The sequence below is a fragment of the Equus przewalskii genome, chromosome 5 (genome assembly GCF_037783145.1).
Source record: "Equus przewalskii isolate Varuska chromosome 5, EquPr2, whole genome shotgun sequence".
In the NCBI taxonomy this organism is placed as follows: domain Eukaryota; kingdom Metazoa; phylum Chordata; class Mammalia; order Perissodactyla; family Equidae; genus Equus; species Equus przewalskii.
Window position 1 is genome coordinate 39,172,209 of NC_091835.1, and position 72,089 is coordinate 39,244,297.

Below are 72,089 nucleotides of genomic sequence, written 5' to 3' on the forward strand. Positions count from 1 at the left end.
TAGCAAAACTATACATACAATAGTAGAAGTTTACAAAGGATCAATGGACAATACTGCCCTATAGACAAATATGAAACTACGAAACAATTATACCACACCATATGTATACTATAAATTAAATGCACTGAAAAAACCCTGTGCTGATTGATACAGCTCTGAAAGAGGTTCAAAAACTATTGCATTCCTCCTATTATTTGCAAAGTCAATTAGTTGATGGGCCAATAATCCGAAACTACTGAAGTTTGATTATCCCCAATTGAAAGATGTAGGCAGACCATGTGGTAAGAAATTGCAATCCCCTTGAAAAATACCTCTACCATACTTAACTTTTGTAGATAATTAGTTTAATAATGAAATAGAGGTTACCTGGCAATAACTTGATAAACCAATTTTTAATTACTATTGCTTATATTTACTCCATACCTGAATTTAACTGATCCTTTGAAAAGCATTTACTTTTCATGTGAATCATGGAGTGCTCATATTCCTGAGTGTCATTATCCAACATATTCTGATATTTAAAAGCAGCTCATAAGTCTAAAATTCATCAGTATAAAACAGTTAGGTTAATAGGTAAAATATAACTCTATTAAAATAAGATTTCCTTTTTATTTTCGAAATGAGGAAAATACATGTATAATATTAAAAACCAGAAAAAATAAAACTTCCTCTCCTATAATTTTAATCTTGTTTCTCATATTTTAGGAATTATGTGAGAGAGTGACCTCATCAAAATGATGATGTAAGTCATTCTCAACTTCAATCCTCTACTTAAGACCAACCTGCAAGTATTCATAGACAAGACACCATTGTGAACATCCCAGAACATGGGGATGAGGCTGAAGCACCCATGTGAACTACAGAGACTAAGAAGGACTGCATTAGAAGAGTAAGGGGAACAGATACTCTCTGCCTGCTTTGCCCCTCCCCCTGGCCTGCATGGTGCCACGTCCAGAGGGTCCCCCTGGGACTATGGTTTCTCCAATGGGAAAAGGAGAGCCAAAGGTAGACACCCACTTGCACCAGGAGGAATAAATTAGGGCACTTCCCAGGAGGCCCACTTGAGTCTCAGCTCATAATGATCATTGGCGAAATATGTGCAGCTTGACTATAACCAGTGCTCAGACCTTGGTGTACCATATGCCTACTCACAGCTGTGTCCCAGTGGCTCTCCCAATCTACAACAGGAGCATCCAAGTAGAAAGCCCAGCCAATGGCTCTGTCCATCTTCAAAGCTGAGCTGTTAGCTCTGTCTGGCCATGGATCTCAAGGGGCAGATCTGCCTGGTTCTGGTCACCAGCAAGCATGACATGCTGGCTGTGGAGACCATTTCACAGCCCTGCTGGTGCAGAAAAATCCATCCAATGACCCAGCTCTCTCCCTGTCCTCTAGCAGCAGCCCTGGTCATTCCAGCATTTGGGACAGCATTTCAAATGCAGATATCCCAGGCAAGGGTGGTGGGTCCCTGACCCGAAGTTTCAAAAAGCAGACTAGGGCAAACACCTGTGACCAGAGGCTGCAGGGGCAGCAACAGCACTTGTGGCTTAGCCTCCACCCAACCCTAGTGGTGCAGGTGGTGTCCATGATCTGGGGCTTCAGGAAGCACAGTAGTTCCAGTAACCTAGCCCCATACCCTCGCCAGGAAGTGATGACACCAAACCCAGTCTTTCCCACAGCAGGGGCTGCATCCAAAATGTGGATACCACTCACAGGAGTGGTAGTGCTCTGACCTAAGTCTTCAAAAAGTACACCAGCACATGCCAGTGAGCAGAGGCTGCAGGAGCAGCAATGACACTTGTGAATTAGTCCCCACCCCTCCCTCAGCAGTGGCAGGTGGTACCTGAGACTGAGATTTCATAAGCCATAGCAGAACCTATGACCCAGGTCCCAATGGTGGCAACCTCAGCACTGGCTCTATTAGCAGCAAGGATTGCAAACAAGACCCCAGGCCTCTGGCAGTGACAGTGACACCCGTGAACCCAGCAACACAGGCAGCAATGCTGTCAGGACCCCCAGATAAGCTGGAAGAAGCAGCTCAGGGCAGCAGCACGCAAGCCCATGAAGAACACATGGAGAGCCAGTGGGGTAATACAAGACTCAAGTGACCCTGGAAGCAGCAGAAGTGCTCATGGTCTGGTGACCCTGGTGGCAACACATGACACTGCAGTGACATTTTAAGCAACAAACCACCAGCAACCTCAGAGGCACATGCAGCGAAAGGAGGCCACTGAAAATGCCTCTGGCAGAGGTGCTGGATGGTGAAAAGTGCAGGATCTCAAACATAACCAGAAGCAGCTGAGAACCAAAGTAACCAAACCCTTACCCAAATATGAAATGTGTTCACTACCACAAATGTGCTGGCAGAGGATCAACTCATCAAGCTTCCTGAAGAACTACAGTAACATCGTAGAACAGAAAGAGAATGACAACTTTTCAGAAAACAAACTTGAAGTCACAAAAGTTTGCAATCTCACTCACAGAGATTTCAAAATAGCTGTGATGAAGAAACTCAATGAGTTACAAGAAAACTCAGGAAGACAGTTCAATGAGCTCTTAAATAAAATTAATGAACAAAAGGAGAGATTTACCTCTTCACCAAAGAGATTGAACCCCTAAAAAGAAAAATCAAACAGAAATTCAGGAGATGAAGAACACAATTAATGAGATGAAAACTAAAGTGGAAAGCATTGGAGAGATCTCATCAAGATGGCGGCATAAGCAGACTCTGAACTCATCTCCTCCCATGAACACACTCAGGTTACAACTATTGTTGGAAAAATTTCCCTGGATAGAAAACTGAAAATTGCATAAAAAGATCCCCCACAACAAGGGAAATTCCTAAGGCAGAAATTCCTGCTGGAGAGGAAAAAAAGCCACCTTTGGGAAGCTTCTCAGCTGGCCTGGCGGGAAACGTCCTAAGGTATGCAGCCATCCCTGGAGGAGTGAGATCTGTAGTGGGTACTGTTATAAGCATACTTCAGACTCAGCCCAACTGAGACGAGGGTCTTACTCTCTGGCTTCACTGGCTATTAACTGCAGTGAGGATAACCCCAGAAAAGCTATTTCCCAAAAGCTGAAAAGACCCAGGTCTTAAAGGGTCCACACACAAACTCACTCACTGCAGCAACCTAAAATCACCAGATAGAAGGCTGACAGTCCTTTGGTGAAACAAGACTCACCTGGTAGGCTCTGGGGGCATCTTGGTGAGAGGAGGGACCTCTCTGGAGACTGAGACATTGGTGGGGCCATTCTTCTGACCTGGTCTACGCATGCTGACACAGACCCCATGGGTGCCATTGAGGTTCTTCCCTTGGGCTGTTAGCCCAGGGGTCTGCCATACCCATGAGAGCACAGGTTTAGTCCAGTTCAGCCAGGGCAGGCAGCCCACCCCTGTGACCCCAGGGACCAGCCCCACCCAACAGCAAGACCTCAGGCTGCTTTTCAACCTGTGTTGACTGGGTGCCATGATCCCATACAGACAGGCTAGTGTGTCTGCCTCTGTGGGGCAGGGCCTGTGTGAGGACAAGGTGAACTGCAGGGGGCATTGGTGGAGAGGTGATGGCCTCTGCATTGTGGCATCAGGGTACACTCCAGGGAGTTGAGAAGAGTGCATGGACTGGGACTGTGTTGATGATGTTTGTGGTCCTGCCAGGAGTGAGGCTTATTAGAGGGAGAAGACCTGTGCTTCTCAAATAGCCATAATAAGGATAAGCCCCACCTTCCAAAGCCTGATTCAATTGAGTGCTCCCTTGCCTAGGGCCAGCCCCACTCAGCTGCACTCCTAAGAGAACTGACAACAGCCTTGTAGGACTGAGGCCTAATGCAACTGTAAGCCCCTGAGCCTAGCAACCAGCTATACTGGATACCAACACAATTAAGAGGAAAACTGCAATAGGAGTGTGGTGATAGACTTTGTAGCCAGTGGTGCTGAGGCTCCATAAACCAGATTTACAAACAGCTGGCAAGAGAAGGAAAAACTAGACTCCCTGGGTACCTGCAGTAAGAGCAACACTGCCACAGCAGAAAGACAGAAGTAGCCCACAAAGGGGTCACTCCTGGATCATTTGGAGTGATGACAAGAGGGAAGTACAAGTACACTGTTGGTCCTCATAAGGAATCTCAAACATAAGGCCACTTCTCCAAGATCAGGAGACATAGCTGATTCACCCTGATACATAGAAACAAGCAGAGAAAGAGGCATAATGAGGAGATAAAGGAATAATTTCCAAGCAAGGGAAAAGGACAAAACGCCAGAAAAAGGCCTAAATGAAACAGAAACAAGTGACCTACTTGACAAAGAGTTCAAACAAAATAGCATAAGGATGCTCACAGATATTGGGAGAAGACTGGATGAACACAGTGAGGTCATCTTCAAAGAACTGGAAGATATAAAAAAGCACCAATCAGAAATGAAGAATATAATATTGGAAATGAAAAATTCACCAGAGGGACTCAATAGCAGAGTAGAGGATGCAGTAGAATGGATCAGTGAGCTAGATGAAAGACTAGAGGAAATCACCCAAGCAGAATAGAAAAAAGAAAAAAGAATTAGACAGAATGAGAACAGTCTAAGGGAACTCTGGGACAATATCAAGCACATTAACATTCAGATAATAGGTGTCCCAGAAGGAGAAGAGAGAGACAAGGGGGTAGAAAATTTATTTGAAGAAATAATAGATGAAAATTTTCCTAACCTAAGGAAGGAAACAGACATCCAAGTACAGGAAGCACAGAGAGCTCCAAACAAGATAAGCTGAAAGAGAACCACCCCAAGAAATATTATAATTAAAAAGTCCAAAATTAAAGATAAAGAGAGAATCCTATAAGCAGCAAGAGAAAGGCAACAAGTGACATACAAAGGAAAGCCCATGAGGCCATCAGCGGACTTCTCAGCCAAGACCTTACAGGTGAGAAGAGAATGACGTGACATATTTAAAGTGCTAAAAGGAAAACAAAACTACAGCCAAGAATACTCTATCGATCAAGGTTGTCATTCATAATGGAAGGAGAGATAAAGAGCTTCCCAGACAAGCAAAAATTAAAGGAGTTTATCACCAAGAAACTAGTTCTACAAGAAATGCTGAAGGGACTTATTTAAGTGGGAAAGCAATGACCACAAATACAGATTTAAAAAAATTATCAAAAAAACAAAAAAAAAGGCAATAAAATCACTTGTAAAGGTAATAATACAGTAAAGGCAGCAGATCAGCTACCTGTGAAGAAAATATGAAGGTTAAAAGACAAATGTACTAAAATCACCTATTTCAATGATAAGAGGGTAATGGATAGACACACACTAAATAAGAAACTACATGTGATTTCAAAAACATAAAATGTAGGAAGAGCGAGTGAAAAAATAGAGCTTTTAGAAGGACGTCAAGCTGAAGAGTCTATCAACTCGATACAGACTGTTATATACATCAAATATTAAATAGGATCCTCATGGGAATCACAAATCAGAAACCTATAATAGGTAAGCAAATAAGTAAGACAAAAGAAATCAAACATATTACTAAAGATAGCTATCAAACCACAAGGGAAAAGAGCAAGAGAAAAAGACAGGAACAGAGAAGAACTGAAACACCCAGCAAAAAGTAACAAAATGGCAATAAATACATATTTATCAATAGCTACTTTAAACATCAATGGACTAAATCTTCCAATCAAAAGACATAGGGTGGCCCATTGAATAAAAAAAACCAAGACCCATAAATATGTTACATACAAGAGACACACTTAAGACCTAAAGATACTCACCAACTGAAAGTGAAAGAATGGAAAAAGATACTTCGTGCAAATGGCAAAGAAAAGATAGTGGGGGTAGCAATACTTATATCAGACAAAATAGACTTTAAAACAAAAACTGTAACAAGAGACAAAGAAGGGGACTACATAATGATAAAGGAAACAATCCAACGATAAGGTATAACACTTGCAAATATCTATGCACCCAACATAGAAGCACCTAAATATATAAAGCAATTATTAACAGACATAAAAGCAGAAATAGACAGCAGCACAATAATAGTAGGGGAGTTTAATATTCCACTTACACCAATGGATAGTTCATCCAAACAGAAGATCAATATTGAAACACTGGCCTTAAATGACATGTTAGACCAGATGGACTTAGTAGATATATATAGAACATTGCATCCAAAAACCACAGAATACACATTCTTTTCAAATTCACATGGAACATTCACCAGGATTGATCACATATTAGGGCACAAAACAAGTCTCAACAAATTTAAGAAGACTGAAATAATACGATGTATCTTTTATGACCACAAAGGTATGAAACTAGAAATCAACTACAGGAAGAAAACAAGAAAAGCTGCAAAAATGTGGAGATTAAACAAAATGCTACTGAACAATGATTGGATCAATGAAGAAATCAAAGGAGAAATCAAAAAATTCTTGGAGACAAACGAAAATGAAAACATGACCAATAAATCATTGCTCTCTGAAACATTCCAAGACTAGCCCCAATGTTGGGTACTTTTAATTTTAACACATTCTACCTTACATCGAGGCAAAATCTGCATTCCTCTAACTTCTGCTGGAGAGTCCTGGGGCCAGATAGAACATTTAATGCTCTTGCCCGCAGCCATCATTGTGGAATCTTCAGAATTCTTCATTCACAGTTGTCCCAAATTGTCTCTTTTCATGCTTCCACCATCTTTTCCACCACATGCCTAAATCTGTGGGATACAGCAAAAGCAGTTCTAAGGGGAGAGTTTATAGCAAGTCAGGCCTACCTCAACAAAGAAGAAAAATCCCAAATAGACAATCTAAAAGCACATCTAAAGGTACTGGGAAAAGAACAACAAACATTGCCCCAAATCAGTAGAAGGACAGAAATAATAAAAATCAAAGCAGAAATAAATGAAATAGAGACTAAAAAAAAATAGAAAAAACTAATGAAACCAAGAGCTGGTTCTTTGAAAAGATAAACAAAATTGACAAACCCTTAGGTAGACTCAACCAAGAAAAAAAGAGAGAAGGCTCATATAAATAAAATCAGAATTGAAAGAGGAAGGAAAAAATAATGAAAGAGGAGAAATTACAATGAACACCTCTGAAATACAAAAAATAATAAGAAAATACTATGAAAAGATGTACGCAAACAAATTGGATAATCTAGAAGAAATGGATAAATTCTTAGAAACATACAAGCTTCGAAAACTGGACCAAGAAGAAGTAGAGAATTTGAATAGACCAATGACCAGTAAGGAGATCGAAACAGCAATCAAAAACATCCCAAAATATAAAAGTCCAGGACCAGATGGCTTCCCTGTTGAATTCTACCAAACATTCAAAGAAGATCTAATACCTACCCTTCTCAAACTCTTCTAAAAAATTGAAGAGGAAGGGAGGCATCCTAACTCATTCTACGAAGCCAAAATTATCTTGATATCAAAACCAGACAAGGACAACACAAAAAAAGGAAATTACAGGCCGAAATCACCAATAAACCTAGATGCAAAGATCCTCAAGAAAATACTAGAAAATTGAACACGACAATACATTAAAAAGATCATACAGCATGATTAAGTGGGTTTCACTCCATGGATCCAGGCGTGGTTCAACATCCACAAATCTATAAATGTGATATACCACATTAACAAAATGAAGAATAAAAATCACATGATAATCTCAGTAGATGCAGTAGATGCAGAGAAAGCATTTGACAGGATACAGCTTCCATTTATGATAAAAACTCTAACTAAAATGAGTATAGAAGGAAAACATCTAAACATAATAAAGGCCATATATGACAAACCCACAGCAAACATCATTCTCAACAGAGAAAAACTGAAAGCTATCCCTCTAAGAACAGTAACCAGACAAGTATGCCCACTGTCACCACTCTTATGTAATATAGTATTGGAAGTCCTAGCAAGAGCAAGCAGGCAAGAAAAAGATAAAAAAGGGATCCACATTGGAAAAGAAGAAGAGAAACTGTGACTCTTTGCAGACGACATGATTTTATATCTAGAAAAGCCTAAAGAATCCACTAAAAACCTTTTAGAAACAATAACGGATTACAGTCAAGTCGTGTGATACAAAATCACCGTACACAAATTGTTTGTGTTTCCTTATGTTTTGTTTTGTTTTGCTTTGCTTTTGTTTTATTTTGTTCTTTGAGGAAGATTAGCCCTGAGCTAACTACTTCCAATCCTCCTCTTTTTGCTGACGAAGACTGACCCTGAGATAACATCCATGCCCATCTTCCTCTACTTTATATGTGGACCACCTACCCCAGCATGGCTTGTGCCAAGTGGTGCCATGTTCACACCTGGGATCCAAACCGGCAAACCCCAGACTGCCGAGAAGCAGAATGTGCGAACTTAGACGCTGGTCCACTGGGCCGGCACCAGCTGCATTTGTATACACTAACAATGAAGTAGCAGAAAGACAAATTAAGAGTACAATCCCACTTACAATTGCAACAAAAAGAGTAAAATGTCTAGGAATAAACTTAACCAAAGAAGTGAAAGATCTGTACACTGAAAACTATAAAACGTTGAAAGAAATCGAGAAGACAAAGAAATGGAAAGACATTCCTTGCTCTTGGATTGGAAGAATTAACATTGTTAAAATGGTCATACTTTCTAAAAAGTTTATAGATTCAGCACAATACCTATCAAAGTTCCAAAAAAATTTTTCACAGAAATAGAACAAAGAATCCTAAAATTTATATGGAACAACAGAAGACCCTGAATAGCCAAATGATTCCTGAGAAAAAAGAACAAAGATGGAACTATCATACTCCCTGATTTCAAAATATACTACAAAGCCATAGCAACCAAAACAGCATGGTACTGGCACAAAAACAGATACAGAGATCAATGGAACAGAACCAAGAACCCAGAAATAAACCCACACATTTATGATCAGCTAATATTCAACAAGGAAGCCGAGGACGTATGATGGACAAAGGAGAGTCTCTTCAATAAGTAGTGTTGGGAAAACTGGATAGGCACATGCAAAAGAATGAAAGTAGACCATTCCCTTACACCATACACAAAAATCAACTCAAAATAGATTAAATACTTAAATGAAAGACCTGAAACCATGAAGCTCCTAGAAGAAAACATAGGCAGAATGCTCTTTGATATCGGTCTGAATAGCATATTTTCAAGTACCATGTCTGACCGAGCAAGGGGAACAAAAGAAAAAAATGAACAAATGGGGTGACATCAAGCTAAAAAGCTTCTGCCCAGCAAAGGAAACCATGAACAAAACAAAAAGACAACCTAACAATTGGGAGAAGATATTTGCAAACCATATATCAGATAAGGGGTTAATATCCAAAATATACAAAGAACTCATACACCTCAACAACAAAAAAAACAACAAACCAGTTAAAAAATGGGCAAAAGGTCTGAAGAGAGAGATTTCTGCAAAGAAGATATACAGATGGCCAACAGGCATATGAAAAGATGCTCAACATCATTAGCTATCAGGGAAATGCAAATCAAAACTACCTCTATCACCTCACTCCAGTCAGAAAGGCTATAATCAACAAGACAGGAAACAACAAATGTTGGAAAGGATGTGGAGAGAAGGGAAGTTTTGTATCCTGCTGGTGGGAGTAAAAACTGGTGCAGCCACTATGGAAAGCAGTACAGAGTATCCTCAGAAAATTAAAAATAGATCTACCATGTGATCCAGCTATCCCACAGCTGGATATTTATCCAAAGAACTTGAAAATGCAAAGGCATAAAGATCCTTGCACCCCTATGTTCATTGCAGCATTATACCCAATAACCAAGACTTGGAAGTAACCTAAGTGCCCATAAGGGACAAATGCATAAAGAAGGTATGGTATTTATACACAATGGAATACTGCTCAGCCATAAGAAATGATGAAATCTGGCCATTTGTGACAACATGGATGGTCCTTGAGGGTATTGTGCTGAGTGAAATTACTCAGAGGGAGAATGTTAAATACCATATGATCTCACTCATAAGTAGAAGATAAAACAATGACAAACAAACACATAGCAATGGAGATTGGATTGGTGGTTACCATAGGGGAAGAGGGGAGGGCAAAAGGGGTAATTAGGCTCACATGTGAGGGGATGGACTATAATTATTTTTTGGCTGGTGAACATGATGTAATCTACACAGAATTTGAAATATATTATGCTTTACATCTGAAACCTATATAATGTTATAATCCAATGTTACTGCAATCAAAAAAAAAAAAAGAATTCTACTGGTCAAATTCTTAAAGTTTCTAGAATGTTCATGCCAGTTTTTCTGAACAGAATAATCAGTTTTTAATTTTTCTAATGTTTGTAAACCTGAAACAATATAGAAAAATATAAAGAAGAAAGTATAAGTCACCTATAAACCTCTGCAGAACCATGCTTTTATGTTTATTTTCTCTCTTCCCCGGTAATTATTGTAGATATCTGAAGCACCTGGCAGGGAATGAGGATAATAAAAAAAGCCAAGCAAAGAAAGGAAAATTAAAAGAATCAGAAAATAAGGGAAATCTGTGCAGAAAACATCAATAAATAACAAAGAAAAACACTACTCTCTCCTCTTGAGGTATCTTCTTGGGCTACAAAAAACAGGCAGTTAAGATTTAATTTTATACACAAAATTGCATTTTATACTTCTGCATTGCCTGGTCTGATCATTTGCAGCACAGCAAATGACATAACTTTGCAAAATAAAACAAATAAAAAAGGATCCTCACATTTAAAGAAAAAAAAGAAAGGATTGGAAATAAATAAGACCATTTGGAAGAGAGACTTAGCAAGCTCTAAGGTTTAAATCTGCAAATGATTCAGGTGGAAGAAGAGAGAGAGAAATAAGATTTTTTAGAAATGAAGAAGTCCTACAAGAAATATCCAACTCAATTTGGAAAAGCAACACAAGAGTAATAGATATCCCAGAAGGAGAAGAGAGGGAGAAAGGAACAGAGAGCTTACTCAAGGAAATAATACCTGAGAACTTCCCAAACCTGGGGAAAGAACTGGATATACAAGAACATGAAGTTAATAGAACTCCTAATTATCTCAATGCAAAAGACCTTCTCCAAGGCACATTACATTAAAACTGTCAAAAGTAAACAACAAAGAAAGAATATGAAGGGTGGCCAGAGAGAAGAAAATAACTTACACAGGAACTACCATCAGGCTATCAGCATGTTTCTCAGCAGGAACTCTACAGGATAGGAAAGAGTGTAATGACATATTCAAAATATTGAAAGACAAAATTATCCTCCAAGAATACTCTACCTGCCAGACTTATCCTTAAGATATGAAGGAAGAATAAAAGCTTTCCCAGATAAACAAAAGCTGAGGGAATTCATTGCCACTAGACCTGCCTTACAAGAAATGTTGAAAAGAGCCCTCCTACCTGAAACAAAAAGGCACAGGTTTACAAAGTTTCAAGCAAGGTGTTAAATAGAGAGAATCAGAAACTTGCAATTCTGTATCAGAATAGGTTAGTAAACACCTAATCATAGCACAAAGGCTAAATGGAAAGCAAGCATCAAAAATAACAATAACCACTTCTATGTGGTAACAGACTCTCAACACAAAAACAGATAATTTATGACAATAAAAACATAGAAGAGGAAGAGGAAAAGAATGGAACCTGTATAGGCTAGGTGAGATAAGATGCTGTCAGCAGAAAAAAGGACTGTCTCACCTATGAGACCTTTTATACAAACGTCATGGTAACGACAAAGCAAAAGATCAGAGCAGAGTCACAAATCATAAATAAAGAGTAAACTGAGAAACACATCACAGAAAACCACCAAACTGAAATGGCATTCAGAAGTACAATGAGAAAGAAACAATGGAATTATAGAAGACCAAGTAAACAAGAGATAAAATGGCCATATTAAGTCCTCATATACTAATAATCTAAATGTAAATGGATTGAATTCACCAATCAAAAGACACACAGTGGCTGCATGGATTAAAAAAATACCCAACAATATGCTGCCTCCAGGAGACCCATCTCAGCCCTAAAATCAAACATGGGTTCAGAGTGAAGGGATCAAAATGATAGTCCAAGCAAATGGCAAGCAAAAGAAGGTGGGGGTATCTATACCAAAAAAAGGGATTATAAGAGACAAAGATGAACATTACATAATGATAAAAGGGACATTCCACCACGAAGACATAACACTTATTAATATATATGGACCTAACATACAAGCACCAAAGTATGCAAACTAACTATTAACAGATCTGAAGGGAGAAATAGACAGCAACGCAATAATAGTAAGGAAATTTAACACCCCACTTTCATTGATAGATAGAGGTTTCAGACAGAAAGTCAACAAATAAACAGTAGTTTTAAGTGAAACAGTAGACCCGAAGGATTGAATAGATATATATAGAACATTCCATGCCAAAGCAGCTGAATAGATATTCTTCTCAGGTGCACATGGAACATTCTGAAATATAGACCATACCTTGGGACAAAAAACAAGCCTCAATAAATTTAAGAGGATTGAAATCATATCAAGCATCTTTTCTAACCTAATGGTATGAAACTTGAACAACTACAAAAAGAAAACTGGAAAAGTCACAAATATGTGAAGACTAAACAACATGCAACTGAAAAACAATTGCATCAATGAAGAAATCAAAGTAGAAATCTGAAACTACCTGAAGACAAATGAAAATGAAAACACAACATATGAAAACTAATGGGATATAGCAAAAGTGGTACAAACAGGGAAGTTTATAGCAATATGGACCCACCTCACAAAAGTGAGAAAAATCTCAAATAGACACTCTAACACTATACCTTAAAGAATTATTAAAAGAACAAAACCCAAAGTCAGTAGAAGGAAGGAAACAATAAAAATCAGAGAAGAAATAAATGAAATACTGACTAAAAAGACAATAGAAAGGATCAATGAGATTAAGAGCTGGTTCTTTGAAAAGACAAAATTGACAAACATTTAGCTAGACTCTCTAAGAAAAAAAGAGAGAAGGCTCAAACAAATACAATCAGTAATGAAAGAGGAGAAATTACAATGGATGCCACCAAAATACAAAAGATTATAAGAGAATACTGTGAAAAGCTATATACCAACAAATTGTATAACCTAGCAAAAATGGATAAATTCTTAGAATTATACAACTTCCCAAAACTGAATCAAGAATAAATAGAGAATCTGAATATACCAATCACAAGTGAAAAGATTAAAACAGTAGTCAAAAACCCCCAAATACAAAAGTCCAGGAGCAGATGGCTTCTCTGGTGAATTCTATCAAACATTCAAAGAAGATTTCATACCTATCCTTACAAACTCTTCAAAAAAAAATGAAGAGGAGGGGATGCTTCCTAACTCATTTTATAAGGTGAACATTAGCTTGATCCCAAAACCAGATAGGGACAACACAAAAAAAGAAAATTACAGGCCAATATTGCTGATGAATATAGATGCAAAAATCCTCAACAAAATATTGGCAAAACAAACACAGCAATGCATTAAAAGGATCATACACCACAATTAAATGGCATTAACAGGGATGCAGGGATGGTTTACACCTGAAATCAATCAACGTGATAGACCACATTAACATGTGAAGAATAAAAATCAGATGATCATCTTACTAGACACAAAGAGAGTAATTGATAAGATCCAACATTTATTCATGATAAAAAAAAATACTCTCAGTAAAATAGGTATGGAAGGAAAGTACCATAACATAATAAAGGCCATATATGACAAACCCACAGCCAATATCATACTTGATGGTGAACAACTGAAAGCCATTTCTCTGAGAACAGGAACAAGACAAGGGTGCTGTGTCTCACCACTCTCATTAACATAGTATTGGAAGTTATAGCCGGAGCAATTAGGCAAGACAAAGAAATAAAAGGGTTCCAAATTGGAAAGGAAGAAGTAAAACTGTGACTAGTTTCAGATGACCTGATTCTATATATAGAAAACCCTAAAAAATCCACCAAAAACTATTAGAAATAATTAATTAATACAGTTAAGATGCAGGGTACAAAATCAACATGCAAAAATCAGTTGTATTTTTACACATTAACAACAAAGTAGCAGAAAGAGAAATCAAGGATACAATCTCATTTACAAATGCAACAGAAAGAATAAAATACCTAGGAATAAATTTAACCAAGGAGGTATTATACCTATACACCGGAAACTATAGGATATTATTGAAAGAAATTTAAGGATACATAAAGGAATGGAAAGATATTCTGTGCTCATGGGTTGGAAGAATTAACATAGTTAAAATGTCCATATCACCTACAGCAATCTACAGATTCAATGCAATCCCAAGCAGAATCCCAGTGAGATTTTTTCAGAGAAATAGAACAAAGAATCCTAAAATTTATATGGAACTACAAAAGATTCCAAATAGCCTAGCAATCTTGAGAAAAAAGAACAAAGCTAGAGGTATCATACTCTCTGAATTCAAAATATACTACAAAACTATGGTAATGGTACCGTTATCTTTGATCATCCACAAAAATTAACTCAAAATGGGTTAAAGAATTAAATGTAACACCTGAAGCCATAAAACTCCTAGAAGAAAACAGGCAGTGTGCTCTTTGACATCAGTCTCAGCAGTATCTTTTTGAATATCATTACTCTTCAGGCAGGGGAAACAAAAGAAAAAATAAACAAATGGAACTACATCAAACTAAAAATCTTTTGCACAAAAAAGGATACCATCAACAAAATGAAAAGACAACTCACCAACTGAGAGAAGATATTTGTAATTCATATATGTGATAAGGGGTTGATATCCAAAATATATAAAGAACTCATACAACTCAACAACAGAAACATGAACGACTCAATCAAAAGATGGGCAGCGGATATGAATAGACATTTTTCCAAGGAAGGTACATAGATGGCCAACAGGCACATGAAAAGATGTTCAACATCAGTGATTATTAGGGAAATGCAAAACAAAACCATAATGAGATATGATCTCACATCTCATATATGTGAATGAAATCATATCAAACTACGTGAGGTGATGGATGTATTAACTAACCTTATTGTGATAATCATTTTGCTATGTATACATATATTCAAATTATTATGTTGTGTACCTTGAACTTACACAATGATATATGTCAATTATATTTTAATAATTCTGGAAAAAATATGTAGTATGATATCCTTATTAATGATCTAATACATGGTCTAATTTCCAATTATAGCACAGGACTAAATAATGTGATGAATTTTTAAATATTTATTAATAACAAAAATAGTTAAAAAAGGAATTACATGCTTGTGATTCTGACTAATCTTGTGTGCATAAATATTATTTTCTGTTATTATTAATACACTTCCATATGTAGATGAGTTCTGATGAACCTAGGATCCTGGGGGAAATTATAATAAAATTCAGACGTGTTGATTATTTCAGTTCTCAAAGGAACATAAAATTAGGTGAAACTATTCTATGTATCTTCTCATACTGTGATAATTGCTTTAATTTTTTGGATTCAAATGATTCCACGGCACAGGAATTTAAGAGATTCTGGGAAAATAATACTTATAAATCACTATAATTAAGATATATTTCCTTAGCTAAACAATAATCCTTGGATTTAGATATTTGAACTCAGAGTGGAGCAGAGCTTTGTTGTATTAAGCAAAGATTAATTCAAATATTTGATGCTAAGATCTGAATTATAAATGAATATTATATGAAGTGATTCTTAATTACCTTGAAACCTGGAAAATGATAGAGAGAAAAAGAGAGATGTTATGCATTAAATATATTGTTCTTGTGTAGGTTTGTGAGTGTGTGTGTGTGTTTCTTTCCATGTAATGACACTAGAAAGAAACAGGTGCTCTTAAAGGCAAGTGTAAGAAGCTATGTGCAAATATTTGAAACAACGTTCTCTGAGTAGGTGTTCATCCCCCGTTTCCTCCTCTTTGGTAATATAATTCCTTTCTCCTAAGGAAAATGATCTTCATGGTATTTGGAAGGGATTGAGTACATGACCAAAAAGAAGCTAATCAGAGGAGTCATGCACAGGACTTTTTGACTGATATGATGGAAAACTATTATAATTATGGTAGTTCAGCTGACGTTATACGAGCCCAGGCTGCCAGTAGAGAAATCCCATCTGAAAGTAAAGTCAAAGGTAGCTGAGCAAGTCTAAGAGCCCTCAGAGGAGAGAGCCCTGACCACATTGTTTGAGTTCACAAATGCAACTGTACTAGAACCGAAAGCTGCCCTTGCAGTCGCCAGTTAAATGAACCTATAAATAACTTTGTTTGGTTTAAATTAGTTTGAAGTGAGTGTGTGCCTTTTGCCCTTCAATCTAGCAAACCGTTGGAAGAATAAAAATATTTATTACTAGCACAATGTGAGGAAAAGTGTTCTTATGCATTTGCCATGGATATGCAAATTAATACCTCATGTTTAGAAAATAATCTCACAAAATATGTTTTATTTAAAATATACATACTCTAAAACCCAGAAATCCTCACTCTGAGAATTTATTCTAACTCTGGGAAACTATCCCACAAAAATTAAAGCATCAGTTTGTAAAAATGTATATTGTGGTATTGTTTACAACAGCAAAAATTTGGAATAAAGTGAATGCCAACCCAGAGGCTCTGGTTGCATAAACTACAGTAAATTCTTATCATGGACTATGAAGTTGTCATTAAAAAGAATGAATTTCAGCTTGAATCCCAAAACTTATTTTCAAATGAGAAACACAAGATGCAAGAGAGTGCATAGAACATAGCCAACCATTATAATACCAACAATGAATTAGTTGGCCCCCTCTGCAGGTGGATGTAGGGAAAGATAGGAAAGAATACACATCCAGGTTGCAAATATTTGTTACCAAGAGTAGCGCATGTGTGACAGGGATGGGAGGAGGGTGAAGGTAAAGAAGTTGTAAATATATTGATAAAAACAGTCACCCAAATATTATTGGCTATAATTAATATAATTGATATTATTGGTTGTTGTTTAAAAGAGAAAACAAAAGATTGATCCAGTGAGCCTGAAAAACTGCGAGTCTTTAGATCTATTGTTAATAATAAACTGAGATTCAACCTAAATATTAAAGGGAAAATATTCAAATTATAGGAAGAGAGAAGTGTGCAAAATTAAAATAAAATAGTATAAAGAACTCCTTCAGAATTGTCTTCAAATTAATGTCATCAGGAAAACATAAAATAAACAGAGAAACATAATGTAATTACATTAAAAGAGTAAATATGCATGATTCATAGTGAAATGGAAAAGGTATGAAATGGAATAAACACATAGTTCTCCATGTTAAGAACTGTTTACTAAAGACTTTCTGCTTTGAATTCATGAATATTTGTTTTCAAGTCCGGAATCTCTAGAAATAAGAATATCTCTACCGTCAGAATGTGATTATCTCATTAGACGTACCCTTCATCCTCCTTTTAGAAGAAAAATCTTTATATAAAATTCAACATGAGGAATGATGTTTCTGCAGAATTCTTACACTTAGTTGTAAAAAATGCTGATATTCCCAAAAGAATAAAACCCATAGTTCCTAATATTACTGTAACGAAACATCCAAGAAGATGCCACTCGGAACTCTGTCCAAGAAAACAAGTAAATTGTAGATGAATTATTGAGTTAAGAATGGAACCACTGAATTAATTAGCATTTTCAGTAAGTAGGTATTATAAAGCACTCAGCTCACATGGATATTTCATTTATAGGAAACTTATCATCTATTAGAAGTATTTGTCTCTTATTTTAAAATTGTTGGTGCTACTGCCTTAAAGATTATTTAGCGGTGTAAGGGAGCTCAGGGGAAGGGGTACAATTTTCCCTTTGCTTTTTAAAATAACATTTACTTCTTAAAACCACTATCTGTTCTTTTCTTGAAATGCTTACAATATGTATGGCATTTCCCTTATTGGAACTATTTTCCCTCTAAATCTTATTATTTTTAGGGTAGAAAAGAGAAATATCAATAATAAAACCTATTGATTTTAAAACTTAGATGACTACTAGGATCCCTTCCCAGTCTTCTTTTCAGGGATGTAGTAACAGAGAATGTCTCTGGAAAATAAGCAAACAGCCCCGGAATACTGTATAGTATAGTCAATTAGGAACTAGCCAAAATTCCATCCAAATGGTAAGGGAGAAATTTCAGACTGTGGCAAAATGAGATCTTTATGAAATGGAGAATGGAGGAAATGGAAAACTCACTGCAAGTCCTAGAAAATTCATCTAAAGAAACAACAATCAGGTAGAAATTTAAAGGTATCTCTGATCTTCTGCCTTCCTTTGATCACGTTACTCCAAGTCACAGCCACATGTAGTCTAAACTATCACAAAAGCCTGTTGACTCGTCTTGCTTTGGTATCATGACTCAAAGACACTCAATACATACTTTTAACTAGTTGAATGAATCACGCAGGAACAAACTGAAAAACTGACTACGTGAGAATTATCCTGGTGAAAAGTTCTTCTTGGCTAAACCTCAAGAAGAAAAATGTATAGTTTGGGGAAAAATAGATTATTTGGAACATACTTCATATATATACATTAATTGTATTTACATAAATATATACTTTATAAACACATACTTATATATATAAATTATGTAATATGTAACAATCATATATATATAAATGAATGGCAGCTACCAAAAATTGAATGCTTATCGTGGTAATGGCTTTACTTATATGATCTCATTTAGACCCAACAATAACTCTAAGATTTGCCGTTCTATTTTTACAGACGAGGAATCTGAGGTGCAGATATTAGTAATTAAGTAATTGGTACTGTTGCATGGCTAATTATTCATGGAAAATGTTAAAATCCAGTTCCATCTGACTACCAAACGCATTGTGCTATGTTACCTCCAACTTCCAGTTATGAGAATTTGAAGCAATGTCACCATTTCAAAGGAAAACAGGCATTTTCTAAGAGAAGTATACCTCGTGTTTAGGTTAGGATATTCATCTGTTGGATCTATTGAATTCTGCAAAATCCTGAACTTTCTGCAAGTAATGAGCCATCCCTTCTTCCATGTTACCTTCAAAATCTCCACTGAGATGATCGAGATAACTACTTCTTTGCTGGGTAATTTGAATAAATATTATTGAAGAATATTTTTTCTTGCATAAGACATATTAAAATGCAGGTGCTATAATAGTTCTGAAATTATCTACAGGTTTCTTAAAAGATCAACATAAGATTCTCAATACTCTAACATTTAGAGTATCCTGGAAATTCACAAACATGTACTTACCTTTACTCATGTCATGTTTAGGAATTCTTTCTGTCTGTGGACTTGCTTGGATTTGAGAGATTGAAAACGAGAGTGGAATCCTGCATTTTTGTGAGGCCTTTCCAACCTGTTCTTCTCTGTTGCTTAATAAAAGAGAAATGCCCCCAGCATTAATAAGCATATTGAGACAACTGCTGGAATAGTCATTATCCCAGAGAAGAAAATATAGAGACCAGGCAAGATGTGTTGGTGTAAGACAAGATATGTCATTCTCCAGACAATCAAGAGCACAAGTATCACCCCACAGCCCCATCCTCAGGCTTCCTTACCCAGACTGTAGAATCTGGCAATGCTTCTGGTAGAGGTAAACCCTACAAAGAGAGACAGCTCATTTCAGAGCATGGGTTCCAGAACAAAGATGTTGGTTTGAACCCTGGCTCTGCCACCTAGTTGTGTCACACAGGTTAGGCAAGTTACTTAAATTCTTTGTGTCTTTGTTTCTTCATTTGTAAAATGCAGATCATGACAGGACCTAACTCATTGATTAGTTATGAGAAATAAACCAGTTAATATTTACAAGGTGTGTAGGACCTTGCCTATATACTATGTTTCTGTTAAATAGAGAATGTTCAGAGGAGTGCAGTCATGCATGTCCTGCAGAGGACAATAATGATGATTCCAAGATGACTGGACCCATGCTTTGCCCAGAAAATTTCTGAGACCTAAGCAGAGACGGATATCATCATACTGCTATAAACAGCAGAATCAGCAGTTCCAGATCTAGGTAGGTACTCAACCCCAAATTTTAAATAAAATATATTTTTTTCTACTGTCCTCTTGCTTTATTTCCCAAAGTCCAGAGTATTTCTCCTATGAACCACTTCAAGACTCAAAATATTCTAGGATTATAATTTATAATTAATCAATTTCTTCAAATTCATTTAGGTGAAAGAGGGCCCCAAAGCCATGATAATCTTATAAATAACCTGAATACTTATATATTTAGTTACATCATTTAGGAATACTTCTAAATGCCTATATTATGTATGTAGACCTCTAGTCTATACACATACAGTGTAGAGGCTCTATAATTGGCCAAAGCAATAATGCACAAATTTGCATTGCGATCACATTTTAAGTTAAAATCAGCCAGTCACCAGATTGCATGCAGCACTATTTTCAATTATGAGAAGGAAAAAAAATACATGTGCAAAAGAGAAATATACCAAAGTAACAAGGGTGTTTTATTTTGGATACTGAAATTCAGAGAAATTTTCTTCTAAAATGGACATATTTTTGTTTTAGTGGAAAAAATTTACAGTATCTTAAGATAAAAATATTTATATTAAAAAATAAAGGTTTTGTGTTAAGCATCCAATTTAAGAAGATAGGAGAAGAGAAAAAGAAAGAAAAAGGGAGAAAATAACTGATATGAAGAGAAATTAAACAGAAAGTAAATATAAAACAAGATCTACAAAGTCAAAACTGGTAATTAAACATTACTCATTGAAACAAGTATTTACTTAGAACACAATGTGTCCCAGACACTGTTCTTAGCATCAGGAATGAAGTAGTGACAAAAGCAAAAATCCATGTTCTCATGGAACTAATATTATAATTGAGGGAGGACAGGTAACAATTAAATAAATAAGTTAAAAAATCATAGTTAACTAGAAGATGGTAAATAATATAAGAAATACCTCAGAAAAGAGGGGTACAGAGTCCTCAAGAGTTAGAATTTTAAGTAGGTTATAATTCTTTTGAACACATAGATGAAATGAAAAAATTCCAAAAAGTATTTAATTTACCAAGACTTACTCCGGAAGGAATGCTATTAAATGTTTTATAGATACCAGGACATAATAGATGTTTCCAGGCTGAGGTATTTTCAGGATGGTTGGGCCTACGACATAGCTAATATTTTGAATCCCATCCTTCTTTATAACCATTAACGAAGATGAGTCTAAATCTTCTTACACGCGAAAAAACCCCAATAGCTCTGTACTGTTTTAAAAGTAAGTCGTACCAAAAGCTGAAAGGACAGATTACCCTAATATTACATAAATACTAAAGAAAAAATACAAAAGCATCATGGAGTCAAGGTAGGAGAAAGCCCACAACTCATTTCATGAAGCCAGAAAATCCTGTATCTGAGAGAGAGAGAGAGAGAGATGTATATTTCTCCCTTACATTTCATGATACCACTCATAGTTTTCCTCATATCACTTCCTAGTTGTGTGTGTGCGTGTGTGCAATCTTCAAATGATTTTTATCTAGTATCTGCCTTTGGCCCTTTCTCTCTTACTAATCTGCATCATCTCTATGCATGATGCTGTGAATGATCTCATCAACTGCCCTGGTTCATCTGCTCCTTACGTTCTAATGACTCCCAAGTTTATACATCCCACAGGATCACTTTCCTAGTCTGCAGACTCATGTATGTGATGTCTCACCAGGCATCTCACAAGAATTCTCCACAGGTGTTGAAAACTCACTGCCCAAAGCTAAATTCCTTACCTTGCTGCCCTTCTGCCATCATAACCCCCCACCTGCATTTCGCGTCCTGTTGAGTGGCACCTTAAGCTACCAAGTTTCCCAAGTCAAACGCCTAGGAATCATCCTTGATTTTTGTCTCTCCTTAGTCCTCCCATTCTACAATTCACCAAATCTTGATGATTCTACCTCCTTCTGTCTCTCTGCTAAATCCTTTCCTTTCCATTCCCCTTGTCACAGCTGTATTCTGAACACTGATTTCTCTTCTGGATTATCCGAAACAGCCTGACCTCTCTGTCTTTAGTTTCTTTAGTCCATTCACACCTCTGTTGGCCACTGCTCCATCATGCCTCCATGTCTATGCTACTCCCTTCACTTCACCAATAAAGTGGAACACACCTCCATCTCCAGCCCCATCAGAGTTATCACAAGTAAGATTATTCTGCTTAAACCACTTTTACTCGTGACTCAAGTCACAAAAGTTGGTTTTCTTTGATCTAATTGCCCCATTTTTACTCCTATGTGGCATCTGTCCAATCCTGTATACTTGGCATCTCTCTCACCAGACTTTAAGATCCTTAAGAGCAGAGTTTCTCTCTTTTGTCTACAAAACAAAGACAATGATAGGTAATATCTATCATAATGCTTAACACATGATTCCATTTGATAAGCATTCATTTAATGAATGGATAAATAAATAAACTAACAATCAGTTCATTCAAAAATATTTCTTGAGCATCTGTTATGTGCCATAAACCTAACTGCTGGTGATATATTAGTGAACCAAACAGAAAAAAAAACTGATTTGGTCTCTGAAGCTTATTTTGTCATGGACATGTGCATATTTATGAAACTGAATGAAAAAAATCTAGTCAGAGGAAGAGAGGCTTCAAAATGAACATCAATCCACATAACACTATTGCTTTCATGCTCGTTTTCTTCTTCTCCTTATCCTCCAAGAGTAAATTTTGGAGAATAATGACTTTTCCATTCAGACGAGAACACTAGGAATATATTCTTTTGACAGGAGTTATGTGAACAGAAACTTCAAAGTAAGATCTTGTAACATCTGAAATGTATGCAAATAGTTACCCTCTCCTTTATATAGTTCAGGTCTCTCTTCTGTCTCTGAATTATGGGTGATAAGTGCAAACTCCATATGAACCATCTTCTTATCACTATTTTCTAGGAAATAAAGTGGAACAAAAGTTCATTCTCATCATAATAATTTCATAAAATAACAGTTTTCATCATAATATAAAAAAGATTAATATTTAATTTTAAATAAATATCAATAATTTAAAAATAATAGCCCTCAAAAAAGGACTATAACAATTAATAACCACATAACATCATGTTTCATGGGCAAAAATTTTATTAAGTACCTGCTGTTACATGATATGTGTGCTGACAATGACTTTTTCAATTCTCCATCATCAATATAATATTCTGTAACTTCAATTTACCAATTGAATAAAGGAGTTTAAAGAAGGGAGCTAGGTATACCACAAAGAGATTAAGACAATAATGGTGTCTTCTGAGTTGCCATTTTCAAAGTTAGACATTCATACTGTTTCTATCATTGTTTATGCTCAAAGAACTGATCACATTGAACTGATATTTTCATAAAATCAAATCAAAGCATCTTGCTCAAAACAGACTGATATCTATACATTGAGAGCTAAACAACAACCAAAAAAATAATCCCTCAGTAAATAGTTATTAAAATGTGTTCTGTAAAGGAATACAATATCTGGTTCTGTGAATATGCACAGGTCTTTGAATTCATCCATACACTGGTAATTGACATAGTCTCCCTCACTACATCATTTTGAGGCACAGTCAGTACTGCTCTTCTCATTTAGGTAAAAATAATAATAATAATAATTAGTGCTCACTATGTGCCAGGCACTGTTCCAGGTATTTAGATGCATTGGTTTGTTTACTCCTCACAACTTTATATGATAGAAACTATAAAGATAGGTACCCCATTTTACAGAAGAGTAAACTGAGGCACAAATAGCACAGAAAAATCTATCGAGCTATGTATATTAAGTGGAATTACAAATGCATGTAAAAAGAATATGTGCACAAGGTATACGACTATATTCATGTTTCTGATAGAAACTTTACTTAAAAAAGTTTCCTTCTCACCATTTGTCTCTTGTATGTGTGGGTATATGTTTGTATATCTTATAGACCAAATTCCATTAAACTGCAAAGAAAAAAAATCCCAAGCATCTCCCCATTATTGTTAATCAGTGTTCACGATGCATATTTTATAGAAAACTGTATTTACTACAAACTAGATATGATGAAACTTAATTTCCAAGAGGGTGGAATAAATTATTGAGTTGTACTTATTGCCACTTATCCTGAGCTCGTCTCACATCTGTGTGGTTTATGCCTCATGGTTTGATGCTCCAGCTTCCAGGCAAAGAAGTCTGTCTCACTAACCAACAAGTTAGCAAAGAGACAATATAAGCAGAGCAAGGAGATTCTAATTACTCTGTGATGTTCCAGGTAACCCCTGCACAGGAAGTCTCCTCTCAGAGTCACATTCAGTTAGCTCCCCCTTCACAATATAGGTAAAATGATGAAGATGTTTAAAGTCTGCTCGATGTCAGATAATACGATCCTGTGTTTGACTAGCACATTTGAATCTATGACCCACTGTTGCTGAGCCATGAAAATGGGCATAACACCAAAAGGCAGAAAATTATACATTTTCTCAGAATTCTGGCCAATTTTATTATAGGAATTGAGATGCACAAATGTGGCATCATCAGACTAAAGAGCTTCTGCAAGGCAAAGGAAATCAGGAACAAAATAAAAAGACAATCTACAAACTGGGAGAAGATATTTTCCAATCATATGTCTGACACGGTGTTAATCTTCAAAATATATAAAGAACTCACACAACTCAACAACAAAAAAACAAACAACCCAATCAAAAAATTGGCAGAGGATATGAACATACATTTTTTCCAAAGAAGAGATACAGATGGTCAATAGGCACATGAAAAGATGTTCAACATCACTAATCATCAGGGAAATGCAGATCAAAACTATACCCAGTTATCACCTTACACACGTTAGGATGGCTGTAATTACCAAGACAAAAAATAACAAACATTGGAGAGGATGTGGAGAACACCGAATCCGTGCTGCCGGTGGGAATGCAAACTGGTGCAGCCACTAGGGAAAACAGTAAGGAGATTTCTCAAAAAATTGAAAATAGAAATACCATATGACCCAGCTATCCCACTACTGGGTATTTATCCAAAAAACTTGAAATCAAGAAATCAAAGAGACTTATGCACTTCTATGTTCATTGTGACATTATTCACAGTAGCCATTGACTGATGACTGGATAAAGACGATCATATATATATATATATATATATATATATGGAATACTATTCAGTCATAAAAAAGAAAAAAGCGTCCAATTTAGAACAACATGGATGGACCTTGAGGGTATTATGTTAAGGAAAATAAGACAGACAGAGAAAGGCAAACACCTGATGATTTCACTCATGTGGAAGATAAACTAACACATGGCCAAAGAGAACAGTATAGTGGTTACCAGAAGGAAGCAGGTTGGAGTGAGGGCATAAGGAGTTTGAAGGGGCACGTATATATAGTGACTGACAAATAATAGTGTCAACTAAAATTTCACAATGTTATAAACTATTATGATCTCAATAAAATTAATTAAATTTAAAAATTACAGAGAAAGATCAAAACACATATGGACAGTTTGTTTAATAACAAATAAGATATTTAAAATCTGTGAGTTGTACAGCAACTCTATAAGTTATTTCTTTGCCTTATTCCTACAACTTAGCTATTCTATGATCTCTTTTTCTCTAATTTCATACTCTACGTTCATTTCATTGACTCCACTGTCTTGACTTGAGCCGATTCCTTCTCCTGTCTGCACAATTCCACTCCTCTCACTCATCTCTCTTCTCTCTCCCCAAACCATAGCTGGTTAAATACCATGTGTCTTTCAGGTCTCAGATGAAAAAAATTAATCACTTATTTAGGAGAACTTTTACCGATTCTTAAACTAGGTTATAATCTTATTACATGTCCTCATTATTCCCAATATTGCCTATCATAAAAATATTATGCATTAGTGTTATTTTCCACTGTTGCCATTAGATTATATAACCCACAAGGTTTGAGACCTATCTGACATGCTCATTAATCTGTTCTTGCCAATCATAGCATCTGGCACATTATAAACACTGAATACATATACGTTACATTATCTAATAAACAAAGAATAAATGAATTTACCTTTATACAGACTCTGTGAAGTAGGTGGAGAATTTTATATGTGAGCTCAGAGAAATTAAAAAGCTTACACAATGTCACAGCAAAATGTGGACGGGAGTAAGTTATTTGTCTCTTTCTACTGAAACAAGCCCACTTTTCAAACTTAGATCTTTCCCTATGTGAAATCAGAGTTAAACCTAGAAAGTTTATAAAATTTTTAATTTAAAGGTTCAAGCATGATCCTCAATAAAATATTTTATTGATGCATAATTTACAAAGAGTAATTTCCACCATTTTTAAGAGTACAGTTTGATAAGTTTTAACAAATATATGTAGTCTGTATCCACATGCATAATGGAGATAAAGAACATTTTCATCTCCCAAAAAGTCACCTCATGCCTCTTTGTAGACAATCCTCTCACACCAACCTTGACCCTGACAACTACTGACAGCTACTAATTTAATCTCTTTTTAAGGTTGCCGTTTCTTCAATGTCATAGGAATGGATTCATAATGATAGGAAGGCTTTTGATTATGACTTTTTTCTCTTATCATAATGCTATTGAGATTTATACATGTTGTTGTATGTATCAGGAGTTCATTCCTTTTTATAGCTGAGATTATTCCATTGTATGAATTATTATTCATTCCCCAACTGTTCAATTGTCATCCATTCACTACTTGGTGGACATTTAGGCTGCTTCCAGTTTTTGGTGATTATGAATAAAGAAGCTATAACATTCACGCTATAGGGTTTTGTGTAGATACATATTTTCATTTCTCTTGTGTAAATGCCTAGTGTGGTCTCTCGGTCATACGGTTAAGTTTATATTTAACTTCATAAGAAATTGCAAATTGTTTTCCAAAGTGGCTGTACCATTTCATTTTCATATGAGGGTTTTCAGATGTTGCATATTTTCACCAGCACTTGGTGTCATCCATACTTTTAATTTTTGCATAGTATCTCATTGTGGATTTAATCTGCATTCCACTAATAACGAATTATTTTTTACCATCTGTTTACCATCTGTATAGCTTGTTTGGTAAAGTGTCTATTTAAATCTTTTAACCATTTTCTAACTGCGATTTATATAAACACGTCACCAGCTTTTTGCCATGTGGGACTCTCTATAGGGAGCTCACAATATGGCAGCTGCCTTCCCTCAGAGCAAGTGAGTGAGTGAGAGAGCACCCAAGATGGAACCCATAGTCTTTTTGTAACCGAATCACAGAAGTGATATATGATTACTTTTTTTGTCTTTTGAGGAAGATTAGCCCTGAGCTAACTACTGACAATCCTCCTCTTTTTGCTGAGGAAGACTGGCCCTGAGCTAACATCCATGCCTATCTTCCTCTACTTTATATGTGGGACGCCTACCACAGCAGGGGTTTTGCCAAGTGGTGCCATGTCTACACCCGGGATCCAAACCAGTGAACCCCAGGGCACTGAGAAGCAGAATGTGCAAATTTAACCACTGTGCCACTGGGCAAGCCCAGACATATGATTACTTTTACCACACACTATGATTAGAAAACAGTCACAAAGTCCAAGCTACACTCAAGGTGAGGAGATTACACAAGGACGAACATAAGAGAAGGCAGGAATCACAAGAGGCCATTTTAGAGACTGCCTACACCACACATATATAGAAATACAATTATACCTTGACTACATATCTTATATACTTGATACATTACTTATTATTAATCACAGCTTTTTGTAGATTGAGTAAATACTTTCTATACAATCAGATCATCTGCAAATAAAGAAAATTTTATTTTTTTTAATCTGTATGCATTTTATTTCTTATTCTTGATTAACTACACCGGCTAGAGCCTCCAGTACAACATTAAAAAAAAGTAATTGAGTAGATATCCTTTCTGAGTTCCAAATCTTAGGGATGAAGCATTCAGTCTTACACTTTTAAGAATGATGTGGGATATAGGTATTTTGTACATGCTCTTTAGCAAATTGAGGAAAATTACCTTTGAGTCATAGTTTTCTAAGAAGTTCTAACAAGAATGGATGTTGACAGGACAACCCACTGGTGCAGCAGTTAAATTCGTGTGTTCTGCTTTGGCAGCCCAGGGTTCACTGACTCAAATCCTAGGTGCAGACCTATGCACTGCTTGTCAAGCCACGCGGTGCCAGGCGTCCCACATATAAAGAAGAGAAAGATGGGCACCGATGTTAGCTCAGGGCTAGTCTTCCTCAGTAAAAAGGAGGAGGATTGGCCACAGACGCCAGCTCAGGGCTAATCTTCTTCTTCCAAAAAAATGGCTGTTGAATTTTGTAATGTATTTTTTTTGCATGTAGTTACTGTTTTTGGTGTGTTGAAATAGTGAATTATATTAATTAGCTTTCAAAAGCTGAAATAACCTTGAATTCCTAGGATAAACTCCAACTGGTCGTGATGTATTAATCACTTGTTATGTTGCTGAGTTTGGTTTGGTAATATTTTGTTAAGGAACTTTTGTCTATGTTCAGGAGGAATTTTGGACTGTATCTTTTTCCTTAAAATGTCTTTGTCAGGTTTTTATATCAAAGTAATGCTGGTGTCATGGAATCAGTTGCGAAGTATTCCTTCCTCATATAATATCTGGAAGGGTTATGTAGAATTGGTATTATGTTTTCCTTAAGTGTTTGGCAGAATTTATCAGTGATGTGGGGTTTTCCTCAATAGGAAGATTTGGTAACTAGAAATTGCATTACTTTAATAGATATAGAAGTTAGATTAACTATTGCTTCTTAAGTGGACATTGGGAGTATGTCTTTTAAGAAATTTGTGCAGTTTATATGTGCTAAATTTATTAGCAAAAAGTTGTTTAAAATATTTTCTTATTATGATTGAAGTGTCTGTAGCATCTATATCACTTCCCCTACTTCATTCCTGACGTTGGTAATTTGTGTCTTTTCAATTTTGGGGGGGAACAATCAATTTTGCTGATATGTTAAGAGAATTAGCTTTTGTTACAAATGTCCAGTTATAAAATAAGTTATGGGGATGTAATGTACAGTATGGTGACTATAATTAATAATGCCATATTGCATATTTGAAGAGAGCAGATCTTAAAAATTCTTATAAGAAAAAATTGTAACTATATATAGTAACAGATGTTATCCAGACTTATTGTGATGATCATTTTGCAATACATACAAATATCATGTCATCACGTTGTACAGCTGAAACTAATATCATATTGTATGTCAATCATACCACAATAGAAAAAAAATCAGTTTTTGGTTTAATTTATTTTTATCTATTGTTTTTCAGTTTTCTATTTTCTGCATTTTGCTCTTCTCTTTATTTACTTCCCTCTGCTAGCTTTGAGACTAATTTGTGCTTATATTTATAATTCTAATGGTGGGAAGCTAGTATAGTTGATTTCAGACATCTTTATATTTTTAAGAGAAGCATTTTGTCTTGTAATTTCCCTCTAAGCACTGCTCAAACTAGTGCCACAAATTTTGCTATATTGTGCTTTCCTTTTCATTCAATTCAAAATATTTTCTAATTTCCATTGTGATTTCTTTCTTGACCTGTGTGTTATTCATAAATGCACTGTTTAATTTTTATGTATGTGGAGATTTTCCAGTTATATTTCTGTTGTTAATTTTTTAAATTAACTTAAATATGTTCAGAGAACATGCCACGTATGACTTAAATTATTTTAAATTTGTGAACTTTGTGGGGGGGTGTCAAAATACTGTCTATGTGCACTTTAAAACAGTGTTTTCTTCTATTGTTGAGTGGAGTGATCTATACACGTCAATAAGGTCAAGTTGCTAGTGCTCTTCTAGATTTTCTATATCTTCACTGATTTTTGTCTAAATATTCTGATAATTACTGAGAAAAGTGTGTTGAAATGTCCAACTATAATTGGGGATTTGCCTATTTCTCCTTCCAATTATATCAGTTCTGATTTTATGTATTTTCAAGTTCTATTAATAGGTATACACATTTACAATTGTTATGTCATCTTATTGCATTGATTCCTTCAAAATTATGTAATAATCTTCTTTATCTCATAGTAGTTAACAGAATTTCCTTTCAGTCAGTATGACAAAGATAACACTTTATCATCTTCTGTTTTCCATATTTTCATATGAGAAATCTATCATTCCTATTGTCCCAAAGATCTTATACAACCTTTTATATTAATTTTGACTTTTTTTATTCTTTGTGGTTCAGTTGAGATAATTTATGTTGAATTATCATCAACTTTACTGGAATTATTTTCCCTATCTTGTGTCAAGTGTTCTAATATGCCCAAGGAAGAAGTTCTTTATTTCTGATATCATAGTTTTATCCCTGGTATTTCCATTTGCTTTTTTTCAATGGTTTCCATCTTTCTCATAAAACTTCCCCAGATGTTTATACATGCTTTCCACTAATTTTCCTCTAGTTTTTTGACATATTAAAAATTATTGTAAGAGTTTCTTACTGATAAATCCAACATTTTGAACATACCTGAGCTTATTTCAGCTATTTTATCTTTTGACAATGAGTCATTTTCTTGATTTTTGCATGTTTGTTTATAATAATTTTTTATTGAATGACAAACATTGTGTGTATGGACAGAAATAGAGACATCTCTTTTTCTGTAAGACTATTAGTGTGGGACCTTGAGTTGGTTTATGTTTCATTGTTTCTGTGGTCTATTCAGTACACCAGAGACTTTAAGTTCTTCTAGTGATGTGCTTCTACTACCTAGCACTAAGTGTGGGCTCTGGGGAGCTGGAAGATGTCTCTGAGTGTTTTTGCTCCACTCTGATTTCAGTGAGCCATGTACTCCTGCACTCAGAAGGAGGTCTCTCTCAAAACTCTTGCCATCCCCCAGTGGTAGACTTTTGGTCTATTCTCAGTCTTGGGCAGGTTCTGTGAACTGTCAAATTCATAATATTCTAATACTGGAATGGTGGTGTGTAAATCACTTAACTCGAGTATAAAGGCTAAAAGAAAAAAGTTAAAAATAACCATAGTTACAATAATTTGTTACTAGATTCACAATATAAAAAAGATGTAAATTGTGACATCTAAAATATAAAATATGGTGAGGGGAATTAAAGGGTACAGGTTTTATATGCAATTGAACTTAAGTTGCTATCAGTTTAAGATAGACAATTATGAATATAAATATAAGATTGTTTATGTAAACCTCATGGTAATCAAAAAGCAAAAACCTATACTAGATACACAAAAGATACAGATAAAGACATTAAAACATTTTACTACAGAAAATCATCAAATCACAAAGAAAGACAGGAAGAAAGGTACAAGGGAATCCCAAAACAGTCAAAGAACAATTAACAATGTAGCAATAGTAAATCTTTACCTATAAATAATTACTCTAAATGTAAATAGATTAAATTCTCCAATCAAAAGACTTTAGTGGATAAATGGATTGAAAAAACAAGACTCAACTATCTACTGCCTACCAAAGACTCACTTCAGCTTTAAGGACACATACAAGATCAAAGTTAAGAGGTGGGAAAAGACATTTCATGCAAATAAAAGCCAAAAGAAAGCAGGAGTAGCTATTTTTATATCATACAAAATAAACTTAAGTCAAAAACTGTAAAAAAAGACAAAGTCATATCATGATAAACGTTATCAATTAAACAATAGAATGTAACAAGTGTAAATATGTGTGCCCAACCTCAGAGCACCTAAATATATTAAGCAAATATTAACATCTGAAAGCAGAAATAGATAGCTATGTAATAATATTAGGGGATTTCAGTACCCAACTTCAACAATGGATAGATTATCCAGATAGAAATTCACAAGGAAATATTGCCTTTAAACTATGCTTTAGACCAAATAGACCTAACAGATAAATCCAAAATATTCCATTTAATGGCAGAAGAATATGCATTCTTCTCAAGCACACAGAGAACATTCTCCAAGATAGATCACGTGATAAGTCATAAAACAAGTATGAACAAATTTAAGAAGACTGATATATCCAGTCTTCTTTTCTAACCACAATGGTATGAAAGTGAAAATCACACCATACAAAAGGAAAAATGTATAATTCACAAATATGTGGAAACTAAACAACACATTCATGAATAATGGATTTTAAAAAATCAACAGGGAACACAAACAATATCTTGAGACAAACAAAAATGGAAATACAACATAGCAAAATGTATGGAATGGAGCAAAAGTTGTTCTAAGAGGAAAGTCTATTGTGATAAATGCCTACACTAAGAAAAAAGAAAGATCTGAAACAAGCAAACTTACTTTATACCTCAAGGAGCTATAAAAAGAAGAACAAATTATGCCCAAAGTTATCATAAGACAGGAAATAACAAAAATCAGTGCAGAAATAAATAAAATAGACAAGAGAAAGACCATAGAAAAGATCAACAAAACTAAGAGCTACTTTTAGAAAAGATAAACAAAACTGATAAACATTTAGCTAGACTAAGAAAAAAAGAGAAAGGACCCAAATAAATAAAATTATAAAATAGAGGGGAGACAACTGATACTACATAAGTACAAAGGATCATAGGAGACTACCATAAACAACTATGCACCAAGTTGGATTACCTGGAAAAATACATAAATTCCTAGAAACATACACCCTACCAAGACCGAATCATGAAGAAATAGAAAATATGAACAAACATAACTAGTAAGGAGATTGAATCTGTAATCAAAAACCTCCCAACAAAGAAAAACCCAGGACCAGATGGATTTACTGGTGAATTCTACCAAACATATAAAGAAAAATTAATATGAGTCCTTCTCAAACTCTTCCAAAACATTGAAGGAAAGGGACCACTTCCAAAGTCATCTTATTAGGCCAGCATTACCCTAATCCCAAAGCCAGATAAAGACGTTACAAAAAGAAGTTGCAGGCCTAGATCCCTGATAAATGTAGATGCAAAAATCCTCAACAAAATATTAGCAAACTGAATTCCATGATACATTAAAGGAATCATACACCAGGATCAAGTAGGATGTATTCCCAGAATGCAAGAACGGTTCAACAAACACAAACCAATAAATGTGATACATCACATTAGCAGAATAAAGATAAAACCATACGATTGTCTCAATAGATGCAGGAAAAGCATCTGACAAAATTCAATATCATTTCATCATAAATTTCTCAACAAATTAGGTATAAAAGGAATGTACTTCATTGAAATAAAACACATATGAGAGGCCAAAGGTGATATCACACTCAACAGTGGAAAGCTAAAAGCCTTTTCTCTAAGATCAGGAGCTAGACAATGGCATTCGCTCTCACCGCTTCTACTCAAAAATGGTACTAGGAGGGGGCTGGCCCCGGGGCCGAGTGGTTGGGTTCGCCTGCTCCGCTGCAGGCGGCCCAGTGTTTCGTTGATTGAGTCCTGGGCGCGGACATGGCACTGCTCATCAAACCACGCTGAGGTGGCGTCCCGCACGCCACAACTAGAAGGACCCACAGCGAAGAATATACAACTATGTACCTGAGGGCTTTGGGGAGAAAAAGGAAAAAAAAAAAAATCTTAAAAAAAAAAAAAATAGTACTCGGAGGCCTAGCCAGAGCAATTAGGCAAGAAACTGAAATAAAGGCAACAATCAAGAAAGGAATAAATAAAATTTTGTTTGTTTGCAAATGATATAATTTTATATATAGAAACTCCTAAAGCCTCCACAAAAAACTTTTAGGACTAATAAATTAATTCAGTAAAATTGCAGTATAAAAAGTTAACATACAAAAATCGGTTGCAATCTATACACTAACAAAAAGCTATTGGAAAGAGAAATTGAAAAATAATCCTTCTTACAATAGCATCAAAAAGAATTAAGAAACTTGGGAATAAATTTAACCAATGAGGTAAAAGATCTCCACACTCTAAACTATAAGACACTGATGAAAGAAATGGAAGAAGATAAAAATAAATGGAAGGATATTCTGTGTTATTGGATTGGAAAAATTAACAGTGTTAAAATGTCCATACTAACCACAGTGATCTATGGATTCAATGCAATTTTTATCAAAACTCCAATGTTTTTTCACAGAAATAGAGAAAAACAATTCTAAAATATGTATGGAACCAAAAAGGCCCTGAATAACTAACACAATTCTGAGAAAGAAGAACAATGTTGGAGGCATCACGCTTGCTGATTTCAAACTATATTACAAAACTATAATAATCAAAAGAATATGGTATTGATGTTAAAAAAAAACACGTATATCAATGGAAAAGAATAGAGAGCCCAAAAATAAACTCATACTCATACAGTCATCTTGGCTTTGACAAGGGGACCAAGAATACACAAGGGGTAAATGATAGTCTCTTCAATAAATGGTGCTGGGAAAACTAAATATCCACATGCAAAGGAAGGAAATTGACCCTTATCTCATGTCACTCACAGAAATTAACTTGAAATGGGTTAAAGACTTAAATGTAAGTTTGGAAATTGCACGGCTCCTAGAAGAAAACATAGGGAAAATCCTCCTTGGTCAACATTGTCTTAGCAATAATTTTTTGGATATGATAACAACAGTGTAGGCAACAAAAAGAAAAATAGACAACAGTGACCACATCAAACTAAAAAGCTTCGGCACAACAGTGGAAACATCAACAAAATGAAAAGAGAACCTAAAAAATGGGTGGAAATAATTGAAAACCATATATCTAACACGGGGTTAATATCAAAAATATATAATGAATTCAAACAACTCAATGGCAAAAAACAAATAATTAATTTAAAAATGGACAAAGAACCTGAATAGACACTTTCCAAAGAAGATATTCAAATGACCAAAGGTACATGAAAGGGTGTTCAACATCACTTATAGCCATGGAAATGCAAATCAAAACCATAAGATATCACCCTCACACCTATTAGAATGGCTGTCATCCAAAAAAAAAAGCAAGACATATGTGTTGCTGAATGTGGAGAACAGTGAACTCCTGTACACTATTGATGGGAATGTTAAATGGTACAGCCACTATGGAAAACAATTGGGAGGCTCCTCAAAAAATTAAAAATAGAACTCCATGTCATCTAACAATCCAACTCCTGAGTATATAGCTGAAGAAAACGAAATCAGTATCTCAAAGAGATATCAGCACTTCCATGTTCATTACAGCATTATTCACAATAACCAAATTACGGAAACAACCTAAGTATCTGTTGATGGATGAATGGATAAAGAAAATATGGTATATATACAATGGAATATTATTCAGTCATAAGAAAGAAGGAAATTCTGCCGTTTTTGACAACGTGGAGAAAACTTGAAGGCATTATGCTAAGTGAAATAAGTCAGATAGAGACAAATATTTTTTGGTATCACTTATACGTAGAACCTTAGTTTTAAAAAGTCAAACTCATAGAAACAAAGAGTACAATGACAGCTGCCATGGGTTGGGAGGTGAGGGAAATGAGCATATGTTGGTCAAAGCATACAAAGTTTCAGTTTTAAGATAAATAAGTTCCGAGGAAATAATATGCAGCATAGTGACTACTACTACTGTGTTGTATATTTGAAATTTGCTGAAAGAATTGATCTTAAGCATTCTTACACACACAAAAAAAGCAGCTATGTGAGATGATGGATGTGTTAATTAACTTGTGGAAATTATTTCACAACGTATATGTCTAACAAATCACCACGTTGTACACTTTAAATATATACAATTTGGTCAATTATATTCATTAAAGCTGAGGAAAATGTCTTTAAATAAAATTTAAAAATACGTAAAATGAAAACATATATTTACACGAATAGAAGTCTAGTGATTTCAACATATATTTAAATAACAATTTCTCTTAACCTTAAGAGAAAAAATCAAGGAAATGTCACATATTAAAGAAGCATTAATTTGAAGTAGTAATTCCTTTAGTATAATTCCCAGTCTATTGTTTTCTATTAAATATTGCTAAAATAAAATTTAATACTGTTTTAAAATTAAAGCATTGCAGGTATAGTATGATATTATTTTACTTAATGCATTTCTACCTTTTATGAATCTATTTATCTATCTATCTATAAAAGCAGGAGATAACCCAGTTGTTCTGGGTCATGTATTTTCCACCACCTACTATTATATGTTCATAGACTGTATATTCAAAATGATTATTTCTAGGTGGTATATAACATTTTGAATTTTTTAAAACTTTTTTTCTTTGTATCTGCAATTTTAATTTTTGTAAAGAATATCTAATGTATTTTTAAAAACATAAAGAATGAGTAGAAAGGGAGTTTGAAAGAATTTTTAAGTGATTATAGATGGTTAAAATTTTCTTCTTTGCAGTTTTATGTATTATAACAATTTTTAATAATTTTAGTTATGTCATACAGATGTTTTATCTGCACATTGTCATGCATTTCAGACTGTTGAACAAACGTTTTTGTTTCACATGTCATATTTGTCATTGAGTAGACACATTAGAGGAGTAAATATATACAACAACTGGAAAAAATTGGTAAGAAACTGTAGAAATGTACTCCATAATGTAGAGCACTTCAAAGCAAAAAAAAAGTGTTTTAATTCTTGGTGATTCTGAGATAAATAAAAATGTACATTGTACAATAGATTATCAATTCTATATCATGTTTGATCAGAGTCTATGCTGGCGGTAGGGGGGTGGGCAAAATGGGTGAAGGGGGTCAAATGGTGCAAAATTCCCATTATAATATAAGTCCTAAGAATGTAACGTACATCATGGTGACTATAGTTAATCATACTATATTGCATATTTGAAAGTTGCTGAGAGAGTATAACTTAAAAGTTCTCATGATAAGAAAAAAATTATAACTATGCATAGTAACGGATGGTAGCTAGACTTATTGTGTTGATCATTTTGCAATATGAAGAAATAGCGAGTCATTACGTAGTACACCTGAAACTAATCTTATATGTTAATTATATTTCAAAAAAAGAGGTAAAAATAAAGCCTAAAACACATATATATTAAATACACTTGACGCACATATATATTAAAATAGTATAGATTTAAATATGTTTAATTTACCTATACACATTTCATATACATTGGAATGTATACCATTTTAACTTTATTAGAAAAGAGTACATGGGCAGGAGAACTAATCTCTTTTAAAAAGTAGTGGTTAATGTTAACTGAAGTTACCCGGGGCTCAATAAATATTTGCTGAATGAAAGAATGTATGAATGTATATATGAGTGAATATACAAATATAAAGAGACACAGCTATAGGGTTATTACTCCAGTTGTTTTTTTTTTGTTCTTTGGGTTTTCCCCTCCCTCAGACTCATACCCTGACAGGCATTTTTTCTTGCCCAGCCTAGGACAAAGCTGAAACTAATTTGCAAAGAAAGTGCTCTAAGAGATTGAAGTAGAAGCTCACTTGTTGAACCAAACATTTTTTCCCAGGGATTAGGTCAGGGAAAGGCAGAAAAGCAGAGTACAAAATGAGTGGGAATGGATACTAACCAGAAACATTTGAAAGTAGGAAGTAACCCAATTGTCCTGGGTTCTACCACCTGTCATCTTTGGACAACTTACTATCTCAACGGTTTCGTCACTTTTAAGCTTCCTCAAGAGAAGGTAGAAAACTTGGACATCCTGTGTGGTATTAGGAACCACAAAGGTATACTTTTGAGTGCTGACCAAGATGGAGCTGCACTGAATTCCTTGTTCACAAGTGGTACTCCAGTTTGAACACAGGGACTCCCGTGCTAAAGAAGGAAGGAATGAAGCTTAAAGAGGGAAAAAAATGTAAACCTTCATTCTGAGAGCAGATTATACTGGGGAAATAGCATTTAATTGGAAAATCTGGCTCTGAAATGGAAAGGTTAACTGGGACTTTGAAGAAACAGCAGTTTCTCTTCTCAGAGAAAACAATTCTGAGGAAGGAATTCTCAGATTGACCAAAGGGTGTTAGTAAGCATAATTAATACATTCATTGTGAAATAATTGAAAATAAGAACAGAAATTCTTCAAATGTGGCCCTGAGAGTAGAATCATAAGCGCCACCTGGGAATTGTTAAAACTCCAAATTCTCTTCCTTCCACACCCTCGCCAACATTTGTGTTTTCCTGTCTTGTTAATTATAGCCATTCTGACCAGAGTGAGGTGATACCTCATTGTAGTTTTGATTTGCTTGTTCACTGCTGGTGGCAGTGCAAACTGGTGCAGCCAGTATGGAAAGCAGTTTGGAGTATCCTCAGAAAATTAAGGATAGATCTACCATATGATCCAGCTATTCCACTGCTGGGTATTTATCCAAAGAAATTAAAAACACAAAGGCATAAAGATACATGCACCCATATGTTCATTGCGGCATTATACACAATAGCCAAGACTTGGAAGCAACCTAGGTGCCCATCAAGGGACGAATGGATAAAGAAGATCTGGTATTTATACATGATGGACTACTACTCAGCCATAAGAAATGATGAAATCCGTCCATTTGTGACAACATGGAGGGACCTTGAGGGTATTATGCTGAGTGAAATAAGTCAGAGAGAGAAAGTCAAATACCGTATGATCTCACTCATAAGTAGAAGATAAAAACGACAAAAAAAAAACACACATAGCATTGGAGATTGGACAGGTGGTTACCATTGGGGAAGGGGGAGGGGGGAGGGCAAAAGGGGTGATTAGGGTCACATGTGAGGGGATGCACTATAATTAGTGTTCGGGTGGTGAACATGATGTAATGTATACAGAATTCAAAATATGATGTACATCCGAAAAAAATAAAAATTAAAAAAAAAATGCCAAATTCTTGGGCTGCATCCCAGAATCACTGAATCAGGAACTTTGAGGTGGGTTCCAGTGACCTGTGGTTTAACAAGCTCTCCAGGTGATTGGGATAAAAACTAAAGTTTGAAATCCACTGGTACTAACAATGGAGACAAATGAGTCACAGCTGTCAAAAGTCCCTAACATTAAACCCATGGGTGGAATGAATAAAAAATGAGAAACTAAAAAGTTAAATAATCAGAGGTTGACCACAGTTTGGAAATAAGGATGTACCTGAATATAAAATTCTTTCTTAACGTAGATACAAAATAGAGATGCTGTATCATATATGTGGCATCTCATTATATTTTTACAGAATAAGGACTAGACTGAATTATACTTTGTCTCCGCCTTCATCCCAATTTTTGAAATCTGAAAAAGTTCCCCAGGTTCTGGTTAATAGAACATTGCTCTTCACCTGATAGTAATAACACCAAGAGCAGGCACAGGGCTTAGAGGGGGTCAATTCACTGGGAGAGATACAGCTCTGCACTCACATTTCAGTGATACATCCCAATGACTTCTCCACTTAGTAGATTTAAACTTGCATTTTTTCATGCTCACCCAGTTTCCTACCAGCACCTCGCCCTTCTTGGCCCACCTTCACTGGGCATCAATTGGTTAAAGCTCAGAGAATGTCATCAGCTGATATTGCTTTGTGAAAGTGTATTCAAAACAATACTAAAATACAGAATATAATTAAATAACACATGTGTGTTTTAGATCACCTATTTGTGCCAACTTAACCCTCCACCATCATGACAGTAACACAAAATCCATTATAAAAGACACTAGGAAATGCTCTGTGAAAATAAAACATAAGAACAGACCCAGATACTTCCTGAGAAGTTATCAACATAGCCAGCAGAGCAGAGGAAGAGAAGTAGCTGGAGCTACCTAGGGTACATATTTGAGTCAAAACCACAAAGGAAGTCTCAAACTCAAGGAGCTCACTTACTGTAGACCACAAGACCTGGAGCAAGGAACCTTTCATTTTATGAGACACAGTGACCCCGACAACAGCTTCCTCTCTTACCTAATTTTCATGCAAGGTCTAGGAACAAGGCAAAATGCTAATTTTTAAAATAATATTGATTCAATATTTACCTTTAAATTCCTGGCTTACTTTAAAGTTAGCCAATTGGGTATGGATTCTCTTAGTACATAAATAACATAACAAATTATGGGGGATCAGAATTGGGCACCCCAAAATGTGTCTCTTTGCTTTGATTATTTTTAAGAACAAAAGGCTCTGAAAGAACTTTTGACCTTGCCCCTAACTGCCTAGAAAGAATTTCAGACAAAAGACCTGTCCCCAGGACAGATCATCACCATAGATAACTCTTGAGTATTGGTAGACTGTGAGGGTCCTTGTTAAACCCATTCTTATTAAAGCATTTACCAAACTTTTGCTTTTCCATTTCCATGTGTATTGCCTTCCTCCCTTTTGAAGTCCCAATCCACTACCCCCAACATCCTCATTTGTCTTTAGCTGAAGATGGTATTTAAGGTGGCAGCTTTGGCTGAGTTACTCTGTTTTCCTGGATTTCTTCCATATACACATGTTATAAAGCTTTGTTTGATTTTCTCCTGTTATTCTGTCTCATGTCACTTTAAATCTTAGAGCAACCAGAAGGACCTAGAGGGTAGAGGAATTGTTTTCCTCCTCTACAAAAATTCATGTGAAAATCAAATATTGTATTAAAGTGTCCTATGATTAAAAATGTAGCATTTGGACACAGAACTTTGTTTTAGGAGAGGAGGAAGAGTTGGCTCTGAGCTAACATCTGTTGTCAATCTTCCTCTTTTTGCTTGAGGAAGATTGTCACTAAGCTAACATCTGTGCCAATCTTCCTCTATTTTATGTGGGATGCTGCCACAGCATGGCTTGACAAGCAGTGGTAAGTCTGCATCCAGGATTCAAACCCACAAACCCTGGGCCACCAAAGAGGAGCGTGCAAATGTAACCACTATGCAACCAGGCCTGCCCCAGAACTTATTTTTTGTTTGTTCCTTTTTTAGTATTTTTTGACTCTGTTCAAAGATGAGTAAGTATTGAATTCTTAGTGTTGTGATCTATACCTCATTGTTTACTAGCTGAGGAAAACTGACATTTAGGGAATTCAAGTGCCGAGCGCAGCTCTTTTTAGATTTGTGGGGATTTTTTGTTATTGTTGCTGTACCAAATATATCACCTCATCTAATCTTCCACAAACTGGGTAGGAGGGTTGTTATCCTCATTTTAAAAATGAAGACACTCAGATTTAGGGATATTGGGTGACTGACAAAAGAGCAGTCAATTGACAAATGAACATATATGATTTTATGTAGTATATTTTAATACTTGTTTAGACTTTTATAACTAAGGGAAAAGAGTGTGAATTATGTGTCCATTCTCATCCCCCTTTTCTGAAATTAATAACAGAAACTCTTACATCAAATTAAAAAAAATAGCCTTTCCACAAAATCAGGGTTTTTTTTTTACATTCAAAGAATACCATGCACAAAATTTAATAATGAGAGACAGGGACAAGACTGGGACAGGTGAGATTTCTGCCTCCAGGTGGCTAGAATGAGCTCAGGGTGATACCTGGAAATGAGTGAGGAGAGAGGAAGTGACTAGTTCAAGAGTTAAAGTGGTCAGTCTGGAAGTTTTCTGGAGAACTGGAGAATGACAACAGAGCCACTGAACTCCAGCACCGTTTGCAGCCTAAATAAGGAAAGGCGTTCACTCTCATTCCATCGATGACAGCATTTCCACTCACCTTTCAACTTTCAGAATGATGGTTCAATGTCTCTCCCTCGTCAGGACTGCATCTTAAGTGTTTAGCAGGAAAAGGGCCCTGGACCAGACTTTCAGCATGAACTCTTCTGTGATTCTTAGGGAGAAAGGGCTCCTACTCTTCCTGATACACCCCCAGGTCCATGGTGCAATACTTCCTCTGGCTGTGGGGCCCAGAACACTTCAACCCTCAGTGTGGTCCAGACTAATTCAGTCACCTGCTTCTAGAAAGAGGAAAACCGTCCCAAAAGGCAGCTTCTCAAAGGGCAACTCCTCCTCTCCAAAAAGAGCTGCCCACACATGTTCTCCTTCTTCACATATACACTCTATTTGGCTAAAACACTGAGTTCCAGAGAAAAGGGAAAATCCTGTGGAAATCCATATTCATAAAAATCATCTCAGCCTCACAATTCAAATTTTGTAAACTCGAGCAACCAAGATGTTTTAGTAACAGTGTTCTATTGCATAACCTACCTGTATAGCAGTATCAATAATCCTGTTCTCACAGGTAGATAATATCTTTTCCAGCAGATAAATACCTGTAGCTGCTGGATAAATAATGCAAATATGATTTACTCGTGTATCATGTTTGTTCTTGGAAATCCTGAAACGGTGAAAAGTATGTACAAAGTTTAGTATATTATGGTCATAAATCAAAAATTCTACAAGAGTTCAAATTGGGAGAATTGAGAATCTTAAGGGGGATAAAGAAAATGTATTATTAGTCTTTACCATTGCATCTGTCATATTCTTTTGCAAAATATCTGTTTATATCTCTCTCTCTCCAAGTTGACCATACGTTCAGTAAAGACAGAAATTGTGTCCTATTCACTTTTGTATCACCAACTCCCCATGCAAACTCTGGCATATAAAAACCACTAGATACTTATTGAATAAAAGAATATTTTAATGGCTTAACATAGTAGAAGACAAAGAATTTTCATTTATGGTAGGCACAAAAACTTTTATTCCCTTGCTATGTTGTCACATTTGATTTTTTTAATTTTTTCTTTCTTTCCTCTCTTTTTGAAGAAGATTAGCCCTGAGCTAACATCTGCTGCCAATCTTCCTCTTTTTTTCTGAGGAAGAGTGGCCCCTAAGCCAACATCTGTGCCCATCTTCCTCTACTTTATATGTGGGATGCCCACCACAGCATGGCTTGATGAGCAGTGCATAGGTCCATGCCCAGGATCCGAACTGGTGAAACCCAGGCCACCAGAGCAGAGAGCGCAAACTTAACCTCTACGCCACCAGGCTGGCCCCTTTATTTCTTCTTATTGATAACATAAGACTTTATATCCAGCTAGTCACTTTTGAAAATTGGTGTAACAAGGACAAACATCAAGAAAAACACCTTATAATCTCCTCATAAAATTACATCAATATGTTTCCTTATCATATGTTCTATGTATATTTTGTACATAGGAGGAATCATACATTATTTCACAATCCAATTATTTTCAATTAACATTATGTCAGAAGCATTTCTCATATCATTGAATATTTCATTAAAGTAATTTTAAAGTTTTCATATTTTTCAATTGTGTGGTTGTATCATATGTATTTAACCCTTCCACTATTTTTGGACACAAATTTTCCATAGTAGTTGGCAATTCAATAATGCTGATGTAACAATCTAAGTGTGTAGCATTTTGTTCACATATAATATTTTCTGAAGCTAGATTTCTAGAAGCAGAATCATTACCGCAAAAAGAGCTACCATTTTTAAGACTACAAATATATTTTGCTAAATTTATCTGCAGTAATGTCTACTAACTAACATTCTCAGTAGCAGTTTATGAGAATACATTTATTACTTTATTCTTAAGAGCAAGTCAGTTTTTAATTTGTGTCTTGATTTTAGAGCTTGGTTTGTGTAGTGATGCCTTCTGCTGGCCATACAACAAAATTACAACATCAGAAGTGCAAAGGATCCTTTGGAATCTGCATTAAGTGAAATTAAATTTATAAAGTGGCAGCAACTATCATAAGGCTTATATTTTCAAAAACAACTCTTGCTATTTGGATTTCTAAATATTCTCACTAACCATGTAAAATAAAGCTTACAAATGGTTTCAAATGATACTTATTAATTCATCTATTCAACCTGAATTTCCTGAGCACCTCCCACCTGGTAGCTATTCTATTAAATGCTGAAGACAGAGAAGAGTTACAGTGTATGACCTCAAGGAGTTTATAGTTAACAGGGATACATAAAAGCAAACACCATTACAAACATCCAAAGCTTTTGGCAAGGGAAAAATAACATTTACAAATATTTGTCATTTGAATCATCCTTATTGTATAAAATGCATACTATCTAAATGTATGAGAGCTACTAAAATAGCCCCAATCAACCCCACCTTCTGCTGTTCATGCCACTGTGTAATCCTCTTTCCAGGAGTGTGAGCTGGTTTCCATCTCTCTATCTCCATCTCTTCTCTACCCAATGGGTAACAAACTGCTGATATGACAAACCATATGGAGAGGCCCACGGGGCAAGTAATTAAATCCTCTAGTCAACGATCAGTGAAGACCTGAGGTGAGCCAACAGTGAACTTGGAGGAACATCCTCCCTAATGAAGCCTTGAGATGAGACCCCAGCCCTCAGCCACACCCTACAGGCAGCTGCAGTGAGAAACTCTGAGTTAACCCGCTAGACCACGCCTGGCTACTGACCCAGAGAAATGTGAGCTAAGTTGTGGGGTAACTTATTACACAGAAATAGCTAATTCACTAATAAAGAGAATTGGAAACCTATTTTAATATTTGAATATTAATTTTCACTTAATTACAGAAATGAAGTTCAATACAAAATCTAAACTGCAATTAAAGAGTTGGTCAAGATAACTCGTGAACACCTCCAATACTTTAAGTAACACATATACACGAATAAAATTACTACAAAACCTATCGCTATTCTTAAACTTATCCCAAAATATAACAGTTTTTAAACTTTATTTCATTTGTTATTCCTATAATTCTTTATACTTCCCTAAGGCTATAATTGTGCTTTCCAATGGTTGCTTTACTATGTCCTTTTATACCTTCCTGAGCTCGCAGTGATCAACCTAGACAAAAAAGCAAGAGATTTCAGGAAATGGTTTACCAAACTACTCATATGTAGTCATAGTTTGGGACATGTTTGCTTTGCCCACAGTGACTTACCTCAAGCTGCAGGTCATTACATTAGCTCTTGTTTTAGAGTTAATCTGTTTATTTGTTACAAAAATAGGATATTTTACCAATACAACCAAGAGCCATTTATAGATGTAATCCTTACCAAGATACCAATGGTAGTTTTTTACAGAAGTAGAAAAAACACTCCTAAAATGTAGATGGAACCTCAAAGGACCCCGAATAGCCAAAGAAATGCTGAGAAAGAACAAAGCAGGAGGCATCACACTTTCTGATTTCAAGCTATAATGTGAAGCTATAGTCATCAAAACAGTATGGTACAGGCCTAAAAACAGACAAATAGAGTAACGGAACAGAGGCAAGAGCCCAGAAACAAACCCAAGCATATACAGTCAACTAATATTTGACAAAGGAGCCAAGAATCCTCAATGGAGAAAAGACAGTCTCATCAATAAATGGCACTGGAATAACTGGGTACTCAGAAGTAAAAGAATGAAACTGGAGCCCTATTTTACACCACTCACAAAAATTAACTCAAAATGGATTAAAGACTTACATGTAAGACCTGAAATCATGAAACTCCTAGAAGAAATTATAGGAATAAAACTCCCTGGCATGGGTCTTGTGAATGATATTTTGGATATGACAACTAGAGACCAAGCAACAAAATCAAAAATAAACAAGTTGGACTACATCAAACCAAAATTCTTCTACCCAGCAAAAGAAATCATCAACAAAGTGAAAAGACAACCCACAGAATGGGAAAAAATTATTTGCAAAATATTTGCAAATATATCTGATAAGCGGTTAATGTCCAAAATATATAAAGAACTCATACAACTCAATAGCAAAAAAACCAAATAATCCAATTAAAAAATGGGTAAGGGATCTGAATAGACATTTTCCCAAAGTAGATATATGAAAGACCAACAGCTACATGAAAACATATTCAATATCACTAGTTATTAGAGAAATGCAACTTAGAACCACAATGAGATATCACCTCTTTAAGATGTTAGGATGGCTAATCTCAAAAAGACAAGAGATAATAAATCTTGGAGTGGACGTGGAGGAAAGAGAACATTTGTGCACTGTTAGTAGGATTGTAAACTGGGACAGCCCATACTGAAAACAGTATGGAGGTTCTCAAAAAATTAAAAATAGAACCAGCACATGATCTAGCCTTCTACTTCTAAGAATATATCCAAAGGGAAGGAATACACTAACTTGGAAAGATATCTGCACCCCCATGTTCATAGCAGCATGATTTACAAGAGTGAAGATATGAAAACAAACTAAAGGTCCATCATAGATGAATGGATAAGAAGTTATGGTGTATATACCGTGGTCCCTCTGTATCCGAGGTTTTGCTTTCCACGGGCTCAGTTACCGGTAGTAAACTGCAGTACAAAAATATTAAATGATAAATTCCAGAAATAAAAAATTCACCCGTTTTAAATTGTGTGCCCTTCTGAGTAGTGTGGTAAAAATCTTGTGCTATCCTGCTCCATCCCACCTTGGACATGAATCATCCCTTGTCCAGCATATCCATGGTGCATACGCTACCCACCCATTAGTCACCTAGTAAGTCATCCCTGTTATCAGATGACTATTGCAGTGCTTATGTTCAAGTAACCCTTGTTTTACTTACTAATGGCCCCAAAGCACAAGAGTAGTGCTGCTGGCAATTCAGATGTGCCAAAGAGGAGCAGTGAAGTGCTTCCTTTAAGTGAAAAGGTCAAAGTTCTCAACTTAATAAGGAAAAAATTCATATGCTGAGGATGCTAAGATCTATGGTAACTTTTTATTACAATGTATTGTTATAATTGTTCTAGTTTATTGTTAGTTATTGTTGTTAATCTCTTCCACTGCCTAATTTATAAATTAAACTTTATCATACATGTGTATGTATAGGAAAAAACATAGTATATATAAAGTTCAATACTATCTGCATTTTCAGGCATCTACTGGGAGTCTTGGAACATATTTCCCTGGTAAAGGGGGGACAACTGTACAATGTATACTACTATATACAACTGTATACCATTCCATGCAATAATGGAATATTATTCAACCATAAAAAATGAGGAAATCTTACCATTTGCAACAACATGGATGTATCTTGAAGGTATTACGCTAAGTGAAATAAGTCAGACAGAGAAAGACAGATGCTGAATGATCTCACTTATATGTGGATTCTGAAAAGGAACCAAGCTCCTAGAAAAAGAGACCAGACTTATGGTTAACAGAGGTAGAGGGTAGGCAGAGGGAGAATTGGAGGAAAGTGGTAAAAATGTACAAACTTCTAGTTATATGATATATAAATACTAGGGATGTAATGTACAACATCATGACTATAGTTAACACTGCTGTATGATATATAGGCAAGTTGTTAAGAGAGTAAATCCTAAGAGTTCTCATCACAAGAATTATTTTTCTTTTTGCTTTTCTTCTTATTGTATCTATATGAGATGACAGATGTTAGCAGAACCTATTATGTAATCATTTCACAATATATGTAAATCAAACATCATGCTATACACCTTAAACTTATGCAATGATGTATGTCAATCATTTTTCAATAAAATTGGGAAAAGTAGGAGATTTTAAATTCTGACCTTTAATACAAGTTGGATTTTTAAACCTAAAATCCCCATTATGAATTACATGTGTTTTAAGTTTCACTTAGCCAAAATTTCATTATGTGTTATCCTATCATTATTATTTATTGATATTATTTGTTAGCACTGTTAGCTATACTTTATCATATTATTTAAATTTTAGGGCCACTTAGAAATTCTCTGCCCTAGGAAAAGAGGAATCAAAGTTTTGTAGCGAGCTCCCTCTTTACAACATTTGCCTAAACATTCATTTTAAAACATGCTATTGAATTCTCTATTCCCCTTTCTGCTTTCTTATTGTATATGATCATCCTGTTTTGGGTTTTGCTTTTTCTGGATTATTTGACTCACAATTCCCAATATTTTCTTCTCTTTACTTATACAGTTAAAACAAATAAGTCTCTATACTTTATGAACAGACATATATTTAAAAAGAGGAAACAAATTCATTTAGCTATATTAACACACTTAATAAAATTAAGTTCATTTATTTTAATTAATTAATTTATTGTTGCTATTAATGCTCAAAACACGACAATTTGCCCCAAAAAAGCCCCCTTCAAGCTGACTTCTACATACTTTGTCTTAAATGTTTCCTTGTTTGCTGATAACAATAAGATATTCCTGGTCCAATCTTAATTTTTCCCTCTTCAAGACATGAAATCAGCTAAATTCTACAGAGTGCTGGTTCTTTCTCTCTTCCATTAAAAGCTTTTAATGACTTCCTGTTGAACTTTAGAGGTAGAGGAACATCTAAAATTTTTTCATTTTCTGTCACTCTCCCCACTCCTGGTAATCTCCTCCCCACGCTGGCCTCCTTTTAGATCTCAGATGCACCAAGATAGGTGTTTGGGCATAATTCATGTCTAATGGAGGAAAGAATTGTAATAAACAACAACAAGAACACAAACGTAATATTTCCTTGGTATACTGGTACCTAGTACAGCACCTGGAATATAGTTGACCCGCAGTAAACTACTTGTGATTAAATTAAAGTAAGAGTCTCTTGCTTTGATAAGCCAGAGGAAAGAAATTAATGTATAAATTAAAAATATTATTGCAACAGTGTTTCAAACAAAATAAATATTAATTATCTAGATTAAAACAAAATTACAGAAGGGTAAAATTGTTCGAGATGGCTGCAGTGTGATGAGAAACACTGCCCAATGAAAGACCCTGAAAAAGAGGAGTTTAAGGAAATCTTTTCATGGAAACCTGCTGTGCATGTGCTGCAGTCTTTGCCTCAGGTTGCTTCAAGAGGACATCTGCCCTTACTTTATATGTATACATAAATATGTATCAACAAATAATAACTTCCTAGAGTATGCATGAATAAATGGCTAATATACCACAAAGATAGACACACAAAGGACACAAGGAGACTTTGGTAGGTGATGGACATGTTTATTACCTTGATTTTGGTGATGGTATCACTGGTGTATGCCTATGTCTAATCTCATCAAATTGAACATGTTAAATATGTGCAGGTTTTTTCTTAAATAACTGGCCAGTGAAGTCAGAGGTGCTGAACATCACCAATTAAAAGTACCTCTGCTTGGTCTTCATGAAGATCCCACAGTGAGCAGAGGCCTGAGTGTGCTGAGTCCACGGGCACCTGAACCTCAGGCAGCCACCCTGGTACCCACCACAGCAACTGGCTCCAAAGTGGCCACTGGCATCACTGTGTTCCTGAAGCCCCACCTGTGCATTTTTTTCTATATCAATTATCCCTCAACAAAGCTGTAAAAGATATACAGTACTAAAAATAAATAAAAATCTCGCTGTGGTCTATCTGTGATAATTGTTCATTGATTTGTTTAGCATGAAATTTCCTTGAGCAATTTGTGTGATAAATTGATGGCATTTATGCATTTTAACAAGGTTTTGCCTTCCCTTCCTCCACATACCAGTCAAGAAATAATTTTACTCTGTGGGTTGCAGCTTTGTCTTTGCTATAAGAGGAAAATGAGAAGCAGAAGTGGGAGCTGTATATATAACTTAATTACATAGAAGTCAATAAGATAGTTTGGTTTGGCCACAAAGCAAATAAAGGCATAAGTTTCCACAGAAGTTTCCAAACATGTTCGTTTAATATTTCTTCCATTAAACAAAAGCTACCACAAGACCAGTTTTCTTGCCTAATATAACAATTCTGTTATAGTCATTTCTTTCTCTAAATTCCTAAGGGGAAACAAACCTCTTACTGTTGTACATGTTTTCCAATTGAAATATATACTCACCTATATTAGCCTACAATCTGTTATTTCCAGTTAAAATAGGCAGTTTTGTTCACATACTTTGGAAGCTCAGTGATGTTATCTCTTTACGAAACTGATAAAGCTATTTAAGTCTTTAATTACCTACACAATAGGAAAATTAAAGACACCACTGTGACCACATTGGTTTCGAAGTCCTCTGACCAGAAAGGATTTTGGGTGAGCAATAGATCAACCCTCCCTCTGAAACATCTGCTTCTCAGGTTATTGCCCAAGCTCTCCTTACAGCTAAACACCTTGGGGAAAAAGTTGTCTACCCTTGTTTTTTCCATTTCTCAAGCCTACTTACCTCATAAGCTATTGCAATCTGACTTTTTTTTTTTTTAACCACACCATTAATATTGACTGCTAATGGAACAACAAAAGACCCTGAATAGGCAAAGGAATCCTGAGGAAAAAGAAGAAAGCTGGAGATATCGCACTCCCGGATTTCAAAATATACTACAAAGCCATAGTAACCAAAACAGCATAATATTGGCACAAAAACAGACACATAGATCAATGGAACAGAATCGAGAGCCCAGAAGTAAACCCACACATTTATGGGCAGCTAATATTCGACAAGGGAGCCAAGAGCATGTAATGGAATAAGGAGGGTCTCGTCAATAAATGGTGTTGGGAAAACTGGACAGCCACGTGCAAAAGAATGAAAGTAGACCATTGTCTTACGCCATGCACAAAAATCAACTCAAAATTGATTAAACACTTGAAAATAAGACCTGGAACCATGAAACTCCTAGAAGAAAACAGGCAGTACGCTCTTTGACATCAGTCCTAGCAGCATATTTTCAAGTACCACTGTCTGACCGGGCAAGGGAAATAAAAGAAAAAATGAACAAATAGGACTACATCAAATTCAAATCTTCTGCACAGCAAAAGAAAACATCAACAAAACAAAAAGAAAACCTAAGAATTGGGAGAAGATATTTGCAAACCATATATCATAAGGGGTTAATATCCAATATATACAAAGAACTGATACATCTCAGCAACAAAAAAACCAACAACCCCATTAAAAAATGGGCAAAAGACCTGAACAGAGATTTCTCCAAAGAAGGTATACGGATGTCCAACAGGCATATCAAAAGATGTTCAACATCGTTAGCTATCAGGGAAACGCAAATCAAAACTACAATGAGATATCACGTAACTCTAATCAGAATGACTATAATTAAAAGGATAGGAAACAACGTGTTGGAGAGGATGTGGAGAGAAGGGAACCCTCATATACTGCTGGTGGGAGTGCAAACTGGTGCAGCCACTATGGAAAGCAGTATGGAGTATCCTCAGAAAATTACGAATAGTTCTACCATATGATCCAGCTATTCCGCTGCTGGGTGTTTATCCAAAGAACTTGAAAACACAAGTGCATAAAGATACATGCACCCCTGTATTCATTGCAGCATTATTCACATTAACCAAGACTTGGAAGCAGCCTAGGTGCCCACCAAGGGACGAATGGATAAAGATGTGGTATATATACAAAATGGAACACTACTAAGCCATTTGTGACAACATGGATGGTCCTTGAGGGAATTATGCTAAGTGAAATAAGTCAGAGGGAGAAAGTCAAATACCATATGATTTCACTGATAAGTAGAAGATGAAAACAACAACATACATACAGCAACAGAGATTGGATTGGTGGTTACCATAGGGGAAGAGGGGAAAGGGGGAGGGCAAAAGGGGTGATTGGCCTCACATGTGTGGTGATGGACTATAATTAGTTTTGGGGCAGTGAACACGATGTAATCTATACAGAATTCGAAATATATTATGATGTACATCTGAAAGCTATATAATGTTATAATCCAATATTACTGCAATAAAAAATGCAGAAAAAAAAATGAATTGGTAAAAAACAAAAACAAAAAAAGACTGGCTGCTAAAAGCAAGGTCACAAAGGATGTCCTTGTAGAGAAATCTAATGGACATTCTTTAGCCTTAACACGTTTATCACTCCATCATTCTTGAAATAATGTATTCCACTGGCTTCTGAGACTCATTTCCCTCTTTTATTTTCTCTTTACAGGAATATAACAATAGATTCTTCTCAGTTTCCTTTCTTCTTACCCATAACTTCAGTGTTGAAGCAGCTCAGATTTGGTGCTACTTTTCCTCAAACCACACACTGTCCTGGTCAGCCTTCTCTGTTAATAAAGGGAAATTGCCACCAATATTTTGCTGACTTTGCATGGAATTGTATATGAGTTTTATTATACTTCCACACCAGGTCAACTTATTTCCAGCAAAGATATATAGACATGTGCTTTGCATCTTGTCATAGGAAAGTAAAGGGGATAGATTGTAGCCATAGTGCTCCTTTTTGGGGGGAGAGTTTGTCTTACAAATGATTACCACATGATTGTTTTTCATTGTTTTCTTCCAAAAATATGTAAACTATGTGAACAATATAGGTGAAATGATGTCTACGTGCTCACAAAAAGTTTGGGTCTGTTCTCTTCCACTTGCTACTATTTCCTGTTTTCAGTAAAACAGTTGTTTAACGTGTTTTTTAAGGTGATAAGGGGTTTAAATTCAATGCTTTGCCTTAAGAAAAGGCTTAACATAACTCTGGTTCGTGCTGAGGGAACTGAAATATGGAAGAGAAGATTTACTTTGATTTAATGCTACCAGCTTGTCGATTAATATAAGCCCCTCGGACTTTCCTGACTTTCCTTTTTATATCTCTTCTACAGTAGTTTCTGGAACAACGAAATGCCTTGGCAGGACACAGGAATAATTGCTCCATTGTGTGTTCTCTCACTTTCTATGTTATTGGTTGTTTGTGTGTTTATTTACTTTCTGTCTGATCCGTTCACAGACTGGGAGACATTAGAGCAACACGATGATTGTGAACGTGTAAGACGAGAGGACTTTTTAAAAGTGCCTTATATTCATTTGCTTCTATTTCACTTGAGAATACTAAAGAAAAACTCTCTTTATTAGGAAAAATATAGTAAAATTTCTAAACTAATTTTACTTGTGATAATTTTCATACTAGCCCCAAGTGTTCAATGTTGATTATATACATGTGAGTTGAAAAGCAGAAGTTTATAAAATAGAAGGGTTTGAGCATTTTCTTCTCACTCAGCCCGCTGAACTTTGTTTTCAGAGTATATGCAGATACATCAAACTTATTATACCTGAAACTTACCATTTTTGACTTCCAGAAATCTGTCCTTCCTCCTGTAACTCCCCCTCCCCCGAATGGTGCCATCAGCCAACAAGCTGTCCAGTCACATCACTTCACATGAAAAAAAGAAGAGCCCTTGTTTATTCTACCTCCTTTCATTCAGGACTTGAATAGTTAGTTAGTATGCTTTTATATGTAATGGGCAGTGTCTAGACACTCCAGAATAGATCTTGACTCTTTCCAATTCACTTGATACCTCGGCCTCTGTTCACTACCATGTAACCAACGTCTCTCTTTTTGATCACTGTAATAAGGTCTTCACTGGTCTCCCTGCCTCCAACACTTATCACAGTTCATTCATTGCCCATATCATACCAATTGACCGTGTCAATAAAACAAATAACACCCCAATTCATAGGAATGTTCCTTAATGAATCTTCAAGCTGAAAAATATTATGGAGTAGTTAAAGAAAAATTCACAGAGGAGAGTAAAACTACAGGGCCAGAGTGGTTGGAAGAAAACCAGAAAGAACAAAACTGATGAAAGTAAAATAAAACTGAATGTCAAGAACAATGAAATAATTAACCTAATAAAATGCTATTGATAGATTAAATAACATAAGTATTGAAATAAATTGGATTACAAAATAAACATACTGCTTAAAACAGAGCCAAAGACATAAAAGCACTCAAAATGAATGAATAAATAATGAATGAATAGCAAATAATAATTAGCGTCTTTAACAAGAACAGTCTCAATAAAGAGGAGAAAAGGGAAGCCAAGTAACTATGTTCTGAGTAATCTTTGGAAGATGAGAAGGTATATAATCAGAATAGATTCTTTGCTCAAGTATAGTTATTTTGAAGAGAAACTGGAAAGGGGTGATTAGAAAAGGATATGAGTTTAAGGGCAGAGAGGCAAATGTATGGCTGTGCTTATGCCTTGAAGGTAGAGCATTTATATGGAAGTGGTTGGATGTATGTGACAGGGGGTAATTATGGAATGAACTTAAAACAGTGGAGGAAGAACAGAAGTTGAATATAGAACTCCATCAAAAGCAGCCTGTAACAGGAAAGATCCCTTTTTCACAAGAGGAAAGCAAGAATACAAGAATGTAAGTGGACTTGATGTATTTAAAATTTTCCAGGAAGACTTCTGCAAGCAACTTGGAAAATAGATGGCTTCAGAAGTTTGTTTTAATTAAATTACATTTTTTATATCTTCCTTTATGCTACTTATATTTCCTTGTATTTTTGACATATTTTGCATGTAATGTGTTAAATCATTTATGACATATTTCTCATTATATTTGTTCAGAAGGTTTGTTTCCATAGGGTTCCAATTCTAAATAGATTTTAAAATATAAAAAAGATCCAAAGCAGCTAAGTATTCATGACAAATGATACGTTTCTTAGTTCATTTACATAATTTTCAGAAAATCACACACGTTCTGAATAAGTTTTCTGTGCTATGCTATTACTTCTGTAACTACTCTGTGACTTCTGTCATAAACTCATTTATCAGTATCTGCAATGAAAAACGTAGAGTTATAAATAATATGAAATAACAATAGCAATAAAGGCAGACAGATCATAAATCAGGAATATTATTGAAATGTGAACCTCATAGTTTTCCTTTTCACCTTCTTCTCATGTTTTAGGACAAACAGCATTCTCACACGTGTGTGAAAAGGACCTAGTGCTGTTATTATATGAATGGTGTGCGCATTTACATACACACATTCTCCTAGAAATCCAGACTTCGTTCTCATAAACTCCCAAGAAATTTAGAAAACACAATTACTGGCCATACTCACTCTATTCGAATTAAATAGCTTTACTTAAGAGTTTACTATGTGAAATTCATTATACCAGGTGCTGAGGGAACACAAAGATATAAAAATACTCTTTTTCAGAGAATTCATACATTTGTAGAAGTTCAATGCATGAGATAGGCATGCAACTATTAAACTATGTAGAATGTGATGAATGCTATATAAATTATAGGTCAGTAGAAAAAATAGATTTGTATAGAGAAGAAGAGAATGGCCTGGCTCAAAAGTCATGGCAAGAACATAAAAGACAAGACATATGATATAGGATATAAAATGTTAAGTACAGGTCAGCATGATGGAGACTGCACAAATATGCATGTACAGCTGCAGTTAGAGGAGAGACATTTTACTTGTAAATACATTACATTATATATAAAATTCCACCAAAATTAGTAACAAAACTAAGAATATTATATATAATGTAATGTCTAGATAGATATATAGAGAGAATATATAATTTATATATGTATACAATTATCATATATAATATTCTTTATATATATACGTATATATAAGTGTGTGTATATATATAAAATATGTCAGGACATTTCCCTCTGCCCCGATGTGTACTTCCATTTACAAAGTCACCACCTACATAAATGCCATAGGGAAGATGCTGTCAAATGCTCTGGATGAATTTAGTCCTTGACTAGGCATCTAGATTATAGAGAACATTCGGGACCAAATCCACAAGGAAACTGTCTTTCAACAACTCTGGAGCAAATCTGATTGTCTAGTATACTCTTAAAAGGAAAAGCATATCTGCTCAAATATTCAAAATATAATACAATCCTTCACAAGATGTCAAATGAATTAACAAAAAGGACATTTGAACTGTATTAGAAAAACAAATTGCCAGGATATTTTTACGTATTCTTCTATTCGTTAATTCAACAAAGAATTAAGTGTTCTATGAGCCCGATATTGTCCAATGTTTGAAGTACAGAAGAACTTTCAGATTAAAAAATTCTAATAATTAAAATTATGTAATATGAAAATAAGAATAGACTCATAATTTGATGGGTTAATATGGTGAGTCAGGGAAAATATCCAAGTATATTTACACAAAAAATATTTACACAAATTATGAAATATTAAAGTAAGTTATTTAGAAATGATTTCAATATTAAATTTTAATGTATGATAAACGTAGCATTAAAATCAGTGATGAAAAAATAATGAATCATTTAAACTGTGCTCTCTGACAATTGATCACCTAATTGAAATATATAGCGCTAGCAAGATATAATTATACTTCTGTTTACATACACATACATGTATCAGCTTCCTCCCTCATGTCCCAAAATAAATTTCAAATAAATAAAGGCAATTTTAGTGTGCTTTAATGTTGGACATTTCTTCACATATTAAAATCGTAAACTTAAAGGTAAAAAACTAAAGGGAAAAATTGATGAGACATGCTTGAAAGAGATATTACAAGGTTAATATATAAGGAGTGCATACTAAGAAATAAAAGATAAATATGATAAAATGGGAAAAAGACATAGCCTCAGTAAACATCAGAAGAACATAACTAAAAAGAATAAAATTAAAATAATCAGCCATTAAACTGTCAAAATTTGAAATACTGTCTTACATTGGTGCAGAGTGATGAAATAGCTTGCTATTGTGTTTTTTGCTATAGTTGTCTGGTGAAATGTTTCTGGAGCCCATTTTACAATATGAACTTAAAATAATAGAAAAAGCTGAAACCCTTAGGCATAGGAATAACAATTCTGTACTTCTTCCCAATAAAAATAGCAATGGCCCAAAGTTTGTGTATAATGATGTGCTTCTCAATATTACCTTTATTACCCAAACTCAAAATCAATCTAATCATCTAATAATAGAAGCATGTTTAAACAAACTATGCACTATTTAAATAACTTCATTATTTATATAATTGGTCACAGTCCAATATAAAATAACAAAAGCAAGAAACAAATCATCTAAATTCTTTCCCCAGAAATCTTTTCTATTTCATCCAGCTCTTTAAGCAAAAGACATTGAGACTCTGAGAAAAGAATAAAGAATTGGAATACGTGCTAGAGATGTACAGTCCAGGAGAAGGAGAGGAGCTATCCTCCCACTTAAATTTGTCCTCTTTTTGATAAGACAAGCCAAGCATGATTTACTGCAAGTAACTTCACGGTATTCTGCATGGAACTAAATACACAATGGTGATTCCCTAATACTGAAAGCCATTAGAGATGAGAAATATGGAACTTGTGTCAAGGCAGAAGCAAAGAATCATAAAAATGATGCATTCTACATATGATCACTGAAAAATGAAACATGAGGAAAACACTTCAGTAAGCACTCCAGTCTCTATGCATTTCTTGAACCATGAATTAAGTACAAAAAAGAATAAAGAGATAGGAAATAGAAAGTTTTATATTCAAGAGGACACTATACCACAGCATGAATTACTTTCTTTAACTTATTTGATCATTTACTCAACTTTGTGCCTATTATTGATGCTTAAGATGTATCCTTGAACAAAAATGACAAAAGTCCTGGCTTAAGGGAGATTTTGGACAGATAAAAATAGACAAGTGCTATCAAAATTAGAGCAGAGTAAGAGGGACTAAGAGTACAGAGGATGGCATCTGGGGGGACACTGATACACAGGTTGCAATTTTAAATAGGGTTGTCAAGGCAGGTGTCATTAAGAAGGTGATAAGTGAATAAATACTGGAAGGATGTAAAGTGGTTAGCCATGGCTATATCTGAGAGAAGAATAGTGTGTGTAGAAGAAACAGCAAATGGAAAGGTCGGCCGGTGAGGGCATGACTGGTATGTTGGGAAAAGACAGGTGTGCTGAAGCAGAGCACACCCTGGAAAGTTGAGTAAAAAATAAAGCAAGACAGTGTCCCTTTCCCTGGTTTAGAGGTATGGGTAAGCCCTTCCTTTGACTGGTACCTACTAGATATTTGTATCCCAGAAGTACAGAAGAAAGTCAATCTTACAATCAATCTGATCCTTCCTGTCTCTAAAAACATAGCATTCAAAAAAATACAGACTGGGGTCGGCCCTGTCACCGAGTGGTTAAGTTCACGTGCTCAGCTTTGGCTGCCCAGGGTTTCCTTGATTTGGATTCTGGGCGCAGACATGGCACTGCTCCTCACACCACGTTGAGGCAGCGTCCCACGTGCCACAACTAGAAGAACCTACAACCAAAATATACAACTATGTATGGGGGGCTTTGGGGAGAAAAAGTAGAAAAAAAAAAAAAAGATTGGCAACAGTTGTTAGCTCAGGTGCCAAAGGTTTAAACAAGAGACCATTTCCACAGTTGGGTGGTAGCTGTGGTCACTATTTTACCCAGGGATTTGGAGGAGGTCCAAGGTTGTCTTCTAGGAAAGAAAATATTTATAAGTCAGAACCCACAGAACCTCACAAACAACACTTTATGGCTTTGCATCCTATCTCTTAAAAGAATGAGGCTGTTATTAAAAATTATCAGCTCTTATTTTTCTAACTCCTAGATTACTTTGGTTGGCATTTAGTTCTTATAGAGCATCAGCGAAATACAAATTCAGTTTCACAGTCACTTTAGGATTTCCACATGGGACAAGAGCACCTAACTTTAGATGAGAGTACACATTGCACCTGACTTTTGTACCATGCCAAAAGTTATAGTAATGATAATGATGAAGTGGCAAAATGTACAAATAATTTTAGCTCAGTCCCCTCGCCTACTGAATTAGGTTTATCATTGGCTGAACACTTGGTTACATAGAAACCAGCCTTTTAACATGACCAGCCACTAAAGGATATTCAAATGATTGATTCAATTGTTCAGTAGTGTCTGGGTGCCTCACAAACACAAACCCTAATATTTTAATGCAAGGCCTTTGTAAAATTTACAAATTTTAAAAATTTTGTATAAATCTACAAAATTTATTTATCATGAATATAGATGATTTTCATACTACAGTTTAATGAACACAATAGAAGCTTTATGATTATGATTACTCTAGCTTTTCAAACTCCTCTCCTTAAGGAGACATTTAGAAACTATAAAAACACCATTGCTTTTCATATGGTCAAGTTCTATTTTATTTACTCCTTGAACATCTTGTACACCTTGACACTTTGGTTTGTTTTTGGTTTCTATGTTTTCTCTAAGCCTCCCAAGGGCAGGGTTCATATTGTATTTATCGTTGATCACTAGCCAAGTGTCTAGCATATAGTGAGCATTGAGTAAATGTGAATGAACAAATGAGTGAATGAATTATTTGGTTAGTGTAGGAGGCTATGTTTGATAAATGTGAAATTCGCTCAGTTTCAGAAGATGACGTGAAGAACTAAAAGAAGCAAGAAACCATCAAAACTGCCATGCTGGTTTGTTAGAGAGAGCTCTTACTTCATTATGGAAACAAGCATTTTAGGACCACAACAAGAAAAACAGTGTAGCTTTCTGTAAAGATAGTTTGTTCTAGCTCTAATATCACCTTTATTTTAGTCAAGAACTTTTTGGATCTGAAGACAATTTTCTGTCTTTTACAAAGACTCAATCCATTGATTAAGGCTCTTCACTTTACTCTCAGGTGCCTGAACACTTTCAAAGTCTAAGAGAGAGAATTCAAATCATCGATATAAAATACATACTCAGTCATAACACAGTAGCTCATTAGATTATGAAGTTTAAATTTTATAGTATTTTTCCTTCATAATGTTCCCCATAAATGTTTTCAAAAACTATAAAGGGATATTTGGTTGACGATGTTTTCATTTATCCTCTATTATTTCTAAAGTGTATACCTAAATCTAAAATATCATCTCAATTCCTTAAAAGATTGAATGTGTGTAAACATTAATGGGAAAAAGTTTCAATTTAATTAAAATGGACAACAATAAAGACCTCCATCATGAATGACTGATTTAATACATAGATTTCCCTTCCTAATCAAAATTTCAGAATTTTGAGATTCCAACTTCAATAAGATATACTAATTTCAAATAACAAGTTGTAAATAATTTTAAGAATAATAAACACATCATATTGCTCTAATAATCCATTGCAACTATCAAGATCTACTGTAGAAATAGCAATCATCCAAACTCCTTTGAAAAATATGCAGTTATCGAGAGCTCACAAGGTCAAGTTCATCCATATAGTAAAAAGTTGTGATACTTTCATGTTATTTTTTCCTGTTCTCTGTTCAGAGTGGCAATAAAACATTTACTACAAACTGTCATCTGAAATATGTTTAAAGAAATATGATAATCTCACAAATAGTCTGTTCCTTTTTTCCCTCAATTAATCAGACTTACACTGATAACCACAGAATCCACACAGCACCAAGAGCAGCAGGCTGAAGATTCCCATCATCACAGGAGTTATTCTATATGGAGAAAAGGGAAAAAGGGAAGCTAAGAAACAGAATGAGTGATAATCAGAGAAAATGTGAGCTCCTGTTATTTGAAAGATTTATATCATTTTCCATTTATTATTTTTCTCAAAATGTCCTATATTTTCTGAAAGATAATTTCCAATGTATAAAAGACTATGAGCTACTAGATTAGAGAGAGAGAAAGCTAAGAGGATGTGCAGAAAATAATAAATGTAGCAGATCTCATTGCCATCCTTGAAAGGCCTGCTTACAATGTTGGTCTTGGTTGGTGTCTGGAAATTTAGATTTTGAGAGGGTTCCTACCAACATTAACTGATAAGAGTGGCTCACTATGCCTAAACTGCTTTTACCCACAATAAATTTTACGTTGAACATCTGCTTTCCTTCTGGAAGTCCAGAATTTTGTTACATGTCGGACAGAAGCTGCTGATGTGATCAACCCCCAGTAAAGACCCTTAACACTGATTCTTTAGTGAGTTTGCCTGGTGGGAAACATTTGACACATTGTCACAATGTGTTTCTGGGGGATTTCGCGTGACCTGTGTGACTCTACTGGGAGAAGACCCTTGGAAGCTTGACCTTGCTCTTCCCCACACTTCCCGCCACGTGCCTTTCCCGTTGCTGACTATGCTTGTTATCCTTTCACTGCCCTAAACCTGAGCTCTAAGCACAACTGTAGACAGAGTCCCGTGAGATCTCCTAGTGAATCATCAAACCTGAGTGTGGTCTTGGGGACCTCCAGCACAGGTGAAATTTTTAAATACAAGATGTTGTTAAATATCTTTAAATATTAGGCTTAAAATTTCAGTTCAGATTACATTGTTACCATTAATACAATCAAATATGAAAATGCTTAATTATTTTAACTCTACGATATTATTAAGATGGAATTCTTTATTTGAACTTGATACTTAGAGGTATGCTCCCCTCATAGAGAACTACTGTAAGTTTTAGGGAATGTTTAAACCAGATGATATTTGCTTTAGGCCTAAAACATCTATAATTTTTTTAAAACATCTATATATTAATTAAATGTCACAATAATAATATGTTATATCCCCACATTCTAGAATCTACACTTTCAGACATTATTTTTTATAATCATTTTGTTGATACGTTTATTTCTCTCAGAAATAAATTTATATACTCTAGTGTAAGAAAAAATATTTTCTTATATTAAAGAAGAATTGCACTTTTCAAACAAGGTGAAAAACTGCATCAAAAAGAATGGTTATGTTCATGGTCTATGTCCAAAATATTATTTAATTTACTGAAGAATATAACACTGTAGCTATCAACCTGGGGCAATTTTGCCTCAAGGGGACATTTGTAAATATCTCAAGACATTTTTGGTGTCATAACTGAGGGGCTGGTGCTATTGGGATCTTGTGGGTAGAAGTCAGGGATGCTGTTAAACATCCTACACTCCTACACCCGCTACAGCCAAGAGTTATCCAGCCCAACGTGTCAGCAATGCTGAAGTTGGGAAATTTTGCTCCACCTAAATGATGTTAAGTTTAATTATGATCACAAGGAAGCAGTCATGTACTAGTGTTCTACACCTTTTCGTCTTTTTAATGTCTAGTGAATTTTAAACTTTGATGCTCTTGTTTAAGTCTCTCAATTTCATAGCAGGAAACAAGAGTAAATTTGGACAAGTGACTTTTTTTATCTTTAAATAGTATCGGCAGGGCCGGCCCCATAGCCGAGTGGTTAAGTTCGCAGGCTCTGCTTCAGCAGCCCAGGGTGTCCCCAGTTTGGACCCTGGGAGAGGACATTGCACCAACATCAGGCCACACTGAGGTGGCATCCCACATGCCACAACTAGAAGGATGCGCAATTAAAATATACAACTACATACTGGGGGCATTTGGGGAGAAAAAGCAGAGATAAGAAAAGATTGACAACAGTTGTTAGCTCAGGTGCCAATCTTTAATAAATAAATAAATAATATCTGCAAAGTGCTTAGTACAGTGCTAACATCTTCTAAAGTCTTCAGGAATCTGGAGGAATTAATATTTAGAAAATTGGTGAAGGTAGTTTGCAAGATTAAGCATAATCTTAGTGAAGACTAGGAGAACTATTAAATATGAAAGATTAAAGAATTAGCGAAATATTTAGAAATAATGGGGCACATGTGTTTCATGACGGAAATAATTTTTATAGGATATCATTGGTTAAAAAAGATAAATTGCTATAAAAATGTATAATAGTGAAAGCAAAAATGATCAAGAAGTGGGTCAGATAATTGACTTTTTGATTAAATGAAGAAAGTAGAGATTAGGATAAAACAGAAACATTTGATGGACTTGCAAATGTGAGAAGTTAAGGCTTTAGCAAATAATTTCAGTCTAATATTCTAATCATAATGGTGTTGAGTGTTGAGTTTGCCAGACGGCTGTTTTGGATGAGGGCTATAGCACTTGGAGAGGATAGAACAAAAATGAGAAATGAGTATTACAAAATCAATAGGAATATATAGCCGGAATATAAACAAGTAGTCCTCTTTCACAGACTACCTAAGGTTATCCTTTGATTATACTCATTCTGTTTGAAAATTTCTGTAAAAACTTGATTTAAAAGCAAAATAGGTTTTCCTTTAGACAGCATTTCTCCATGCTAAAACTCAATGGAAAGTTTTTGCTAATGTGCCACTCCCAACATTTTTCTGTATAAATGAAATACACTCCTTTAATAATTGTGTTTTTTATTATTATTGACTAGTGAAAACAGATAAAACCATTGCAATCTTTTCCTAGTGAATTGAAATTCGTATATTTCAACTGCATTTTCATGGTTTACCTATTATTCCATGGGAAATGCTCCATCAGATAACTGAGGAGGAAGCTAACATATTTCTGTTCTTTAGAACATAGACTGAAGAGAAAGGGAACCAAAAATCATCGAAGCCTGAAGTTTAGTTCAAGTATACTCTATATTTATATTGGAATGAACTGAAAAACAAACTGTAAAAAGACAATGTTATGGAAAAAAATGTTTTGAAGAATAAAGCAATTGAATTTAGATGTATTTTAAAGGAACCAGGGATTGAGTGGCTCTCAAGCTAATAAATCTTAAGAACTTAAAACTTTATTATGCAAAATCTCCTTGAGATTAATGTGGGAACGATGGACTAACAGTATTCATATATTTTTACTTAGCTAATACTAGTGTAGTTCAGAAGATGGACTTAAATAGCTGATTAGGTATAGTTTTTATTTGGAACTGAAAACATTAGTGTCTGTTATAGGGATTTTATTTAGAATGTTAGTATTTGGTCATGGTGGTCATAGTGGCGATAAAGGTCTTTTTTTTTTAATGTGCAATGTTTGGATTCTGGGCAAAATAGGCATGGCCCTTTAAATTATTTTACCCAGTCATCTCCTCTGTTAAAATTTGCCTGTCTCCACAGTAAAAGATGCAGATGGTGAAGCCTAAAGCAAATATGAACTGTCTCCTCACATCTTCACGAGCAGCTGACAAATACTGAAGCCTCTTGGGTAACAAGAACAGATGAGACACAGAGCCCAGAAGAATCGTCTTGTGTTCCAGCTCACACACATCTATTCTTCTTACTTTTATTTGGACCAGACTCCACGGCCAGCAGAAACTCCACCACATTGACACAGGTGTCCCCAACTATATCTATATTTTAATTATATATACATTAAACAATTAATTATTTAATAACTGTCAACATACCTTATAGCTATTACTTTCTTTGGTATACAGAGCACAAAGAATAAAGATTTTTTAAAACAGTCCAGTAAATTTAATCTTGCGGGCAAATGAGCTGACCAATTCAGGTTTAAAAATTACATCACAAAGTGAATTACCTCCCATAATTTTTAATGGTTTACCATTGAATTTAATTGATAGTTTAGCTAGCAAATACTGCAGTATATTTCTTAGATTAACCAAATGAGTTAATGGAACAAATGGTCACATCAATGATGGCAGAATATGAGTAAATAAAGAATTAATTGATTGTTTTTTCTTGTCTATATAATACCATTTCTCTACTTCACATCCACCTCTAGACTTTGCTTATTTATGTGATATTCCTAAAATAGCCCAGATTTGGTAAGGAATTTTTAAAGGCAATGTAATACATTTCTGTACAATCATGTTTTCTTATGAGAAGTTATCTTTTTAAAATTTTGTACATGAATATTATGAAAACTCAAAGGCCTATATATTTTTAATCATATTATAAAAGATAACAATGGAGCATAATACTCTTAGGAAATAAAAAAATCTAAAAATTGTTTGATTTAATTATACACTGGCAAACTATTGAGATTAAGAATTTTTTTTTAATTTTTATGTCATCAGATTCTATTCTAGATAAATTTCCTTGATTATAAAACTTACATTTAAAATAACTGAAAAAATAATTAACTTTTCAAAAATGTTCAAGTAAAATTTGTTGCTTTTAACTTGTGCCTTCAAATATTATGGACATAACACAATGCACCCCACAGGAGTACAACGAAACTAATTTGAGTCCGAATTGCAAGGCATTCATTTTTATCACCATGTTGAAATAGGCAGCAACAATCCTTTAGGAGATCATGAGAAGCAAAATTGTCTTTAGTTAAAAAAAAAAAACAGTAAAGATAAATAGGAAAACTATCAGGAGAGCCCATGAAAGATAAATTTTAGAATAACCTACTGTGGCACACTATTTATATTTTCAATACAGATGACTCATAACAATTGTCTTTTTCTGGATAAGGAAAATTTTTAAGTGTAGTATAAATATTTCATAGATCATAGCATTGTTACCCTTTTAGAATTAAATACCGCCTTTGGAGAACTCTAGGTAGTAGGTGAAATGCTGATGCCCAAGCATCTAAAGAGAATGTTGATAACTGATAATTTTAAGAATGGGAAAGAAAATGACCTGAGGCAAAAATCTTTCTTGGAAGAAATTTGCAAAGTAAAATCATACAACAATAGTTAATTAGCATGAAATACTGATTTCAATGATATACAGAGAACCCAGAAAGAATAGAACCTGAAAACTTAGATTTAAAAAAAATTTATCAATTAATGTGTCTTTAAGAATCATATCTCAAAATTTTTCAGAGATGAATGAAAAACATACAACATATGCAGAGGTAAAACATCTTCCTTCCAAGAAGCAGATGCAAAAAGAAAGCGAGTATTTTTTTTCCCAGTCCCTACTGAATCCTCATATTATTTTCTGCTTCTCGTCAAATAACTTCTTTAAAGAATTTCATTATAATTAGCATATGAAACATTATAACTTATTTTCAAGATTTTGTCATTTAAGATTTGTCTGATGTACTTTGTATAAGAAGAAGAAAACCGTTACATAGATCTCCTTTATTTGGAAAAAAATCCTATTCTGTCAACTCTCTTTGTGCATATTCATAACCTACATGCTTTCTGAGAAACAGTGTGAATATGAAGTGGTAACCACATCTCTGTTTTAATCTCCAGAGATAAAAGAGCAGCTAATTTACTCAGAAGTGAAACATATGCTTTGAACTCCAATCAGACAAAGATAATAAGAACTGAACCATCTAAAGAAAAAGGTAGAGCTTATGTAGAGGACCTAGCTTACATGTCCTCCGATTGCGTAGCCTATGTGTATGTGATTCAAGTAAAGCAAGATAGAAATGAAAAAGCAGTGTTGAGAATGAAATACCCATGTTTAGTATATTCCAGAGAATTAATGTAGTTTGGGTGCTATCAACATATATTCATAATCAAGCAAGTAAAGCAGGAAAATTATTTTTCCGTTTGTTTTTAAAAAATTGCGAATCTCTTGATGTCACTATTTACTCATTCCATGAAGTGTAAAGAGATATTATTTGACTAACATTATTTGATACATATTTGTGATTATAATTCCTTCTGTGCAATATCTGTGGCTATTTTTAGTCTTGAAGAACAGTAGTGAGGCTCCAATGAGAAAATTGTGGATGCTGATAGGTGTATGCAAGCATATTATATTTACAAAATGATATCTTCTGATTGTAGGTCAATAAAAGTGATTCATACAAATATATTTGAGAAGTATATTCACATTTTTAAGATCAAGTTCATATGCCTAATATTCCACTTAGTATTCATAAATCATTGAGATGAGTCAGGGGATTATTTTGGTAAATTTAAAATAAATGACTTCCCTAAGAAATACATAGCAACAGAACAGTGAGCAAAATCTAGGCAAGTAACTCTCAGTTCACTGTTTCAAATTGGTCAGTATTCCTTTCAATTCATAATTTTAAGTTCGAAGACACTCAAGATTTACAGTCTTGAATTTATGGGAAATTCTGCTCTAAACTCTGCTCTTTAATTCAGTCTTTTCTCTGCTGATCTTCTCATTCCCTCCTTCTCTCTCTGGGCAGGGTTTTCGGTTCCATTTGCCTGGTGTCTCACTGCCGTGATTCTCGGAATCTTCGCTTTTCTTCTTTCAACAACTGGAGTCTTGGTATATAGGGCAAGTTAAACAAGATCTGTAACCTGAACCAAATATCTCCTCCTTCAGAAATTTTTATTTTTGCTAGTCTCCCTTCCCTACTACTTCCTGAGCTATAATCGCCAGTTCTACCCAGGAAACCCTTCCACCTTCACCATTAATGTAATCACTTCGCCATTTACAAAGTTCTTCAAAAGCTTCTTATGTCTCCTTTGCTTATAAAGCCTGAATCATATTCAGGATATTTCCAGGAAAGGTTATATTTGAGGTTTTCTTAATGGATTTTCCTTTGAGATTTTGACAAAGACATAGCAGATAAAATCAAAAGAGGAAAAACTGACAACAACCCTTTTCCACATTATTGATTTCCAATATCCTTCTCTTTACATCACAAGTCAGCATCTACCCATTGAGGATGAACTCAGTATCAGGTTCAACTTTTTTTTTAAAATCAGATTCAGTTTGTATCTCTACTTGGTCTTACTGCTACTGTGACAGACTGAAAGGCTTATTTTAAATAATTAGCATAATCACTTGCATGAAAGTATTGCACCTGCCATTTTTATGTGCTTATTATATATATATATATACACACACATCTGTATATATATACATACAGATATACATATCAGTCTTTGTACAGGAAAATGTCCATTATTTTCATTAATTGTACTTATTAATCATTATTCTCAGTCTTTTAAGATAATGTAAAGATATCTGAGCCAAAGATAAAGATATGAGATACATCATTTTCAGAGTAGAGTGTGACAGCCAGAGGTTAAACCCCAACTCCAATTATTAATTAATTGATTAATCTTACAACTCTCAGTTTCCTCATCTATAAAATGGAGATAAGGACATCATCTCATAGGGTGTTATAATGATAAAATGTGAAAATATATGTATATCAGTTAGAGTGCAGCAAGAAAACAGAAATCTCCTTGAGTATTTAAAATAGAGGGAATTTAATTCAGGGGATGGGTTAAGCAATGTGACACAGCCCCAAGATGTGATAAAATGATAAAGATTCTAAGAAACCACTCGGGAGTCAATAAGGAAACACAGAGTTTAACAATACCAGGAAGCCTCTACTACCCTCCAAACTAGGAAGAAAAGAAGGAGGTGGCTTTCCCAGAACAAGGCCACTGGCAGAACCTAGAAACACAGATGATCTGGCCAATGAGAAGATCATAGAAGTAATGTAGCTATGGCTAGAGATGCAGCCTAAAGTAGACAGGGGTTAAAACTACTCTGGCTTCTCCATTTCTCCCATCCTCAAATTCCTATTATCATCTCCTACTGACAAAACCCACCTTAAATCTGGAAACCTGGTTTTATAAAACACATCTTATACACCTTCCCAGATTCTCCTCCTCAGCTTCATAAGTCTCTCGGGTTCTTAACCACTTGCTTTACACAATTGTCCCTACAACGATCACCTGAAGAGGAAGCTGAATGATTCCACTGTCTTTGGAAACAGAGATGGAAAGCAATTGGCACATCAGGTCATCTCCGCTCCTCCGTTCCATGGACTATTTACACCTATAGTGTTTCTGTACAGCCACGTCCCCTGTGGTCAGGTACCCAGCTTTGTTTCTTCATGGAGCAGTGGTCCGCCCAGGTATGTACCACTTTATATTTGTTTCCCATCCTTCCTTGCTTAACTTCCCTTTTCCCTCATTTTCACTGCCCTGTAAAGCACTGATAGCACTTAAGTTTCTGAGCAGGCTTTGTTTGGTTAAGACACTGGGAAATGCAACTTGGAGGGTTAACTCCCCCGCAATGCAAAGCTGAGCAGAGGAAGAGCAAGATATCGGCCTGAGCGCAAACAGGCCCAGAGTGGCATATTTTAAACTTAACGTTCAATCCCACCCTTATATTCATATTTAAATCTTATTTGACAACTTCATGCTTTCATGCAATATGAGGCAACCATCTGCTGAACCAAGAAGGGGCTCCTTCCCTCTCCCCAACAAGGAGAGACACAAAGCCTGATTAGTCTACCTCAAATACTGGGCCTCCAAATGATATGCAGTTCTCTCTATCAGCTCTAGATGTGGCCCCTCATAGTTTGCATTGCACATCTGCATTGCAATGATAAAGTCTACTAACACTTCTTACATTAAATAGCGGTGGAAACAGAAGAAGGAAAAAGATACAACCACTTATCATACACACATATCATATGCTTATCATCATAGCCTCACTTCTGTAACAGGTCATGAAGTAATAGTCGATTTTTATCACTTTCTACTCCCACCATCCATTCATTTTCCTCATTAGGTAAATGTCTCCACTGGTTGGGGTTCCTTATCTAGTGTAATAACTCCCCCCCAGTGTTCCTTTCCTGTTTTACTTTAAGTACAAGTTTTACCTAATAGAACTATCTCCATTATGTCCTCCTTCACCTTAGGATCTCTGGGCTAATGCACTGATATAACTACCCATGAACTAATCCTACCATACCAGGCTTAATAGGGAGCTAGGACTCAATTGTATTGGGGGACATCCCCCGTCACGGATATTCAGTCTCTGCCTAACTCCTCCATCTTATGTCCTGTGCACTATTTAAGTTTAGGAGGTCACCTGTGAGCCTTAGTTTCTTAGCTTTAGATGATGGACAATGTCCAGCCTCTTGGCTTGTCCGTTCCTTTATCTCTTTTCCTTATATAGAAAATCATAGTTTGTATCTTCTGGACATCCAATACCTATTCGCAGCATGGGAGATCTGCTTTCTATGCAGCTCATGGTCACGTCTTATCAGCATTTATACATTCAACAAGTTTTTCATAAATAATTATCAATCATTCATGATTAAATTTAAACTCCCTAAGTCACTTGGCAATTCAATGGTAGTAGTAAAAATAATTAAACATTTTGTGGGGAAGAGATTTGAGTTCTAATTTTCAAAGCAAGCATAAGACAGGCATGAGGGCAGCTGTCCCTACACCTCCTCTCTAGGTATGGTATAGATCCCAATGAAGGGACTGAAGACAATGTAGAATTCTCCCTTTTGTTATATTGTAAATATTATTGCCTTTGTCACTGGCTAATCTTATATGTGGTTATTGAGAGAGGAGTTATATGATGTGGACCAAATCCTCACTGCAAACTCCCCTGAATGGCTACAATTCTGCCTTTCATTAGATGGCACCATCTTAACCCACAGTTTCTTGGAAAACAGAACCTGAGGATTAAGTGATAACACTTAATGGGGAGAAGGAGCAAAATCCGAAGGAAGCAAAAATGAGAGGCAAAAGGAAAGGGAAATTAGTCAGGGAGGGAGGAAAAGGAAGTACAACATGATACATTTTCAGAAGCTGGCCATAGGTTCACAAGAAAACAGTGTTTTATTCATTCATGTGGAACATCTTTGAGGAGTCCTTACTCAAACACTGCATCTTCAAAGAGTCCATCAGGTTGGAGGAGGGGGCTAGCAGTTCATTAGCAGCCTCCATCATGTCTTCTTTTTCTGTTGAAAGTTTGCCATATAGGGCCTTTATATCCCTGCATTTCTGGATTGTGTTACCTGAACACTTAAGGACACCTATGAAGGCCATAGCCTCTGAGGGATCAGGTCAACCCAGGCACTGAATCTACTATTGCTCCTACCAAGGTGGACATGATGGAGGTCGTGCCAAAGTCTGGCCTTGTACAAGTTATGATAACCTAATTTTACAACCATGGGTAGAAAACAAGCATTGCTGGGGCTGCTCTGGCTAGCAAGCTGGGCAAGCATCCAGGTGAGCGAGACAGATGGGCTGAGAGACCAGGGAAAGCAGATGACCTAGGTCCAGTATACTGTCCAGTGACGGTGGATGCTTGAACCTGCATATTAAAGCTTTATAAACTTTCTAGGTTTAACTTTGATCTCATAGGTAAAGATTTAAGAAGGACAAGAGGATACATAAGCTTTCACTCTAGAAGCCAGGAAAATAAAAGCAGTTAAACTCTAAGTCGAAGAGAGGAAATAACATAGATAAAAGATGAAATCAAAAAGATGGGAAATGGACAAACAAAAAAAAACTGAAACAAAAATCTAGTTCATCGAAAAGATCAATAAAATTGGTATAAACCTCTAGCTAGTCTGATCAAGAAATAAAAATACAAATACAACAATATTCAAAACACAAACAATATCAGAAAAGTAAGGACATGACTACAGATAATAAGGAAATAACAGCAAATGGATAATAAGGAAATATTATTCTTACAGATTGAAATGTGTCCTCCCAAAAGATATGTTTAAGTCCCAACCCTTGCACCAATGAATACGACCTTATTTGAAAATAGGGTCTTTGCTGATGCAATTAATTTAAGATGAGGTCATTAGAGTGGGCTGTAATCCAATATGACTTGTGTCCTCATATGAAGAGGAAACTGCATGTAAACAGAGACCACAGGGAGAATGCCATGTGATGGCAGAGGCAGAAATTGAGGAATGCAGCTACAAGGCAATTAACACCAAGGATCGAAGCCTCCATCAGAAGCCAGAAAGAGGCAAGGAAAGATTCCACCAAGAGTCTCAGAGGAAGCATACTAATATCTTGGTGTTGGACTTCTGTCTTCCAGAACAGTGAGAGAATACATTTTGGTTATTTTAAGCCATCAAATTTGTGGTACTTTGTTATACAGCCTTGGGAAACTAATGCAATGAAAAGCAATATGATAATAAATTTGACAATTTAAAGAAAATGAAGATTTCTTGAAAGATAAAAATGATCAAAATTGACAAGAAACAGAATGTCTAAATAACCCTGTATATTAAAGAAATGGTATTCCTAACTTAATACTTTCTCCCAAAGAAAACTTCAGACCCAGCAAATAAGCTAGTAAATTTGATGAAACATTGAAGGAATGAAAATACACATCCTATCCCCTAAAAATAGATGGATATTTAAAAAAAATGCCAAATGAACATTTAAAGCAAGTATTTCTCCAATACCATAAACATAAAAGGACATTTTAAAAAAGAAAATAACAGGCCAATACCCATCATGAATATTAACACAAACTTCCTTAAAATGCTACATAAGCAATCAGTATATAAGAAAGTATGATAAATACAGCATGACCAAGTGGAATTTATCCAAGTATAAGTTTTATTTAACACTCAACAACCAATCAATGCAATTCACCATATTAAGTGATGAAAAGAGAAAATCTATATAATCATCTCAATAGATGTAAAAAAATCATATACCAAGAATCAACTCCCCTTCATGATGAAAGTCTCAATCAACAAGAATGGAAGGGAATTTCCTCAACATGATAAAGAGGATTTTCAAAACACCTACAGCTGACCTCAGACATCATAGTGAAAGACTAAATACCTCTCTTTGTAAGACTGGAACAAGGCAAGGATGCCTACTATCTTGACTTCTCCTCAACATTGTACCAGAGGTCCTAACCAGTACAATAAAGGAAGAGAAAAAATGAAGGAGGAAAAGGATAAATAAAACTTTCTATGTTCTCATAGGTTGTAATTATGTACATAGAACTGAAAACTCCTAAGGTATCTATAAAAAGGAAAAAAGAACCTACAGTAAATAAGTAAATTTAGCAAGGTGATAGGACATGAGGACTATTTACCAAAACCAAGTTCATTTCTACAAACTAACAACAAATAATTTGAAAATAAGGTCAAATGTCATTTATAACAGCATCAAAAATATAAATTTAACCAAATATGTCTAAGACTTATATCCTGAAATGTATCACATTGTTGGGA